The 72089-nt window shown below is 48.8% G+C and overlaps 2 pseudogenes; both read right to left on the reverse strand.

Annotated features, from left to right (window-relative positions):
- Positions 1-27686: 27686 nt before the first annotated feature.
- LOC139239533 (U2 spliceosomal RNA) lies at positions 27687-27888 on the reverse strand (annotated as a pseudogene).
- Positions 27889-28019: 131 nt separating this feature from the next.
- LOC139239540 (U2 spliceosomal RNA) lies at positions 28020-28253 on the reverse strand (annotated as a pseudogene).
- Positions 28254-72089: the final 43836 nt, after the last annotated feature.

The following is a 72089-nucleotide window of genomic DNA, read 5'->3' on the forward strand; positions in this document are numbered from 1 at the left end:
TGCTCCTCCCGCTCCCCTATTACTTAAATGTTGACATTGAATTCCATCTGCCACTACTTCCACCTTATCAAACAGTGGTTAGACCGAAGCTGGAGTATTCGATCAAGTTATAGGGACCACCCTCCAGGAAGGATGTCAAGGCCTTATATAGAAACATAGAAAATAGGAGCAGGAGTAGGCCATTCGGCCCTTCGAGCCTGCACCGCCATTCAATATGATCATGGCTGATCCTCTATCTGAACACCATATTCCCGCTTTTCCCCATACTCCTTGATGCCTTTTGTTTCTAAAAATGTATCTATCTTCCCCTTAAATATATTCAGTGACTTGGCCTCCACAGCCTTCTGTGGTAGAGAATTCCACAGGTTCCCCACCCTCTGAATGAAGAAATTTCTCTTCATCTCGATCCTAAATTTCCTACCCCGTATCCTGAGACTGTGACCCTTTGTTTTAGACTTCCCACCCAGGGGAAACATCCTCCCCGCATCCAGTCTCTCCAACCCAGGCAGAATTTTACACGTTTCATGAGATCCCCTCTCATTATTCAAAACTCCAGTGAATACTCGTCGACCCAATCTCTCGTCATATGACAGTCCCGCCATCGGAGGAATCAGTCTCGTGAACCTTCGCTGCACTCCCTCGATGGCAAGTAGATCCTTCCTTAGGTAAGGAGACCAAAACTGCAAACACTGCTCCAGGTGCGGTCTCACCAAGACCCTGTATAACTGTTGTAAGACATCCTTGCTCCTGTACTCAAATCCTCTTGCAATGAAGACCAACATATCATTTGCCTTCCTAACTGCTTGCTACACCTACATGTTTGCTTTCACTGACTGGTGTACAAGGACACCCAGGTCCTTGAATGGAGTGCAGAGGAGATTTACTGGAATGTTACCAGGGATGTGGGACTTGGGTTATGTGCAGAGACTAGAGAAGCTGGGTTTTGGCTGTAGCCTGTAAAAGGGAAAGCTAACACTGAATATGAGAGTTTCCCTGTTTCAGCGGTTAGCTGGAAGGGAGAGCAGCAGCATGTCCAATGTAGTGGCAAGGGAGGCACCAGGCTACTGTTCAACGGAGTCATTTTTACCGCACGGTTTTTGTGAATTTTGTGCTCATCAAAGTTTGAAATGTTGGCATTGGGGAAGATTATACCTTCCATTTCAGGAACTCAAACAGGGCCGGATGGCCCATAGCAACAAACTATCTGCTCACTTGTGTCATTCCTTTACTGTGATGTCTGTGATACATGGTGTTCAATTCCTTCTGCACACTTTATTCAAAATCTGCTTTTTAACAGAGCTCAGTACGTCAATATAAATCTTTGCTTTCTCAGTGAACTTTACATAGGATGCAATTCCCATCACTGAAACTTTGCCATTGTTGTAAGTCACCCTATTACCCTGACAACTTATTAAAAATAACTTCCGTATGCACCCTTAAAATAGAAAGTGTGGTTCGAACTTTCCTACGATGTTTCCGCAAGATCCTACAAATCCCCTGGGAGGACAGACGCACCAACGTTAGCGTCCTCGACAGGCCAACATCGCCAGCATTGAAGCACTGTCCACACTTGATCAGCTCCGCTGGGCAGATACGAGACTCCCAAAGCAAGCGCTCTACTCAGAACTCCTTCACGGCAAACGAGCCAAAGGTGAGCAGAGGAAACGTTACAAGGGCACCCTCAAAGCATCTCTGATAAAGTGTAACATCCCCACTGACACCTGGGAGTCCCTTGCCAAAGATCGCCCGAAGTGGAGGAAGTGCATCTGGAAGTCACTTAGCACCTCGAGTGTCGTTGCCGAGAGCATACAGAAATCATGCGCAGGCAGCGGAAAGAGCGTGCAGCAAACCAGTCCCACCCACTCCTTCCCTCAATGACTATCTGTCCCACGTGTGACAGGGACTGTGGCTCTCATATTGGACTGTTCAGCCACCTAAGGACTCATGTTAAGAGTGGGAGCAAGTCTTCCTCGATTCCGAGGGACTGCCTATGATGATGATGATGATGATCCTACTGAGTAACAACAATATCACATTAGAACACACCACGTGCTTCCTTTTTACTAAAACTACAGCCCTGCTCAGATCTGGAACTGGTGGAATGACAAGATAGAAGGGTCCCCGTGTCTAATCTCAGCGGGAATCCCCCAGATCCTAAAATTGGAACTGAATATTAATGCGGACACAAAAGCACTATTGCGGGTTACATATTCACCTAAATCTTGCTAAATGTCTGATTTTTCCAGAAACCTGCTTGAATGAGGAGTGTGCATTATTCAGGATATCATTTGACATAAAAATAGCCAGCAGGCAAATCTTTCGTGTTGTCCACATAAGTCACACATTTAAATAATTCAACCTGAACAAGAGTACAGTGAAAATACAACACATGAACCTGGAAGTTACACCCCGTCACTTTCTATTCACTACAAACAGTGATATTGTACAAAAGCTAAATATATGGAAGATACTTATAGAAGATACTTACACGTAACTTACATTACCGCCGGTTGTATTATTACCGCCGATTGTGTTTGAACCGCCAAACGAATGTCCACCGCCGGTTGTAGTGATCCCGCCGATCTTACCTTCACTGGCTCCCATTCTGCTAACAGCGAGGTCCCTGTAGAAGAGAACAGAAAGGAACCCTCCATGGATAAATTTCTGGCAGTGACTTACCGTCCAGACTAACATCTGTCGGATGATGTCCCAGATTTCCATGGAGCAAATGGTGCCCATGGAACCCAGGGATTGTTAGGGGCTACAGGACAGCTGTCGAGAAGATTGGGTGGAAATTCAGTAAAAATAAGCAAATTCCAGAAAAACATCAAAATGAAAAGCAGGTTCATAAATTTCTCACAAAAAAACAGTAAACGAGATCCAGAAAACAGAGCGTACAGGTAAATACAGAAAGTGACGGAGTCTGACTGCTGGGAATTGCTTCATTAGCTGATCACAATCGAGGCCCTAACTGCCGTTAGCCTCAGTACCTATTGGGCGAGGGAGCGAAGCCAGTTTAGGGAGAGGGGCGGGGGAGTGAAAAATCATACAATGTTACCTTTGTTCAAAGGCTATCTCTCCCTTTCTCTCACCTCTGAGTTAGAGGGTCGTGGGTTCGAGCCACACTCCAGAACCTTGAGCCCCACAGTCCAGGCCGACATTCCCAGTGACACGACTGAGGGAGTGCCACACCGTCAGAGGGTCAGTACTGAGGGAACGTCGCACTGTCAGAGGGGCAGCACTGAGGGAGCGCCGCACTGTCGGAGGGGCGATACTGAGGGAGCACGGCACTGTTGGAGGGGCAGTACTGAGGGAGCACCGCACTGTCGGAGGGGCAGTACTGAGGGAGCGCCGCACTGTCGGAGGGGCAGTACTGAGGGAGCGCCGCACTGTCGGAGGGGCAGTACTGAGGGAGCGCCGCACTGTCCGAGGGGAAGTACTGAGGGAGCGTCGCACTGTCAGAGAGGTCGTACTGAGGGAGCGCCGCACTGTCGGAGGGGCAGTACTGAGGGAGCACCGCACTGTCGGAGAGGCAGTACTGAGGGAGCGCCGCACTGTCGGAAGGCAGTACTGAGGGAGCGCCGCACTGTCGGAGGGGCCGTCTTTTGGATGAGACGTTGAACCCAGGGCCCTATCTGCCCTCTCCGATGGATCTTCATGATTCTAACGCACTCTGGGAAGAAGAGCAGGTGAGTTCTCCCCAGTGTCCTGGGGCCAATATTTATCCCTCAACCAACCTCACCAAAACAGATTATCTTTTCATTCTCACATTGCTGTTTGTGGGAGCTTGCTGTGCACAAATTGGTTGCTGCGTTTCCCACATTACAACAGTGACTACACTGCAAAGGTACTTCATTGGCTGTGAAGCGCTTTGGCCGTCCTGAGGTTGTGAAAGGCGCTATAGAAATGCAAGTCTTTATGGATGGGGTGCTGTGGGATATCGTTTCTGGTTGGAATGGGATGGGGCAACAAACAGAGAGCCTCCCTCTGGTACCCCAATCACCCACCCTGCCATCCGACTGCCTTTACACACTCCCCCAATCCCATCCACCCTCACTTCCACAACTTGCAGCTTATTCCAAATAATCGTCGCCCTTTGAGGTCAGGAATTTCCCCCTTCCCCGAGATCACTCTGTAAAATGACTATTCACCACATCATGCTCCCACTTTCCTGTCTTCAATTAACACTTCCTGCACTCACTTCATCAACCCCAATACTCTACACCTCGCTAAAACTACCTGCTAAACTCTCCCTATCCATCTCTGTCTCCCTCTATCTCCTCCGCCCCTCTCACCCTCTCATTCTCTCTCTCCCTCTAACTCTCATTCATTCTTTCTCTACGTCTTCCTCTCTCTGCCCTTTGTCTATCTCTCCCCCTCTCTCTCACTTTTCCCCTATCTCTCTCTCTCCCCCTCTCCCTCTCTCTCCCCCCTCGCTCTCTCTTTCTCCCCCTCCCTCAGCCTCTCCCTCGCTCTCAAACTCTCTATTTCTCTCTCTCCCTCGATCTCTCACCCTCTCTCTTACCCCTCCCTTCATCCCCCACCCCCTCTCTCTATCTCTCTATCTCTACCCCTCTATCTCTCGCTCTCCATCTCTCTCTCTCTATTTCTCTATCTCACCCAAACAGCGACAGAGAGATCAGACTCTCCCCTTCACTGCCGAGTTGGGCTGTATTTAATAGTCGGCACACTCCGACAGTGCAGCACTCCCTCAGTAGTGCACTGGAATGTTTTTTTTGGATCCGTTGCAGAGAATAAATCTAACTTTATTGAAGAATTACAATCCTTACATCTTTCGGTAATGAGAAACAGCACAATTCAGAAACCAGAGCGGGTTGAGTTAAGGAGGTATGATACTAACAACCAGAACAAAGGATGAGGAGTTCAAGTTGAAGTAATATACATTCCTTGGGTGCCCCCTTTCTTCATTTTTGAACATTGCAGTTTACAAGTAACGTGGGTTACGATTCAAAATTAGGCATTTCACCATTTTGTTCACCACTTTAGAGAAGACTGTTGTAGGAGTACTTCAGTTCTGCACAATTTTTATTTTGGACACCAACAATTCAACTTTAAGGCAGTAGCCGAGATTATTGGTTCAAGTCTCTGCAGTGTGTCTGGAACCCACGACCTTCTGACTCAGAGTCGAGAGAGAGAGTGATACCGACTGAGCCAAGCTGAAACTAGGCTGGGACCATAGAATCATAGAAATTTACAGGGCAGAAGGAGGCCATTTTGGCCCATCGTGTCCGCGCCGGCCGACAAAGAGCCGCACGGTCCTCAGTCAGCAGCCCTGAAGGTTACATATAAACCTGTGAACAATGAACAATGGCGGAAAGTTAAAGAGCACCCGGCCCAACCAGTCCGCCCCACACAACTGCAACACCCCTTACACTGAAACATTCATCACTCCACCCCAACCGGAGCCATGTGATCTCCTGGGAGAGGCAAAAACCAGATAAAAACCCAGGCCAATTGGGGAAAAATACCTGGGAAAATTCCTCTCCGACCCATCCAGGCGATCGAAACTAGTCCAGGAGATCACCCTGGCGGTATTCGAGACCCTGCAGTACTTACCATTATATCTGCTCCGGCCAACAAGAGGTTATCCAGTCTAATCCCAATTACCAGCTCTAGGTCCGTAACCCTGCAGGTTACTGCACTTTAAGTGCCCATCCAACCTTCTCTTAAGAGTGGTGAGGGTTTCTGTATCCACCACTCTTCCAGGCAGCGAGTTCCAGATCCCCACAACCCTCTGTGTAAGAAAGCCCCCCCTCAAATCTCCTCGAAATCTTCCACCAACCACTTTAAAACTATGTCCCCTCATAATAGACCCCTCCACCAATGGAAATAGCCCCTTACTATCCATTATGTCCAGTCCCCTCAATATTTTGTACACCTCAATGAGGTCTCCTCTCAACCTCCTCTGTTCCAATGAGAACAAACACAGCCTATCCAATCTGTCCTCATAACTAAGATTCTCCATTCCAGGCAGCATCCTCGTAAATCTCCTCTGCAGCCTCTCTGGTACAATCATGTCCTTCCGATAATACGCTGACCACAACTGCACGCAGTACTCCAGCTGTGACCTAACTCGTGTTTTATACAGTTCTAGCATAACTTCCCTGCTGTTATTTTCTCTGCCTCGGCTAAGAAAGTAAAGCATTCCATATGCCTTTTTAACCATCTTACCTACCTGCTACCTTTAAGGATCTGTGGAAACACACATCAAGGTCCCTCTGCTCCTCCACACCTCTCAGTACCCTCCCATTTATTGTGTATTCCCTTGCCTTGTTGCCCCTCTCCAAATGCATTACCTCACACTTTTCCGGAATGAATTCCATATTCCACGTTCCTGCCCGACTGACCAGTGCATCGATATCTTCCTGCAGTCTAAAGCTTTCCTCCTCACTGTCAACCACACAGCCAATTATTGTATCATCTGCAAACTTCTTTATCAGACCCCCGACATTTAAGTCTAAATCATTTATACTACAAAAAGTAAGGGAGCGAGTACTGAGCCCTGCGGAACCCCACTGGAAACAGCCTTCCAGTCGCACAAACACCCCATCAACCATTACCCTTTGCTTCCTGCCACTGAGCCAATTTTGGATCCAATTTGCCCCTCTCCCTTGGGTCCCATGGACTTTACATTTTTGATCGGCCTGCCATGGAGGACCTTGTCAAAAGCCTTGCTAAAATCCATGTAGACCACATCAAACACACTGCCCTCATCGACCCTCCTTGTTACCTCCTCAGAGAAAAAGATACGAGGCTATGCAATGGTCAGGGGGCTTCAAGTCAGTCCTGAGCCGACAGCCAGGCAAACTGGGTGTGGACTGATGCACGTTCCATTCCCCCAGCCCACCCCTCACCCTCCTGCTTGTCCATCTGCCCCAGGCCACTCACTCACCAGTGCTCCTTCAGTCAGCTCCCGGCAGCTTCGATGGACTGGTGGAACTTACCGGATCTTTTATAGCTTAATGAGCATGGGCCCTCCCTCCCACCCCCTCCAACCCCATTCAGTCGACTGACCAATGGAGAGTTGCAAACACAGAAGGTGGTCACAGCATTGGACACCGGGGAAACAAACAGCCAGGCCGTTCAAAAGTTGCATCATCATTTACAAAAATTGCGCAGCCATCTTCCTCATTTTTTTAACTGCACTTTCTCCACATTCCTTTGGACTCCTGCTCCTTGTGTCAGTGACACAGGGTCCCCTCAGAGTTCACCACAGAAGCCAGCGATAGATGGACTTTGCGCGATCAATTTTGCCTCAGGAGCACCAAAAATAAAAGTAACATTTGGTTTTATGAAACAAACAACTCGCATTTCTACAGTTCATTTCAGACCTCCGGACGTCCCAAAGTGCTTCACAGCCAGTACTGCCCCTCTGACAGTGCGGCACTCCCTCTGTACTGTCCCTCCGACAGTGCGGCTCTCCCTCAGTACTGTCCCTCCGACAGTGCGACGCTCTCTCAGTACTGCCCCTCCGACAGTGCGGCGTTCCCTCAGAACTGCCCCTCCGACAGTGCGACGCTCTCTCAGTACTGCCCCTCCGACAGTGCCGCGTTCCCTCAGTACTGCCCCTCCGACAGTGCGGCGCTCCCTCAGTACTGCCCCTCCGACAGGATGGCTCTCCCTCAGTATTGCCACTCCGATAGTGCAGCGCTCCCTCAGTACTGCCCCTCCGACAGGATGGCTCTCCCTCAGTATTGCCACTCCGATAGTGCAGCGCTCCCTCAGTATTGCCCCGCCGACAGTGTGGCATTCCCTCAGTACTGCCCCTCCCACAGTGCAATGCTCCCTCAGTACTGCCCCTCCGACAGTGCGGCACTCGCTCAGTACTGCCCCTCCCACAGTGCGACGCTCCCTCAATACTGCCCCTCCGACAGTGAGACACTCCCTCAGTCATGCCCCTCCGACAGTGCGGCTCTCCCTCAGTACTGCCCCTCCGACAGTGCGACGCTCCCTCAGTACTGCCCCTCCGACAGCGCGACGCTCCCTCAGTACTGCCCCGCCGACAGTGCAGCGTTCCCTCAGTACTGCCCCACCCACAGTGCGGCTCTCCCTCAGTACTGCCCCTCCGACAGTGCGGCTCTCCCTCAGTACTGCCCCTCCGACAGTGCGACGCTCCCTCAGTACTGCCCCGCCGACAGTGCAGCGTTCCCTCAGTACTGCCCCTCCGACAATGCTGCCTCTGATGTTTCGACAATGTGCCCCTAGTCCTAGAATACCCAACAAGTGGAAACGTTTCTCTCTATATTCCCGATCTGTTCCCCTTAATATCCTGAAAACGTTCATCAGATCACCCCTCATCCTTCTAAATTGCAGGGAATACAATCCTAGTTTGTGTAATCTCTCCGCGCAACTTAACCCTTGGACTCCGGATAGCATTCATAGAAATCGTAGAAATGTACAGCACGGAAGGAGGCCATTTTGGCCCAACATGTCCGTGCCGACCGACAAACAGCTACCCAGCCTAATCCCACTTTCCAGCTCCTGGTCCGTAGCCCTGTTGGTTACGGCACTTCGAGTGCACATCCAAGCACTTTAAATGTGGTGAGGGTTTCTGCCTCTACCACCCTTTCAGGCAGTGAGTTCCAGACCCACACCATCCTCTGGGTGAAAACATTTCCCCTCAAATCACCTCTAAACCCCCGACCAATTACTGTAAATCTGTGCTCCCTGGTTGTTGACCCCTCTCTTAAGGGAAATGGGTCCCTCCTATCCACTCTATCCAGGCCCCTCATAATGTTATACACCTCAACCTCCTCTGTTCCAAGGAAAACATTCTGCTAAACCTACGCTGCACGCCCTCCGAGGCCAATATATCCTTTCTGTAATGTGGTGCCCAGAACTGCTCACAGTACTCCAGGAGTGGTCTAACCAGGGTTTTGTACAGCTGCAGCATAACTTCTACCCCCTTGTAATCTAGTCCTCTATATAAAAGGCCAGCATTCCATTAGCCTTTTTGTTTACCTTCGGTAGTTGGCCATGACATTTTAATGTTCAATGTGTTATATAACGGTGCGGTCATGTGTTACCGCTGTGGATTGTTCCAGGCAATGGCCCAACGCTGCTCGGCAGGAGCTGGTTGGAGAAAATCAGATACAACTGGAATGACATAAAGGCATTGTCATTGGAGGAATATATATGTGCCCAAGTATTGAGCAAGTTCCCTTCACTGTTCGAACCAGGTATCGGCAACTTCACGGGAGACAAGGTGCAGATCCACGTGAACTCAAATGCAAGACCTGTCCATCATAAAGCTCGGGCAGTGCCACATATGATGAGGGAGAAGGTCGAAATTGAACTGGACAGACTCCAGCGTGAAAGGATCATATCACTGGTCGAATTTAATGAATGGGCCAGACCCATTGTTCCGGTACCCGTTACCCGTATCAGTACCCGTTACCAAAGACTGATGACTTGTTTGCGACGCTAGCCGGAGGGAAGTCGGTCACAAAACTGGACTTCACGTCGGCCTATATGACACAGGAGTTGGTCGAGGTGTCGAAGAGACTTACGTGCATTAACATGCACAAAGGACTGTTTATTTACCACAGGTGTCCTTTCGGAATTCGCTCAGCTGCAGCAATATTCCAAAGGAACATGGAAAGTCTACTGAAGTCCATTCCCAGAACTGTCGTGGTCCAAGATGACATCCTGATCATCGGTCGTGACTCCAAGGAACATTTGAACAACCTGGAAGAGATTTCACTGCGTTTGGACAGAGTGGGACTCAGACTTAAACACTCGAAGTGCGTCTTCATGGCACCGGAGGTCGAATCCCTCGGTAGGAAAATCGCCGCTGATGGCATCAGACCGACTGGTGTGAAAACCAAGGCCATCAAGAATGCACCCAAGCCGCAGAATGTGATGGAGCTGTGTTCGTTCCTGGGTCGACTCAACTACTTTGGTAACTTCCGACCTAAGTTGAGCACCTTACTAGAAGCACTGCACATGCTATTGAGAAAAGGCGACAACTGGGTGTGGGGTGCATCGCAAGACAGAGCTTTCGAGAAAGCCACCAATCTGCTTTGTTCGAACAAGTGCGGGTACATTATGACCCATGTAAACATTTAGTTTTGGCCTGTGACGCATCATCATATGGAATTGGTTGCGTACTCCAACAAGCCAATGAGTCGCGGAAACTTCAACCTGTCGTGTGTGCATCCAAAAGTTTTTCGAAAGCAGAAAGAGCCTACAGCACGGTAGAAAAAGAAGCTTTAGCGTGTGTGTACAGTGTAAAAAGATGCATCAATACCTGTCCAGTCTGACATTCAAATTAGAGACTGATCACAAGCCGCTCATTTCATTGTTTTCCAAGAGCAAAGGTATCAATACCAACGCTTCATCCCGCATCCAAAGATGGGCGCTGACATTATCTGACTATGATTATGTCATTCGTCACAGACCTGGCACAGAGAATTGTGCCGATGCTTTGAGGCGGTTGCCGTTGCCCACACCGGAGGTGGAAACACCACAACCGGTGGATCTAATGTTAATCATGGATGCTTTGAGAGTGAAGGAACCCTTGTCACTGCTCAACAAAGTTAAGACCTGGACCAGCCAGGACCCTATTTTATCGGTGGTAAAGGGTTGCATCCTCAAAGCGGATTGGTCTGCCATACCTAAGCAAATGTGCGAGAAGGCCAAACCGTACATTTGTTGCGAAGACGAACTGTCTATTCAAGCAGATTGCATAATGTGGGGCAATCGCGTTGTAATGCCCAAGAAAGGGAGAGAGAAGTTCATGCGTGAGTTACACAGCACACATCCTGGGATAGTGATGATGAAGGCCATCGCCAGGTCTCATGTATGGTGGCCAGGAATTGATTCTGAGATGGAAGCATGCGTGCATCAGTGCAACACTTGCATACAGCTCAGCAAAGCACCAGCGGAATCGCCGCTAAGTCTGTGATCGTGGCCATCCAAACCTTGGTCCAGGATCCATCTAGATTTTGCAGGTCCCTTCCAGGGCTAGATGTTTTTAGTGGTGGTGGATGCTTATTCGAAGTGGATAGAATGCATAATCATGTCATCCAGCATGTCGTCGGCAACCATAGAGAATCTCAATGTCATGTTCGCGACACATGGTCTGCCTGACATGGTGGTGAGCGACAATGGGTCGTGCTTCACCAGTCAGGAGTTTCAGGAGTTTGTGAAACATGTAAGGTCAGCACCGTTCAAGCTTGCATCCAACAGGCAAGCTGAACGTGCAGTACAAATTATCAAGCAAAGCATGAGGAGAGTAACCCAAGGGTCACTGCAGACCCGCTTGTCCTGCATACTGCTGAGTTACAGGAGAAGACCCCACACACTCACAGGGGTCTCGCCTGCTGAACTCATGATGAAAAGAGGTCTTAAATCCAAGCTATCTCTGGTACACCTGGATTTAAATAATCATATTGAATACAGAAGACAAAGTCAACAACGGTCCCATGATCGCACAACTGTGTCACGCGAGATTTCTCTTAATGATCCTGTATATGTGTTGAACTATGGTCAGGGTCCCAAATGGATCGCTGGTACAGTCATGGCCAAGGAGGGCAACAGAGTATTTGCTATTAAGCTCAAGAATGGGCAAACTTGCAGGAAACACATGGATCAGACACAGCTGAGGCACACAGACGAGCCAGAACAGTGGGACGAAGAAACCATCGACGACCAACCAACCTACCAGCAGTCTTCAGCGGACTCAAGGGTCATCAGTGACCCGGAATTTCCATCACGGACCTGTTTAATAAAAATAGACTTGCAATTTCTGGCATGGCCACTGACACCCGCAACAAGTCAGTCATCCAGCCATCAGCCACAACAGACCCCGCACACTCACCCAAGGCTGGAATCGAACTGAGACAATCAACCCGGGAGTGCAAAGCAGCAAACCGTCTCAACCTGTGAAAGACTGTGATAAGATCTCAGAGCGGTTTAGTGTCATGTATGTACATTCTGCTTGTAGCCACCAGATGGCGTCATTGTTGGAGACCACGGAGCAGCACGCACATGGTGCTGCTCAGGTATAAAAGGCCAGCCATTTTGAGAGTCAGGCGCTTTGGGCCTAAATAAAGCAGAGCCAAGGTTGTACCTTGCTTAGTTAAACAGTGCATACTTAACAGGAGTAAAGAACTGAAAGTGCTCACATGAAGAGACTCTCTGCAAAGGATTTGATGTAGACAAATATGGTGTATAAAGGATCACCGTTTTCAACAGAATTTCAGCAGCCTTGAAAGATACCGAAACCGAAAGCCATTCATTAATAAAGTCTATTTTTTATTGGTTCATGGGATGTGGCCGTCCCTGGCGAGGCCAGCGTTTATTGCCATTCCCTAATTGCCCTCGAGAAGGTGGCAGTGAGCCACCTCGGCTAGTCCTGGAGCAAGTCTTCAGCACGATAGCCGGGATGCTGTCGGGGGCAGTAGCCTTTGCTGTATCCAGTGCGCTCAGCCGTTTCTTGATCGTCTGGTCCACGTATTCCACCATCAAGTGTCTCGTGCTTACTCGGAACCGTGTTGTTGGGAACCAGAGGAGGAAGGAGGTGGAACGCTAACGGCTGCCACAATGCAACTCATTGGCTGACACAGCGGTGTCAATGGACACACTGCTTCTTGACTCAAGTGTTCCAGGGCTTGAACATCTACACTCAGAGTATGAGCTCGTGGGCAGCAAAAGAATAAAAAGTACCCTGCCAACTTCAGATAACATGCAGCTTAAACATGGGCCTGATTGTTTTTCAACTAAGATCTCACTGGAGCCATGCTGCACCCGATCAGATTGTCAGTTTGCTGGTTGCTATGAGAGGAAGTCATTTTAACAAAGTCATGCTGAGTCGGAATAAAATGGCTCCATTGTCTTTCTCAGAGATCCTTGTGAACCAGCAAGCATGTAGAAGAGGAATAATTTTAACCTGTAGTGCTGTCTATTTCTGCATTGATGTCTTTCTGAATCGGACTCTGTCAGTAACCAAGCCTGTCTCTATAGGCCCCATTTACACAGTGTCTCATTGGATGGACTGGGTCAGTCTGCCTTCAGGCCCCACATACACGATGTCGCCAGAGCTGTGCAGTGTCGGCCATGGCTCAGTGTGTTGTGTATCTGTAAAGCATGCACTCCCATGTTCCGCCACCAGGGAGCTCAATCCCCTGAAGTCCCAAGGGATCCCAGCATCTCTTGGGAGCACTGTAGATAAGCCGGCCCCTCAGGCCTGTTCCTCACTCTGGAGTGTCTTATTAAAGACTGAGGTCACTGTTACTTTAACTTCACTGTGTGCAGCCTCATCTGTATTAGGAGCACAATAACTGGCGACGAGAATTTGAATCCAACGCAAAGGTGCAGCAAACTGTGGGCATCCTGGAGAAGTTTTCGGAGGGTGAGGACTGGGAAGCCTATGTCGAATGGCTAGGCCAGTACTTTGTAGCCAACGAGTTGGACGGCGAAGGAAGCGCTGCAAAAAGGAGAGCGGTCCTCCTCACAGTCTGTGGGGCACTGACCTACAGCCTCATGAAGAATCTTCTGGCTCCAGTGAAACCCACAGATAAGTCGTATGAGGAGCTGTGTACACTGGTTCGCGAGCATCTTAACCCGAGGGAGAGCGCGCTGATGGCGAGGTATCGGTTCTACACGTGACAGCGATCTGAAGGTCAGGAAGTGGCGATCTACGACGCTGAGCAAAGGTGACTCGCAGGACAATGTGAGTTTGATGGCTACCTGGAGCAAATGCTCAAAAACTGTTTTGTACTGGTCATTGGCCATGAAACCATCCGACAAAAACTTTTGACTGTAGAGACACCGCCTCTCGGTAAGGCCCTTGGATAGCACAGGCGTTTCTGTCCACCAGTGATAACACCAAACAAATCTCTCAGCACACAAGTGCTAGCAATGTTCATAAATTAACTGGAACTGTGTTTGCGAGCAGAAATGTACAGGGCATAACCCACGAGTCTGCAACTGCCAGCAGGCCTCAGGTGACCCAGATGACTCAGAGTCCCCAACAAAGGATGAATACAAGGCAATTCACACCTTGGTGGCGTTGTGGATGTTTCCATTCAGCCTATTCATGCTGCTTCAAAGGGCATGTTTGCAAGAGCTGTGGAACAATGGGGCACCTCCAACGAGCTTGCAAGCTCTGCAAAACCTGCTAACCACCACGTGGCAGAGGAAGATCGGTCCATGGTGGATCAAAGCAATTTCGAGCCTCCGAGAAAGGAGGCAGATGCTGAAGTACACGGGGTGCACACATTTTTGACGAAATGTCCACATATAATGCTAAACGTAAAATTGAATGGCTTACCCATTGCCATGGAACTGCATACTGGCGCTAGCTAATCCATCAAGAGTAAAAAAATGTTTGCGAGACTGTGGTGCAACAAAGCATTCAGACGAGCATTGAGCCCCATCCACATGAAACTGAGAACTACACCAAAGAGCTTATCACTTTCCTGGGCAGCACCATGGTCAAGGTCACCTACGAGGGCACCTTGCACAAACTGCCACTCTGGATTGTCCCCACACTGCTTGGAAGGAGCTTGCTGGGCAAAATCCGCTGGAACTGGGAGGACATCCAAGCGCTATCACATGTCGATAAGGCCTCATATATCCAGGTTCTCAACAAATTTCCTTCCCTTTTTGAGCCAGGCTTTGGAAACTTTTCCGGGGCGAAGGTCCGGATCCACTTCGTCCCAGAGGCACGGCCCATTCACCACAAGGCGTGAGTGGTACCTCAGATGATGAGGGAGAGAGTGGAAATCGAGCTGGACAGGCTGCAATGCAAGGGCATCATCCCCTCAGTGGAATTCAGCGAGTGGGCCAGCCCGATTGTTCCAGTACTGAAAAGTGATGGCACGGTCAGGATTTGCGGCGATTATAAAGTAACTGTTAATCGTTTCTCGCTGCAGGACCAATACCCGCTACCTAAGGCAGACGACCTATTTGCGATGCTTGCAGGAGGCAAGACGTTCACCAAGCTCGACCTGACTTTGGCCTACATGACGCAAGAGCTGGAGGAGTCTTCGAAGGGCCTCACCTGCATCAACACGCACAAGGGACTGTCCATCTACAACAGATGCCCATTTGAAATTCGGTCGGCTGCAGCGATCTTCCAGAGAAACATGGAGAGCCTACACAAGTCGGTACCACACACGGTGGTCTTTCAGGGCGACATATTGGTCACGGGTCGGGACACCGCCGAGCACCTACAAAACCTGGAGGAGGATCTCCAGCGACTGGATTGCGTAGGGCTGCGGCTGAAGAGGTCGAAATGCGTCTTCATGGCAACAGAAGTGGAGTTTTTGGGGAGAAAGAACGCGGCGGATGGCATTCGGCCCACAGACGCCAAGACAGAGTCTATCAGGAATGCGCCCAGGCCACAGAACGTCACGGAGCTGCGGTCGTTCCTGGGACTCCTCAACTATTTTGGTAACTTCCTACCGGGGTTAAGCACCCTTTTAGAGCTCCTACATGTGTTATTGCACAAAGGTGAGAACCGGGTATGGGGAAAAAAACAAGTAATTGCTTTTGAGAAAGCCAGAAACATTTTATGCTCCAACAAGTTGCTTGTATTGTATAACCCGTGTAAAAGACTTGTGCTAGCATGTGACGCGTCGTCGTACGGAGTCGGGTGTGTATTACAACAAGCTAATGTTGCGGGGAAGTTACAACCTGTCGGCTATGCTTCCAGGAGCTTGTCTAAGGCTGAGAGGGCCGACAGCATGATTGAGAAAGAGGTATAAGTGTGTGTGTGTTCGGGGTAAAGAAAATGCATCAGTACCTGTTGGGCCTCAAATTTGAGCTGGAAACCGATCACAAGCCCCTCACATCCCTGTTCGCTGAAAACAAGGGGATACATACGAATGCCTCAGCCCGCATACAAAGTTGGGCACTCGCACTATCAGCGTGTAACTATACCATCCACTACAGGCCAGGCAACGAGAACTGTGCGGATGCTCTCAGTTGTCTACCATTGCCCACTACGGGCTGGAAATGGTGCAGCCTGCAAACTTGTTGATGGTGGCGCAGCCCGCAGACTTGTTGATGGTCATGGAAGCATTTGAAAATGATAAATCACCTGTCACGGCCCACCAGATTAGGACTTGGACCAGCCAAGATCCTCTGCTGTCCCGAGTAAAAAACTATGTACTGCATGGGAGCTGGGCCAGTATCCCCGTTGAAATGCATGAGCTAATCAAGCCGTTCCAGCGGCGAAAGGACGAGATGTCCATTCAGGCAGACTGCCTGTTGTGGGGTAACCGCGTTGTGCTACCAAAAAATGGCAGGAAGACGTTCATCTCGTATCTCCACAGCATACACCTGGGTTTAGTAATGCTGAAAGCGATAGCCAGATCCCACGTGTGGTGGCCCGGTATCGACTCTGACTTAGAGTCCTGTGTATGGCAATGCAGTGTGTGTGCTCACTTGAGCAACGCGCCCAGAGAGGCACCACTATGTTTGTGGTCCTGGCCCTCCAGACCATGGTCAAGGATCCATGTCGATTATGTGGGCCCGTTTCTCGGTAAGATGTTCCTGGTGGTGGTGGATGCTTTTTCAAAATGGATTGAATGTGAAATAATGTCGGGAAGCACCGCCACCGCCACCATTGAAAGCCTGAGGGCCATGTTTGCCACCCACGGCCTGCCTGACATACTGGTCAGTGACAACGGGCCATGTTTCAACAGTGCCGAATTTAAAGAATTCATGACCTGCAATGGGATCAAACATGTCACCTCGGCCCCGTTTAAACCAGCCTCCAATGGGCAGGCAGAGTGGGCAGTACAAACAATCAAACAGAGCCTTAAACGAGTCACAGAGGGCTCACTCCAAACCCGCCTGTCCCGAGTACTGCTCAGCTACCGCACGAGACCCCACTCGCTCACAGGGGTGCCCCCGGCTGAGCTTCTCATGAAAAGGACACTTAAAACCAGACTCTCGCTGGTTCACCCCAACCTGCATGATCACGGAGAGAGCAGGCGGCAGCAATAAAATGTAAATGATGGTCGCGCCACTGTGTCACGGGAAATTGATCTGAATGACCCTGTGTATGTGCGAAACTATGGACATGGGCCCAAGTGGATCGCGGGCACAGTGATAGCTAAAGAAGGGAATAGGGTGTTTGTAGTCAAACGAGACAATGGACAAATTTGCAGAAAGCACCTGGGCCAAACAAGGCTGTGGTTCACAGACTGCCCTGAACAACCCACCTTTTTCGAGCCCACAACATACACCCAAAGGATCAACGACACCACGCCGGACCAGGAAATCGAACCCATCACGCCCAACAGCCCAGCAAGGCCAGGCTCACCCAGCCCTGCAGGACACACTGCTTCTTGACTCAAGTGTTCCAGGGCTTGAACATCTACACTCAGAGTATGAGCTCGTGGGCAGAAAAAGAATAAAAAGTACCCTGCCAACTTCAGATAACATGCAACTTAAACATGTGCCTGATTGTTTTTCCACTAAGATGAAGGTTTGCTCGATCTCACTGGAGCCATGCTGCACCCTATCAGATTGTCAGTTTGCTGGTTGCTATGAGAGGAAGTCATTTTAACAAAGTCATGCTGAGTTGGAATAAAATGGCTCCATTAACTTTCTCAGAGATCCTTGTAAACCAGCAAGCATGCAGAAGAGGAATAATTTTAACCTATAGTGCTGTCTATTTCTGCATTGATGTCTTTCTGAATCGGACTCTGTCAGTAACCAAGTCTGTCTCTATAGGCTCCATTTACACAGTGTCTCATTGGATGGACTGGGTCAGTCTGCCTTCAGGCCCCACATACACGATGTCGCCAGAGCTGTTCAGTGTCAGCCATGGCTCAGTGTGTTGTGTATTTGTAAAGCATGCACTCCCATGTTCCGCCACCAGGGAGCTCAATCCCCTGAAGTCCCAAGGGATCCCAGCATCTCTTGGGAGCACTGTATATAAGCCGGCCCCTCAGGCCTGTTCCTCACTCTGGAGTGTCTTATTAAAGACTGAGGTCACTGTTACTTTAACTTCCCTGTGTGCAGCCTCATCTGTATTAGGAGCACAATAACTGGCGACGAGAATTCGAATCCAACGCAAAGGTGCAGTAAATTGTGGGCATCCTGGAGAAGTTTTCGGAGGGTGAGGACTGGGAAGCCTATGTCGAATGGCTAGGCCAGTACTTTGTAGCCAACAAGTTGGACGGAGAAGGAAGCGCTGCAAAAAGGAGAGCGGTCCTCCTCACAGTCTGCGGGGCACCGACCTACAGCCTCATGAAGAATCTTCTGGCTCCGGTGAAACCCACAGATAAGTCATATGTGGAACTGTGTACACTGGTTCACGAGCATCTTAACTATCGGAGGGACAGTACTGAGGGAGTGTTGTACTATCAGAGGGGAAGTACTGAGGGAATGCCGCACTGTCGGAGGGGAAGTACCGAGGGAGTGTTGCACTATCGGAGGTGCCGTCTTTTGTATGAGACATTGAACCAAGAGCCCCGCCTCCCCTCAGAGATGGATCTTAATGATCCAAGGACACTATTGGAAGAAGAGCAGGGGAGTTCTCTCCAGTGTCCTGGGTCAATATTTATCCTTCAACCAACTTCACTAAAACAGAGGATCTGGTTATTATCACTTTGCTGTGTGTGGGAGCTTGCTGTGCACAAATTGGCTGCCGCGTTTCCCACATTACAACAGTGACCACACTCCAAAAGTACTTCAGTGGCTGTGAAGCGCTTTGGGACGTCCGGTGGTCATGAAAGGCGCTATAGAAATGCAAGCCTTTCTTTCCTTCTTACTTGCCTCCTTTCCTGCCTTCCCTCCCCAAGGGTGTGCAGGGTGGAAGCCAGACCAAATACGGTGGAAGCGGAGAGCTGTGCGTGGAGAAGTGCCCATGGAGCGGGGCAACCGTGACACGTTCAAGGACACAGAGCGGAGAGGGAGGCGAGAGATGGGGGGTCGATGGAGCGCTTGAGCGTGCGTTCCTGATTGTCATGTTGATCAGGAAGTTGGGATTCAGACCCAGGGAGGACTCAGAGACTGTTGGGGGGGAAACCCCTTTGTGTTGGTTTTTAAATACAGCCCGACCCGGCAGTGAAGGCCATCTCTCTCTCTCGCTGTTTGGGTGAATTAAGAGGAGCTGAATGGCCCCCCTCATCCATGGTGGGTTATGAGGATAAGGGAAAAACTCATCAACCTCGATGGACGGTGGGGGGGAGGTAGAGAGAGAGGGAGAGTGAGAGGGGGGGTAGGGAGAGAGAGAGAGAGAGAGAGAGAGAGACAGAGAGAAGGGGGAGGGAGAGCGATAGGGAGAGAGAGAGGCGACGAGGGGGAGAGAGAGAGAGGGGGGCAGAGAGAGAGAGAGGGAGGGAGGGAGTGAGGGAGGGAGGGAGAGACAGCGGGAGGATGGGAGAAAGGGTGGGAGAGGGGGCGAGATAGAGGGAGGAAGGGAGCGAGAGAGACGGGGGGTGGGAGAGAGGGAGGGAGCGAGAGAGAGAGATGGGGAAAGGGAGAGGGGGGGGAAAGATAGAGAGTGGGTGGGAGAGAGAGAGGGGGGAGGGAGAAATGGAGGGAGGGAGAGACCATGAAGGGAGAGAGATAGAGGGAGGGAGAGAAAGAGGAGGGAGAGATCAAGGGGGCAGAGATAGAGATAGAGAGGAGGAAGAGGGAGGGAGTGAGAGGAGAAGAGAGAAAATGAGAGAGAGAATGAGAGGGAGAATGAGAGGGAGAGTTTAGCGGTTCGGTTCAGCGAGGTGTAGAGTATTGGGGTTGATGAAGTGAGTGCAGGAAGTGTTAATTGAAGACAGGAAAGTGGGAGCATGATGTGGTGAATAGTCATTTTACAGAGTGATTTCGGGGAAGGGGGAAATTCCTGACCTCAAAGGGCGACGATTATTTGGAATAAGCTGCAAGTTGTGGAAGTGAGGGTGGATGGGATTGGGGGAGTGTATAAAGGCAGTCGGATGGCGGGGTGGGTGATTGGGGTACCAGAGGGAGGCTCTCTGTTTGTTGCCCCATCCCATTCCAACCAGAAATGATATCCCACATCACCCCATCCATAAAGACTTGCATTTCTATAGCGCCTTTCACAACCACAGGATGGCCAAAGTGCTTCACAGCCAATGAAGTACCTTTGCAGTGTAGTCACTGTTGTAATGTGGGAAACGCATCAGCCAATTTGCGCACAGCAAGCTCCCACAAACAGCAATATGATAATGACCATATCATCTGTTTTGGTGAGGTTGGTTGAGGGTTAAATATTGGCCCCAGGACACCGGGGAGAACTCCCTTGCTCTTCTTCCAATAGTGCCCTGGGATCTTTAAGATCCATCTGAGAGGGCAGTCAGGGCCCTGGGTTCAACGTCTCATCCAAAAGACGGCCCCTCCGACAGTGCGGCGCTCCCTCACTTCTGCCCCTCCGACAGTGCGGGGCTCCCTCAGTACTGCCCCTCCGACAGTGTGGCACTCCCTCAGTGCAGCCTCTCCAACAGTGCTGTGCTCCCTCAGTCCTGCCCCTCTGACACTGCTCTGCTCCCTCAGTTCTGCCCCTCGGACAGTGTGGCGCTCCCTCAGTACTGCCCAGGGAGTGTTGGCCTGGATCAAGTGTCTGGAGTGGGTCTTGAACCCACGATCTTCTGACTGAGAGGCACCAGAGATACCCACTGAACCACAGCCGTCACTGAACAGCTCCGGCGACATCGTGTATGTGGGGCCTGAAGGCAGACTGACCCAGTCCATCCAATGAGACACTGTGTAAATGGGGCCTATAGAGACAGGCTTGATTACTGACAGAGTCCGATTCAGAAAGACATAAATGCAGAAATAGACAGCACTACATTTTGCAATTGGCTCGGATAGATTGGCGAATGATACTTCAGGGGTTGACAGTGGATGGGCAATGGCAGACATTTAGGGACCGCATGGATGAACTACAATTGTACATCCCTGTCTGGTGTAAAAATAAAAAAGGGAAGGTGGCTCAACCGTGGCTATCAAGGGAAATCAGGGATAGTATTGAAGCCAAGGAAGTGGCATACAAATTGGCCAGAAATAGCAGCGAACCCGGGGATTGGGAGAAATTTAGAACTCAGCAGAGGAGGACAAAGGGTTTGCTTAGGGAAGGGAAAATAAAGTACGAGAGGAAGCTTGCAGGGAACATTAAGATGGACTGCAAAAGCTTCTATAGATATGCAAATAGAAAAAGATTAGTAAAGACAAACGTAGGTCCCCTGCAGTCAGAATCAGGGGAAGTCATAACGGGGAACAAAGAAATGGCAGACCAATTGAACAAGTTCTTTGGTTCAGTATTCACAAAGGAGGACACAAGCAACCTTCCGGATATAAAAGGAGTCAGAGGTTCTCGTAAGAAGGAGGAACTGAGGGAAATCCTTATTAGTCAGGAAATTGTGTTGGGGAAATTGATGGGATTGAAGGCCGATAAATCCCCAGGGTCTGATGGACTGCATCCCAGAGTACTTAAGGAGGTGGCCTTGGAAATAGCGGATGCATTGACAATCAATTTCCAACATTCTATCGACTCTGGATCAGTTCCTATCGAGTGGAGGGTAGCCAATGTAACCCCACTTTTTAAAAAAGGAGGGAGAGAGAAAACAGGGAATTATAGACCGGTCAGCCTGACATCGGTAGTGGATAAAATGATGGAACAATTATTAAGGATGTCATAGCAGCGCATTTGGAAAGAGGTGACATGATAGATCCAAGTCAGCATGGATTTGTGAAAGGGAAATCATGCTTGACAAATCTTCTGGAATTTTTTGTGGATGTTTCCAGGAGAGTGGACAAGGGAGAACCAGTTGATGTGGTGTATTTGGACTTTCAGAAGGCTTTCGACAAGGTCCCACACAAGAGATTAATGTGCAAAGTTAAAGCACATGGGATTGGGGGTAGTGCGCTGACGTGGATTGAGAACTGGTTGGCAGACAGGAAGCAAAGAGTAGGAGTAAATGGGTACTTTTCAGAATGGCAGGCAGTGACTAGTGGGGTACCGCAAGGTTCTGTGCTGGGGCCCCAGCTGTTTACATTGTACATTAATGATTTAGACGAGGGGATTCAATGTCGTATCTCTAAATTTGCGGATGACACTAAGTTGGGTGGCAGTGTGAGCTGCGAGGAGGATGCTATGAGGCTGCAGAGTGACTTGGATAGGTTAGGTGAGTGGGCAAATACATGGCAGATGAACTATAATGTGGATAAATGTGAGGTTATCCACTTTGGTTCTAAAAACAGAGAAACAGACTATTATCTGAATGGTGACAGATTAGGAAAAGGGGAGGTGCAACGAGACTTGGGTGTCATGGTACATCAGTCATTGAAGGTTGGCATGCAGGTACAGCAGGCGGTTAAGAAAGCAAATGGCACGTTGGCCTTCATAGCGAGGGGATTTGAGTACAGGGGCAGGGAGGTGTTACTACAGTTCTACAGGGCCTTGGTGAGGCCACACCTGGAGTACAGCGTACAGTTTTGGTCTCCTAACTTGAGGAAGGACATTTTTGCTGTTGAGGGAGTACAGCGAAGGATCACCAGACTGATTCCCGGGATGGCGGGACTGATATATCAAGAAAGATTGGATCAATTGGGTTTGTATTTACTGGAGTTCAGAAGAATGAGAGGGGATCTCATAGAAACGTTTAAAATTCTGACGGGTTTAGACAGGTTAGATGCAGGAAGAATGTTCCCAATGTTGGGGAAGTCCAGAACCAGGGGACACAGTCTAAGGATAAGGGGTAAGCCATTTAGGACCGAGATGAGGAGAAATTTCTTCACCCAGAGAGTGGTGAACCTGTGGAATTGTCTACAACAGAAAGTTGTTGAGGCCAATTCACGAAATATATTCAAAAAGGAATTATATGTCGTCCTTTGTTGTAGGCATTAGGCACCTGCTGAATATATCAAAACCTAGGGCAACGGCACCTGTAGCATAAGGTTAGAACTACACCTGTAGTATAAGGTTAGAACTAAATATGTAACTCTAATACCATAAAATGGCTACCCGTGAGGCCTCAAGGGATTTCTTTTAGCTGAAATGGACCGCATTCCTGGAAACTGATAATTGTTGTTTCCCACACACAGGAATAACAAGCAAATTCTGCAGATGTCTCTAATCATTCAGGCCTCCAAAGGAGAATGTTCTGGTGGATGTAAGAACAATACGACTCTGCAACAGGATTAAGATAAGGAGGCTACCCAAGGACAGTAAGATAAGGGGGGCCTGGACTATGTCTCCGGATACATGAGTTGTTCCTAGCAACACACTCCTTAGCAACACATCTCTTTGCAACACATCTCTTAGCAACACATGAGCCACTTTATGTTTAGAAACTAAGTCTATCTATTGGTCTGGTTGAATTCATAATCGATATGATTGGATAGTATCCAGCCGAAATAGGTTGATGTAACTGCAGTAAAAACTGTTGTACAACATATAAAGATCCATTAAACCCTTTGTTCTGCGGAGAGAAGTGCCTGGATCCAGTCCTGAGGCTTCCTCCCCGCTGGCATTAATAAAGGCCGCATTGGCGTTGGAACCAAATATGAGTGTTGAGTGATCCTTCTGATAAAACACTAACACTAACACCTTACTACTAGGGGGAACAAGGGGTATGGTGAGAAAGCAGGAATGCGGTACTGAAGTTGCATGTTCAGCCATGAACTCATTGAATGGCGGTGCAGGCTCGAGGGGTCGAATGGCGTTCTCCAGCACCTATTTTCGATGTTTCTATGTTACTATGTCTACAGTTTAAAATAATTCCTCTTCTCCATGCTTGCTGGTTTGCAAGGATCTCTGAGAAAGATAATGGAGCCATTTTATTCCGACTCAGCATGACTTTGTTAAAATGACTTCCTCTCATAGCAACCAGCAAACCGACAATCTGATAGGGTGCAGCATGGCTCCAGTGAGATCTAGCTAACCTTCATCTTAGTTGAAAAACAGTCAGGCCCATGTTTAAGCTGCATATTTTCTGAAGTTGGCAGGGTACTTTTTAATCTTTTGCTGCCCACGAGCTCATACTCTGAGTGTAGATGTTCAAGCCCTGGAACACTTGAGTCAAGAAGCAGTGTGTCCATTGACACCGCTGTGTCAGCCAATGAGTTGCATTGTGGCAGCCGTTAGCGTTCCACCTCCTTCCTCCTCTGGTTCCCAACAACACGGTTCCGAGTAAGCACGAGACACTTGATGGTGGAATACGTGGACCAGACGATCAAGAAACGGCTGAGCGCACTGGATACAGCAAAGGCTACTGCCCCCGACAGCATCCCGGCTATCGTGCTGAAGACTTGCTCCAGGACTAGCCGAGGTGGCTCACTGCCACCTTCTCGAGGGCAATTAGGGAATGGCAATAAACGCTGGCCTCACCAGGGACGGCCACATCCCACGAACCAATCAAAAATAGACTTTATTAATGACCGACTTTCGGTTTCTGTATCTTTCAAGCCCGCTGAAGTTCTGTTGAAAACCGTGATCCTTTATACACGATATTTTCTACATCAAATATTTTGCAGACAGTCTCTTCATGTAAACACTTTTAGTTGTTTACACCAAAGCTAGTTTCCTCAAAGAAGACTTTTAAAAAATTCATTGCAGGATCTGGGCATCGCTGGCAAGGCCAGCATTTATTACCCATCCCTAATCACCCTTGAGAAGATGGTGAGCCGCCTTCTTGAACCGCTGCAGTCCTTGTGGTGAAGTTACTCCCTCAACTTCCATCTTAGTTGAAAAACCTGCATGTTATCTGAAGTTGGCAGGGAGGGAGGGAGTTCCAGGATTCCAGCAACGATGAAGGAACGGCGATATATTTCCAAGTCAGGATGGTGTGGGACTCGGAGGGGAACGTGGAGGTGGTGGTGTTCCCATGAGCCTGCTGCCTTTGTCCTGCTAGGTGGTAGAGGTCGCGGGTTTGGGAGGTGCTGTTGAAGGAGCCTTGGCGAGTTGCTGCAGTGCATCTTGTAGATGGTACACACTGCAGCCAGGGGGCACCGGTGGTGGAGGGAGTGAGTGTTGAAGGTGGTGGATGGGGTGCCGATCAAACGGGCTGCTTTGTCCTGGATGGTGTCGAGCTTCTTGAGTGTTATTGGACTTCCACTCATCCAGGCAAGTGGAGAGTGTTCCGTCACACTCCTGACTTGTGCCTTGTAGATGGTGGAAAGGCTTTGGAGAGTCAGGAGGTGAGACACTCATCGCAAAATACACAGCCTCTGCCCTGCTCTTGTAGCCACAGTATTTATGTGCCTGGTACAGATACGTTTGTGGTCAATGGTGACCCCCAGGATGTTGATGGTGGTGGATTCGTTGAATATCAAGGGGAGATGGTTAGACTCTCGCTTGTTGGAGATGGTCATTGCCTGACACTTGTGTGGTGCGAATGTTACTTGCCACATACCAGGCCAAGCCTAAATGTCGTCCAGGTCTTGCTGCATGCTGGCATGGACTGCTTCATTTTCTGTGAATGGAACTGAACACTGAGCAGTCATCAGTGAACATTCCCACTTCTGACCTAATGATGGAGGGAAGGTCTTTGATGAAGCAGCTGAAGATGGTTGGGTCCAGGACCCTGCCCTGAGGAAGATTAATGAAAAGATTCGTGAAAACAAACGTAGGTCCCTTGCAGTCAGATTCAGGTGAACTTATCATGGGGAGCAAAGAATTGGCGGACCAGTTAAACAAATATATTGATTCTGTTTTCACGAAGGAAGACACAAATAACCTTCCAGAAATACTAGGGGACTGAGTGTCTTGTGAAAAGGAGGAACTGAAGGATATCCTTATAAATTGGAAAATTGTGTTCAGGAAATTGATGGGATTGAAGGCCGATAAATCTCTGGGGCCTGATAGTCTGCTTCCCAGAGTACTTCAGGAAATGGCCCTCGCAATAGTGGATGCATTAGTGATCATTTTCCAACAGTCTACCGACTCTGGATCAGTTCCTATGGACTGGAGGGTAGCTAATGTAACAGCACTTTTTAAAAAGGGAGGGAGAGAGAAAGCGGGTAATTATCGACCGGTTAGCCTGACATCAGTAGTGGGGAAAATGTTGGAATCAATTATTAAAGATGAAATAGCAGCGCATTTGGAAAGCAGTGACAGGATCTGTCCAAGTCAACATGGATTTATGAAAGGGACATCATACTTGACAAATCTTCTGGAATTTTTTTGAGGATGTAACTAGTAGAGTGGACAAGGGACAACCAGTGCATGTGGTCTATTTGGACTTTCAAAAGGATTTTGACAAGGTCCCACACAAGAGATTGGTGTGCAAAATCAAAGCACATGGTATTGGGGGTAATGTACTGACGTGGATAGAGAACTGGTTGGCAGACAGGAAGCAGAAAGTCTGGATAAACGGTTCCTTTTCAGAATGGCAGGCAGTGACTAGTGGAGTGGCGCAGGACTCAGTGCTGGGACCCCAGCTCTTTAGAATATACATTAATGATTTAGATGAAGGACTTGAGTGTAATATCTTTTAGTTTGCAGATGAAAGTAAACTGAGTGGCAGTGTCAGCTGTGAGGAGGACGCTAAAAGGCTGCAGGGTGACTCAGACAGATTAGGTGAGTGGGCAAATGCATGGAAGATGCAGTATAATGTGGATAAATGTGAGGTTATCTACTTTGGGGGCAAAGACACAAAGGCAGAATATTATCTGAATGGCGGCAGATTAGGAAAGGGGAGGTGCAACGAAAGCTGTGTGTCATGGTTCATTATTCATTGAAAGTTGGCATGCAGGTACAGCAGGCGGTGAAGAAGGCAAATGGTATGTTGGCCTTCATAGCTAGGTGATTTGAGTATAGGAGCAGGGAGGTCTTACTGCAATTGTACAGGGCCTTGGTGAGGCCTCACCTGGAATATTGTGTTCCGTTTTGGTCTCCTAATCTGAGGAAGGACGTTCTTGCTATTGAGGGAGTGCAGCGAAGGTTCACCAGACTGATTCCCGGGATGGCAGGACTGACATATGAGGAGAAACTGGATCAACTGGGCCTTTATACACTGCAGTTTAGAAGGATGAGAGGGCATCTCATAGAAACATATAAGATCCTGACGGGACTGGACAAGTTAGAGGCGAGGAGAATGTTCTCGATGATGGGGATGTCCAGAACCAGGGGACACAGTGTTAGGATAAGGGGTAGGCCATTTAGGACTGAGATGAGGAGAAACTTCTTCACTCAGAGAGTTGTTAACCTGTGGAATTCCCTATCGCAGAGAGTTGTTGATGCCAGTTTATTGGATATATTCAAGAGGGAGTTCGATATGGCCCTTACGGCTAAAGGGATCAAGAGGTATGGAGAGAAAGCAGGAAAGGGTTACTGAGGGAATGATCAGCCATGATCTTATTGGATGGTAGTGCAGGCTCGAGGGTGCGAATGGCCCACTCCTGCACCTATTTTCTGTGTTTCTATGTTTCTATGAACTCTTGCCGCAATGTCCTGGGGCCGTGACGATTGACCTCCAACCACCACAACCAACTTCCTGAACAGACATCTTAAACCCTTTGAAGAACAGACTTTATTAACCGTTACCTTTCCATACTATAGTTAATGGATCCCCCGACCTGTTTATTACCCTCGCCCTACGTTACACTTTAATCACTGATTTTTTTTTTTTTTTTTTTAATTCGTTGCCAATCTTTCCAATTCTTTGTCAAATCACAAACGCCAGAGGTCACCTTGCACACATCAAGGATCACTCTGCGCCAATGCTCTTAGCCAAAAGGCCTAGAGCCACTGCACCGTTCCTGGAAGTACTGCAATACCAGGTTCGTGCCATGGAGGTGGATGGGTCAAGCCCCCCACCCACCTCCTGTTTCCAAAAAAGCAAGCATATACCTTCCTGATCCAGGGAGAACCACCCGGAGGTCATGGTGGCTACTCCCCTGTCAGGTCAGTTACGCATGATCTTAGCCAAAAGGCCGAGAAGCGATTTAATCACTGATTTTTTTTTTTGAAATTCGTAGCCAATCGTTCCAATTCTTTGTCAAATCACAAACGCCAGAGGTCACCTTGCACATGCCAAGGATCACTCTGCGCCAATGCTCTTAGCCAAAAGGCCTAGAGCCACTGCACCGTTCCTGGAAGTACTGCAATACCAGGTTCGTGCCATGGAGGTGGATGGGTCAAGCCACCCCACACACCTCCGTGGAAGTGGATGGGTCAAGCCACCCCACCCACCTCCTGTTTCCAAAAAAGCAAGCATATACCTTCCTGACCAGGGAGAAACCACCCGGAGGTCATGGTGGCTGGTCAGGTCAGTTACGCATGATCTTAGCCAAAAGGCCGAGAGCGCTGAGGCCAAGTATTTCCTTTCCCCATACGTCATGTTACTGTCATGTATTTCTTTGCACAGGCACTTTTCATATCAGAAGGCAAGCTGTGCTTTCTCTCATGACATTTCAAAGTCATCCTGTTTGTATCAGAAAGCCTTTTTCTCCAAGATACAAAGAAGTTCGACAATTAATTCTTCAGCTATCCAGTGTTCAACATTCGACAATGGGATGCACTGCATCAGCCAATGGGATGAACCGTGTCAGTCAATGAGATGCACCGTGTCAGCCAATGGGGTGCACCGTGTTAGCCAATGGGATGCATCGTGTCAGACAATACCATGCACTGTGTCAGCCAATGGGATGCATCGTTTTAGCCAATGGGATGCACTGTGTCAACCAATGAATTGCATTGTGTCAGCCAATGAGATGCATTTTGTCAGCCAATGAATTGCGCTGTTTCAGCCAATGAGTGAGGACTCGCAGCAAACAGTCTATTTTACAGCAAACAGAATCTATTTAAGCAGCACACTACAGTAAATAGTCTGCAGAGTCTATTTAAACAGCCTCTCCGAACTACAGCAAACGGAACTCACGACAGAAACTGGAGCAAAGTCTCCCGATAAAAGCAGGGAGATTTCTCCAGCAAAATGGTGCGTGTAAAATCTACCCCACTTATTCCATGTGATCGACTGTCCACCTGAAAGGGTAGACAGGGCCTCGGTTTAACGTCTCATCTGAAAGACGGCATCTCCGACAGTGCGGTGCTCCCTCAGTACTGCCCCTCCGATATTGCAGCGCTCATTCAGTACTGCCCCTCTGACAGTGCAGCACTCCCTCAGAACTGTTCCTCCAACAGTACGGCACTCACTGAGTACTGACACTTCGACATTGCAGCGCTCCCTTATTACTGTCCCTCCGACAGTGCAGCGTTCCCTCAGTACTGCCCCTCCAACAGTGCAGCGCTCCCTCAGTACTGCCCCTCCGAGAGTGCGACGCTCCCTTAGTACTGCCCCTCCGAAAGTGCGGCACTCCCTCAGTACTGCCCCTCCGACAGTGCGCACTTCCTCAGTACTGCCCCTCCGACAGTGCGGCACTCGCTCTGTACTGCCCCTCTGACAGTGTGCCCTCCCTCGGACTGCCCTTCCGAGAGTGCGGCGCTCCCTCAGTACTGCCCCTCTGACAATGCGGTGTTCCGTCGTACTGCCCCTCCGACAGTGTGGCGCTCCCTCAGTACTGCACTGGAGGATCAGCCTGGAATTTTTACTCAAGACTGGCTCAGAGACGAGAGTGATACCCACTGAGCCACGGCTGATAATTAGGTAATGTGGTCTCCAGCCGTGATTGATGGGGGAATTACCCAATCATCTCCATTCTGGCCGGGACTTGTAGTGTCACTTGCAAAAGCAGGGAGATTTCTCCAGCAAAATGGTGTGTGTAAAATCAATCCCACTCATGCCATGGGTCTAACGTCCACCTGAGAGGGCAGACAGGGCCTCGGTTTAACGTCTCATCTGAAAGACGGCATCTCCGACAGTGCAGCACTCCATCTGTACTGCCCCTCCAACAGTGCAGCGATCCCTCTGTACTGCCCCTCCGACAGTGCGGCGCTCCCTCAATACTGCCCCTCCGACAGTGCAGCACTCCCTCAATACTGCCCCTCCGACAGTGCGGCACTCCCTCAGCACCGCCCCTCCGAAAGTGTGGCACTCACTCAGTACTGCCCCTCCGACAGTGCGGTGCTCCCTCAGTACTGCACTGGAGTATCAGTCTATATTTTTGAACTCAAGACTTTTGGAGTGGGTCTTGAACCCAGAACCTTCTGGTTCAGAGACGAGAGTGAGACCCACTGAGCCACGGCTGATAATTAGGTAATGTGGTCTCCAGCCGTGATTGACGGAGGAATTACCCAATCATCTCCATTCTGGCCTGGACTTGTAATATCACTATATCTAGCTGTCTAGAATAGGAACAGAGGAACAGGAGTAGGCCATTCAGGCCCTCGAGAATAACAAGGAGATGGGACAAATCCCAACGGAATGGTTAGTGTGCTGAATGCACCCAATTTTCCAGCGGTCAGCTGACTTCCAGTGCTCCTGGGGGGATGGCCTTATAAGGGGATGGAGAGGGGGGCCCACTTAAAGGTAAGTGACATCCTATCGAGGCAAGCATCCTTCCAATCTTTGGATCGCCTTTGAGGGCATTTCAAGCCAATGGTAGCTTTTGCCAGAGCTCTCCTAACTCGCACCGGGTCCCATTCACCCATCACCCCCTGTGCTCTATCAATCTCAGCCTTGAATATACGCAACGACTGGACATCTACAGCCTTCTGGGGTAGAAAATTCCAAAGATTCACCACCCTCTGAGTGAAGAAATTTCTCCTCATCTCTGTCCTAAATGGCCGACCCCTTATCCTGAGACTGTGTGACCCCTGGTTCTAGACTCTCCAACCAGGAGAAACATCCTCCCAGCATCTACCCTGTCAATCCCCCTCAGAATCTGATACATTTCAATGTGATCATCTCTCATTCTTCTAAACTCTGGGAAATATAGGCCCGATCTACTCAATCCCTCCTCATAGGACAATCCCGCAACATAGGAATCAGTCTGGTGAACCTTTGTTCACTCCCTCTGAGGCAAGTATCTCCTTCCTTGGTCACGGAGACCTGAGATGTCGTCGAACTCCCAGTGACCTCTCTGCCCTTTTGCACCTCATGTTCATTGCAGGCACGATACATTTCTGCCCTGTGGGGACCATAGCCTTGGAGCGCCAAACAGGGAAACCCTCTTTCCCCCAGCTGCCTCATGTTCCATAATAGCCAGCTCATGAAACAGGGGGAGAGCTTGCTGACCTACTCTGTCACTTGCTTACCGACTCGGGTTAATGCCTCCAGCTTGTGTTTCCTGTCACTTAGTGGTCTGAGGCAAGGGGCGGAGAAGGACGATATTACGGAGCGGGACTTAAACTCACACACAACCCTTGCAGCCAGCGGCAACTTCTAACCCATAGAATCATAGAATTGCACAGCACAGAAGGAGGCCATTCGGCCCATCGATTCGGCACCTGCTCTTTCCAACAGCAATCCAGTTAGTCCCAGGCAGCACATTCCAAATCCCAACCACTCGCTGCGTAAAAAACTCTTTCCTCGTCTCACCTCTCGTTCGTTTGCAAATCGCCTCAACGGGGTGAAAGAAAAACACACAGACTTGCATTTATATAGAACCTCTCATGGCCACCAGATGGCTCAAAGTGCTTTACAGCCAATGAAGTACTTTTGGAATGTAGTCACTGTTGTAATGTGGGAAAGGTCAGCAGGTCACCTTGCCTCTAATTCTTAAGCTGTGACCTACTTCTCAATCCCCCCAAACAAACATGGGTTTGCCAATGTTTGTGAACACAGTGTCCCTTTAAGTCTACGATAAGACAATTTAACCGTGCGATGATTGCAAAATCCCGATCTACCACATGCTAAACAGCTCTTCGATCTGGGCATCCTGCCTGCCAATGACACAACGCAACCACCAGTGCATCAGATAAGAGAGCAACGCATGCGCTAAACGGAGGGAAGAGGAGGGTTTGAAGACAAAGTAAAAAAGGCCTCACAAACTCGAACGGACCCAATAAATATCTAAAATGGCGGCAAAGGTTTGCCAGGCGCATTGTCTGTTGCCGCACTGAATTACAGGCCCCACATATTAGAATGATACAGAAAAGACAGTTCTGCATTTCTACAGAGCCTTTCATGACATCACTGCAGTGTGATAATGGTCACATCATCAGTTTGTTCAGTGCTGTTGATTGAGGGTTAAATATTGGCCCCAGGACACCAGGGAGAACTCCCCTGCTCTTCTTCTAATAGTGCCCTGGGATCTTTTACATCCACCCGAGAGAGCAGACTGGGCCCTCGGTTTAACGTCTCATCTGAAAGCCGGCACCTCCGACAGTGCAGGACTCCCTCAGTACTGCCCCTCCGACAGTGCGGCATTCCCTCACTACTGCCCCTCCGACAGTGCGGTATTCCCTCAGTACTACCCCTCCGACAGTGCGGCACTCCCTCAGTACTGCCCCTCCAACAGTGCGGCGCTCCCTCAGTACTGCCCCTCCGACAGTGCAGCGCTCCCTCAGTACTGCCCCTCCGACAGTGCGGCGTTCCCTCACTACTGCCCCTCCAAGTTGTGGCACTCCCTCAGTACTGCCCCTCCGACAGTTCGGTGTTCCCTCACTACTGCCCCTCCGACAGTGCGGTACTCCCTCAGTACTGCCCCTCCGACACTGCAACGCTTCCACACCACTGTCCCTCCGACAGTGCGCCGCTCCCTCAGTACTGCCCCTCCGAGAGTGCGGCACTCCGTCAGTACTGCTCTTCCAACAGTGCGGCGTTCCCTCAGTACTGCCCTCCGACAGTGCGGCGTTCCCTCAGTACTGCCCCTCCAACAGTGCGGCGCTCCCTCAGTACTGCCCCTCCGACAGTGCGGCGTTCCCTCAGTACTGCCCCTCCGACAGTGTGGTACTCCCTCAGTACTGCCCCTCCGACAGTGCAACGCTTCCACACCACTGTCCCTCCGACAGTGCGCCGCTCCCTCAGTACTGCGCCTCCAACAGTGCGGTACTCCCTCAGTACTGTCCCTCCGACAGTGCAACGCTTCCACACCACTGTCCCTCCGACAGTGCGCCGCTCCCTCAGTACTGCCCCTCCGACAGTGCGGCGCTCCCTCAGCTCTGGCGCTGGGAGTATCAGCCTAGATTTCTGTGCTCAAGTCTCTGGATTGGGACTTAAACCCACAACCTTCTGCCTTAAGAGGGGAAAGCGCTTACCAACTGAGCCACGGCTGAACCGGGGCTAAAGAGATTAAATTATGAGGACAGGTTGCACAGACTATGCTTGTATTCCCTTGAGTTTAGAAGATTAAGAGATTATCTGCATCTGCTATAGGCCAGTGAACATTTTAAATATCAATGTCTATCATCCCAGAGTACTCAAGGAAGTGGCCCTCGAAATAGTGGATGCATTGGTGATGCATTTTCCAACAGTCTATCGACTCTAGATCAGTTCCTATGGACTGGAGGGTAGCTAATGTAACACCACTTTTTAAGAAAGAAGGGAGAGAGAAAACAGTTAATTATAGACCGGTTCGCCTGACATCAGTAGTGGGGAAAATGTTGGAATCAATTATTTAAAATGAAATAGCAGCGCATTTGGAAAGCAGTGACAGGATCGGTCCAAGTCAGCATGGATTTATGAAAGGGAAATCATGCTTGACAAGTCTTCTAGAATTTTTTGAGGATGTAACGAGTAGCGTGGACAAGGGAAAACCAGTGGATGTGGTGTATTTGGACTTTCAAAAGGGTTTTGACAAGGTCTCACACAAGAGATCAGTGTGCAATATTAAAGCACATGGTATTGGGGGTAATCTATGGACGTGGATAGAGAACTGGTTGGCAGACAGGAAACAGAGAGTCGGGATAAACAGGTCCTTTTCAGAATGGCAGGCAGTGACTAGTGGGGTGCCGCAGGGCTCAGTGCTGGGTCCCCAGCTATTTAAAATATACATCATAGATTTAGATGAAGGAATTGAGAGTAATATTTCCAAGTTTGCAGATGACACTAAGCTGGGTGTCAGTATGAGCTGTGAGGAGGATACTAAGAGGCTGCAGGGTGACTTGGACAGGTTCGGTGAATGGACAAATGCATGGCAGATGCAGTATAATGTGGATAAATGTAAGGTTAGCCACTTTGGTGGCAAAAATATGAAGGCAGAATATTATCTGAATGGCGGCAGATGAGGAAAAGGGGAGGTGCAACGAGACCTGGATGTCATGGTACATCAGTCATTGAAGGTTGGCATGCAGGTGCAGCAGATGGTGAAGAAGGCAAATGGCATATTGGCCTTCATAGCTAGGGGATTTGAGTATAGGAGCAGGGAGGTCTTGCTGCAGTTGTACAGGGCCTTGGTGAGACCTCACCTGGAATATTGTGTTCAGTTTTGGTCTCCTAATCTGAGGAAGGACATTCTTGCTATTGAGGGAGTGCAGCGAAGGTTCACCAGACTGATTCCCGGAATGGCAGGACTGACATATGAGGAGAGATCGGATCGACTGGGCCTGTATTCACTGGAGTTTAGAAGAATGAGAGGGGATCTCATAGAAAGATATAAAATTCTGATGGGACTGGACAGGTTAGATGCAGGTAGAATGTTCCCGATGTTGGGGAAGTCCAGAACCAGTGGTCACTGTGTAAGGATAAAGGGTAAGCCATTTATGACTAAGATGAGGAGAAACTTCTTCACTCAGAGAGTTGTTAACTTGTGGAATTCTCTTCCGCAGCGAGTTGTTGATTCCAGTTCGTTAGATATATTCAAGAGGGAGTTAGATATGGCCCTTATGGCTAAAGGGATCAAGGGGTATGGAGAGAAAGCAGGAAAGGGGTACTGAGGTGACTGATCAGCCATGATTCTATTTAATGGTGGTGCAGGTTCGAAGGGCCGAATGGCCTACTCCTGCACCTATTTTCTATGTTTCTATGTTTTTATCCTGGAGAAGTTATCAGAAGGGGACGATTGGGAGGCCTTTGTGGAGAGACTTGACCAATACTTCGTGGCCAACGAATTGGAAGGAGACGAGAACATTACCAAACAAAGGGCGATCCTCCTAACTGTTTGTGGGGCAACAACATATGGCCTCATGAAGAATCTCCTGGTTCTGGCAAAACCAACAGAGAAATCCTACGAAGAATTGTGTACGCTGGGCTGGGAGCACCTAAATCCCAAGGAAAGCGTTTTGATGGCGGGATAGCGGTTCTACACGTGTCAACGATCAGAGGGCCAGGAAGTGGCGAGCTATGTCACCGAACTAAGGAACCTCGCAGGACGTTGTGAGTTTGAGGGATTCCTAGAACAAATGCTCAGAGACTTTTTATTACTGGGCATTCGACATGAGACAATCCTTCTCAAACTGTTGACTGTAGAAACTCTGAATCTGAGCAAAGCCATACCGATAGCCCAGGCATTTATGTCCACCAGCGACAACACCAAACAGATTTCGCAGAGTAAAGAAGTTTCGGCCAGCACTGTACATAAAGTAACGTCGGACTCGAGCAGAAATGTACAGGACAGAACGTACACACCGGCTGCTGCAGCCCGACCTCAGTTGACCCAGAGACCGCCATCAAACGTTAACGCGAGGCAGTTAACACCTTGTTGGTGCTGTGGAGGTGATCATCAGCCCCATCAATGCCGCTTTAAGCACTATGCGTGCAATGGTTGCAGAACAATGGGACACCTCCAACGAATGTGCAGGTGAGCTGCAAACCCTGCAAACCCTGCAAACCACCACGTTGCAGAGGTAGATCGATTCACTGTGGATCAGGCTGAATTGGAGACTCGAACCGAGGAGGCAGGGTACACACATTCACGACAAAATGTCCACTAATAATGTTGAAAGTTGAACTGAACGGTATTCCAGTATCTATGGAACTGGACACGGGGGTATGTCAGTCCATAATGAGTAAAAAGTCCTTCGACAGGCTGTGGGGCAAAAAGGCACACAGGCCCAAGCTCAGCCCCATTCACACCAAACTAAGGACTTACACCAAGGAACTAATCCCGGTAATTGGCAGTGCAGAAGTTAAAGTCTCCTATGACGGAGCAGTACACGAACTCCCGCTGTGGATTGTGCCAGGGGATGTCCCCACGTTGTTTGGAAGAATCTGGCTGGGAAAAATTCGCTGGAGCTGGGACGACATCCGAGCACTTTCGTCCATCGACGATGCCTCATGCACCCAGGTTCTGAGCAAGTTCCCATCATTGTTCGAGCCAGGCATTGGAAGCTTCTCGGGGGCGAAAGTGCAGATCCATTTGGTTCCCGGTATGCGACCCATCCACCACAAGGCACGGGCAGCACCATACATGATGTGTGAAAAAGTGGAAATTGAGCCGGACAGACTGCAACGTGAAGGCATCATCGCGCCGGTGGAATTCAACGTCTGGGCCAGTCCGATTGTCCCGGAACTTAAGGAGGACGGCACGGTTAGAATTTGTGGGGACTATAAAGTAACGATTAACCGATTTTCGCTGTAGGACTAGTGGAGTTGAGGTCGAAGATCAGCCATGATCTCATTGACTGGCGGAGCAGGCTCGAGGGGCCGAATGGCCGACTCCTGTTCCTAATTCTTATATTCTTATGTTCTTAACACACTGAGTATACCCTAGCAGGTACCACCCAACACACATATCCTGCAGTCTGCAGCTTTCTTCTTCATTATCAACATCACGGTCACATCATACACACTGCCCTCATCGACCCTCCTGGTTACCTCCTCAAAAAATTCAGTCACGTTAGTCAGACCCGAGCTTCCCTGAACAAACCCGTGCTGACGGTCCTTGATTAATCTGTCTCTCTCGAAATGAAGATCTTTCCTGAACCTCAGAATTTCTTCCACTAATTTTCCCACCACCGAGGTTAGACTGACTGGCCTGTAATTACTCGGTCTGTCCCTTTCTCCCCTTTTAAACAAATGTCCCACATTATCCCAGCAGGTACCACCCAACAACAACAACAAACTGTATTTATATAGCACCTTTAACATCGTGAAACTTCCCAAGGCGCTTCACAGGAGGATTATGAGATGAAAAATATGACACCGAGCCACATAAGTAGAAATTAGCGCAGGTGACCAAAAGCTGGGTCAAAGAGGTAGGTTTTAAGGAGCGTCTTGAAGGAGGAAAGAGAGGTAGAGAGGTAGAGAGGTTTAGGGAAGGAGTTCCAGAGCTTGGGGCCCAGGCAACAGAAGACACGGCCACCGATGGTGGAGCGATTATAATCAGGGATGGTCAGGAGGGCAGAATTGGAGGAGCGCAGACATCTCGGGGGGTTGTGGGGCTGGAGGAGATTACAGAGATAGGGAGGGGCGAGGGCCATGGAGGGATTTGAAAACAAGGATGAGAATTTTTAAATCGAGGTGCTGCTTAACCGGGATCCAATGTAGGTCAGGGAGGACAGGGGCTGATGGGTGAGCGGGACTTGGTGCGAGTTAGGACACGAGGTCAGCGAGCACAGGGGGTGATGGGTGAGCCAGACTTGGTGCGAGTTAAGACACGGGGCAGCGAGCACAGGGGGTGATGGGTGAGCGGGACTCGGTGCGAGTTAGGACACGGGGCAGCGAGCACAGCGGGTGATGGGTGAGCCAGACTTGGTGCGAGTTAAGACACGGGGCAGCGAGCACAGGGGGTGATGGGTGAGCGGGACTCAGTGCGAGTTAGGACACGGGGCAGTGAGCACAGGGGGTGATGGGTGAGCGGGACTCGGTGCGAGTTAGGACACGGGGCAGCGAGCACAGTGGGTGATGGGTGAGCAGGACTCGGTGCGAGTTAAGACACGGGGCAGTGAGCACAGGGGGTGATGGGTGAGCGGGACTCGGTACGGTGAGGAGAATCACCCTGCGCTTGACCGATGTCTCAGCCATGTCCAGCTCGTTGGACACAAAGTACTGGTCGAGACGTTTAACGAAGTCTTCCCAATCATCACCTTCAACAAATCTCTCAAGAATACCAACAGCAGCCATTACCGCGTGAATGATCGTGATCTGTTACTCGTCGCCAATTATTACGTTTAGTATGACTCCACAAGACTGCTTTGTTAGCTCAAACTGTTGTGACCTTGGTCTCTTTAATGTAACTCCAAAGTGAAGAAGCAGCATGGTAGTTTGCATTTTATACCTGCTTGCCCAGGGTGTGCAGGTGACCCTTAGGTCTCCCACAGGTGTGCCCCCTGGTGGCTAGTCTTACACACTGGCGATGTTTACATACATAACAGATACTATTCGCCTCAACCCCTCCCTGTGGCAGCGAGTTCCACATTCTCACCCCTCTCTGGGTAAAGAAGTTTCTCCTGAATTCCCCATTGGATTTCTGGGTGACTATCTTATATTGATGGCCTCTAGTTATGCTCTTCCCCACAAGTAAGAACATTCTCTCTGTATCCACTCTATCAAAACCTTTACATCATTTTAAAGACCTCTATTAGGTCTCCCCTCAGCCTTCACGTCTCAAGACAAAAGAGACCCAGCCTGTTCATTGTTTCCTGATGGGTATACGCTAAGTGAAGGAAGTGCATCCAGGAGGGCGCTGAGCACCTCGAGTCTCGTCGCCAAGAGCGTGCAGAAATCAAGCGCAAGCAGCGGAAGGAGCGTCTGGCAAACCAGTCCACCCACCCCTTCCCTCAACTAATGTCTATCCCACCTGTGACAGAGACTGTAATTACCGTATTGGACTGTTCAGTCATCTTAGAATTCATTTTTAGAGTGGAAGCAAGTCTTCCTCGATTTCGAGGGACTGCCTATGATAATCGTGATACATTCACATTTCTGGTATCGCCCTTGTAAATCTTCTCTGCACCTTCTCCAGTGCCTCGATACCCTTTTGATAATACGGCGACCAGAACTGTACACAGTGCTCCAAGTGCGGTCTAGCCAAGGTTCGATACAGGTTTAGCATAACTTCTGTACATTTCGATTCGATCCCTCTCAAAATAAACCCTAGTTCTTGGTTTGCTTTTTTGATGACCTTGCTAACCTGTGTCGTAACTTTTAATGATTGGTGTATTGTACTCCGAGATCCCTTTGTTCCTCTGTCCCACCGAGACTCGGTCCCTCCCAGTAATAAGTGACCTCCCCATTCTTCTGACCAACATGTAACACTTCACATTCATCTGTGTTGAACTTCATCTGCCCATTTTTGCCTGTAATGTATTTGCTTCATGGGTTCTTTGCTTAAGAATTCACAGCAACACGTTGCTAATAAGAACGAGTCAGTTTATTAGCAAAAGGTTTAACAATCACTCTACACTTTACCGGTTCATCCATCGGGCTCACAACTGCATACCTCATCGTGGATCCCCCAAACCCAACTGGCCGGGGTTTTATTGAGTCTTGTGAACATCACGTGACTGGCTAAGCCACTCCCAGGTCAACAGCTCTACCAACCTGTGAGCACACTCACCGGTGCGTACATTACCGTTCCCATCCTGTAAATGTATTAATCTTCTCCAAACTCTGAAAGCAACCGGCTCCCGAAGTCCTCCGTTCCTGCCAGCAGAGGGCGGTGTTGCCCTATTATTTTCCGTGGTCCATCAGACACAGCTCTCTCTGTGGGCAGCTCAGGATATGATATTTTATAAAGTTGCATCATATGTTTGGTTTGGAAAAATAGAAAAGCAGAGTCATTGTTTAAATAGTGAGATATCGGGAAATGGCAATGTTCAGACGGAGCTGGGGGTCCTTGTACAACAATCACTGAAAGTTAACCTGCAGGTCCAGCAAGCAATTCAGAAAGCAAATAGTATATTGGCCTTCATTACAAGAGGATTTGAGTATAAGAGTAAAGGCGTCTTACTGCAATTATACAGGGCCCTGGTGAGACCACACCTGGAGTATTGTGTACAGTTTGGGTCTCCTTACCTAAGGAAGGATATACTTGCCATTGAGGGATTGCAACGAAGGTTCACCAGACTGATTCCTGGGATGGGGGATTGTCCTATGAGGAGAGTTTGAGCAGACTGGGCCGATATTCTCTAGAGTTTAGAAGAATGAGAGGTGATCTCATTGAAACAGACACAATTCTGACAGGGCTTGACAGGGTAGATACAGGGAGGATGTTTCCCCCCGGGCTGGGGAGTCTAGAACCAGGGGTCACACAGTCTCAGGATAAGGGGTCGGCCATTTAGGACTGAGATGGAGGAGGAATTTCTTCACTCAGAAGGTGGTGAATCTTTGGAATTCTCTGCCCCAGTGGGCTGTGGAGGCTCAGTCGTTGAGTATATTCAAGACTGAAATTTTTGGAGTCTCGAGGTATTGAGTGACATGGGCGGGAAAGTGGAGTTGAGGTCGAAGATCTGCCGTGATCTCGAGGGGCCGAATGGCCGACTCCTGTTCCTAATTATTATGTTCTTGTGTTCTTAACACACTGAGTATACCCGAGCAGGTACCACCCAACACACATATCCTGCAGTCCTCAGCTTTCTTTTTCATTATCAACCACACGGTCAGTTTTAGTATCATCTGCAAACTTCTTAATCATAGCCCTACATTCAAGTCTAGGTCAGTGATATATCACAAAAAGCAAGGGACCCAGCACTGAGCCCTGCGGAACCCCACTGGAAACACCCTTCCAGTCGCAAAAACACCCATCAACCATTACCCTTTGCTTCCTGCCTCTGAGCCAATTTTGGATCCAACTTGCCACTTTGCCCTGGATCCCATGGGCTTTTATTTTTGTGACCAGTCTGCCATGTGGGACCTTATCAAAAGCCTTACTAAAATCCATATACACTACATCATACACACTGCCCTCATCGACCCTCCTGGTTACCTCCTCGAAAAATTCAGTCACGTTAGTCAGACTCGACCTTCCCTGAACAAACACGTGCTGACGGTCCTTGATTAATCTGTCTCTCTCGAAATGAAGATCTTTCCTGAACCTCAGAATTTCTTCCACTAATTTTCCCACCACCGAGGTTAGACTGACTGGCCTGTAATTACTCGGTCTGTCCCTTTCTCCCCTTTTAAACAAATGTCCCACATTATCCCAGCAGGTACCACCCAACAACAACAACAAACTGTATTTATATAGCACCTTTAACATCGTGAAACTTCCCAAGGCGCTTCACAGGAGGATTATGAGATGAAAAATATGACACCGAGCCACATAAGTAGAAATTAGCGCAGGTGACCAAAAGCTGGGTCAAAGAGGTAGGTTTTAAGGAGCGTCTTGAGGGAGGAAAGAGAGGTAGAGAGGTAGAGAGGTTTAGGGAAGGAGTTCCAGAGCTTGGGGCCCAGGCAACAGAAGACACGGCCACCGATGGTGGAGCGATTATAATCAGGGATGGTCAGGAGGGCAGAATTGGAGGAGCGCAGACATCTCGGGGGGTTGTGGGGCTGGAGGAGATTACAGAGATAGGGAGGGGCGAGGGCCATGGAGGGATTTGAAAACAAGGATGAGAATTTTTAAATCGAGGTGCTGCTTAACCGGGATCCAATGTAGGTCAGGGAGGACAGGGGCTGATGGGTGAGCGGGACTTGGTGCGAGTTAGGACACGAGGTCAGCGAGCACAGGGGGTGATGGGTGAGCCAGATTTGGTGCGAGTTAAGACACGGGGCAGCGAGCACAGGGAGTGATGGGTGAGCGGGACTTGGTACGAGTTAAGATACAGGGCAGCGAGCACAGTGGGTGATGGGTGAGCGGGACTCGGTGCGAGTTAGGACACGGGGCAGCGAGCACAGCGGGTGATGAGTGAGCGGGACTCGGTGCGAGTTCGGACACGGGGCAGTGAGCACAGGTGTGATGGGTGAGCGGGACGCGGTGCGAGTTAAGACACGGGGCAGTGAGCACAGGGGGTGATGGGTGAGCGGGACTTGGTACAAGTTAGGACACGGGGCAGCGAGCACAGGGGGTGATGGGTGAGCAGGACTTGTTATGGTGAGGAGAATCACCCTGCGCTTGACCGATGTCTCAGCCATGTCCAGCTCGTTGGACACAAAGTACTGGTCGAGACGTTTTACGAAGGCTTCCCAATCATCACCTTCAACAAATCTCTCAAGAATACCAACAGCAGCCATTACCGCGTGAATGATCGTGATCTGTTACTCGTCGCCAATTATTATGTTTAGTATGACTCCACAAGACTGCATTGTTAGCTCAAACTGTTGTGACCTTGGTCTCTTTAATGTAACTCCAAAGTGAAAAAGTGGCATGGGAGTTTGCATTTTATACCTGCTTGCCCAGGGTGTGCAGGTGACCCTTAGGTCTCCCACAGGTGTGCCCCCTGGTGGCTAGTCTTACACACTGGCGATGTTTACATACATAACAGATACTATTCACCTCAACCCCTCCCTGTGGCAGCGAGTTCCACATTCTCACCCCTCTCTGGGTAAAGAAGTTTCTCCTGAATTCCCCATTGGATTTCTGGGTGACTATCTTATATTGATGGCCTCTAGTTATGCTCTTCCCCACAAGTAAGAACATTCTTCCTGTATCCACTCTATCAAAACCTTTACATCATTTTAAAGACCTCTATTAGGTCTCCCCTCAGCCTTCACGTCTCAAGACAAAAGAGACCCAGCCTGTTCATTGTTTCCTGATGGGTATACGCTAAGTGGAGGAAGTGCATCCAGGAGGGCGCTGAGCACCTCGAGTCTCGTCGCCAAGAGCGTGCAGAAATCAAGCGCAAGCAGCGGAAGGAGCGTCTGACAAACCAGTCCACCCACCCCTTCCCTCAACTAATGTCTATCCCACCTGTGACAGAGACTGTAATTACCGTATTGGATGGTTCAGTCATCTTAGAATTCATTTTTAGAGTGGAAGCAAGTCTTCCTCGATTTCGAGGGACTGCCTATGATAATCATGATACATTCACATTTCTGGTATCGCCCTTGTAAATCTTCTCTGCACCTTCTCCAGTGCCTCGATACCCTTTTGATAATACGGCGACCAGAACTGTACACAGTGCTCCAAGTGCGGTCTAACCACGGTTCGATACAGGTTTAGCATAACTTCTGTACATTTTGATTCTATCCCTCTCGAAATAAACCCTAGTTCTTGGTTTGCTTTTTTTATGACCTTGCTAACCTGTGTCGTAACTTTTAATGATTGGTGTATTTGTACTCTGAGATCCCTTTGTTCCTCTATCCCACCGAGACTCGGTCCCTCCCAGTAATAAGTGACCTCCCCATTCTTCCGACCAAAATGTAACACTTCACATTTATCTGTGTTGAACTTCATCTGCCCATTTTTGCCTGTAATGTATTTGCTTCATGGGTTCTTTGCTTAAGAATTCACAGCAACAAGTTGCTAATAAGAACGAGTCAGTTTATTAGAAAAAGGTTTAACAATCACTCTACACTTTACCGGTTCATCCACCGGGCTCACAACTGCATACCTCATCGTGGATCCCCCAAACCCAACTGGCCGGGGTTTTATTGAGTCTTGTGAACATCACGTGACTGGCTAAGCCACTCCCAGGTCAACAGCTCTACCAACCTGTGAGCACACTCACCGGTGCGTACATTACCGTTCCCATCCTGTAAATGTATTAATCTTCTCCAAACTCTGAAGCAACCGGCTCCCGAAGTCCTCCATTCCTGCCAGCAGAGGGCGGTGTTGCCCTATTATTTTCCGTGGTCCATCAGACACAGCTCTCTCTGTGGGCAGCTCAGGATAAGATATTTTATAAAGTTGCATCATATGTTTGGTTTGGAAAAATAGAAAAGCAGAGTCATTGTTTAAATAGTGAGATATCGGGAAATGGCGATGTTCAGACGGAGCTGGGGGTCTTGTACACCAATCACTGAAAGTTAACCTGCAGGTCCAGCAAGCAATTCAGAAAGCAAATAGTATATTGGCCTTCATTACAAGAGGATTTGAGTATAAGAGTAAAGACGTCTTACTGCAATTATACAGGGCCCTGGTGAGACCACACCTGGAGTATTGTGTACAGTTTGGGTCTCCTTACCTAAGGAAGGATATACTTGCCATTGAGGGATTGCAACGAAGGTTCACCAGACTGATTCCTGGGATGGGGGGATTGTCCTATGAGGAGAGTTTGAGCAGACTGGGCCGATATTCTCTAGAGTTCAGAAGAATCAGAGGTGATCTCATTGAAACAGACACAATTCTTACAGGGCTTGACAGGGTAGATACAGGGAGGGTGTTTCCCCCCGGCCTGGGGAGTCTAGAACCAGGGGTCACACAGTCTCAGGATAAGGGGTCGGCCATTTAGGACTGAGATGGAGGAGGAATTTCTTCACTCAGAGGGTGGTGAATCTTTGGAATTATCTGACCCAGAGGGCTGTGGAGGCTCCGTCGTTGAGTATATTAAAAAACTTAAATTTTTGGAGTCTCGAGATATCGAGGGATATAGGGATTGGGCGGGAAAGTGGAGTTGAGGTCGAAGATCAGCCATGATCTCATTGAATGGCGGAGCAGGCTCGAGGGGCCGAATGGCCGACTCCTGTTCCTAATTATTATGTTCTTATGTTCTTAACACACTGAGTATACCCTAGCAGGTACCACCCAACACACATATCCTGCAGTCTGCAGCTTTCTTCTTCATTATCAACCACACAGTCAGTTTTAGTATCATCTGCAAACTTCTTAATCATACCCCCTACATTCAAGTCTAGGTCATTGATGTATATCACAAAAAGCAAGGGACCCAGCACTGAGCCCTGCGGAACCCCACTGGAAACACCCTTCCAGTCGCAAAAACACCCATCAACCATTACCCTTTGCTTCCTGCCTCTGAGCCAATTTTGGATCCAACTTGCCACTTTGCCCTGGATCCCATGGGCTTTTACTTTTGTGACCAGTCTGCCATGTGGGACCTTATCAAAAGCCTTACTAAAATCCATATACACTACATCGTACACACTGCCCTCATCGAACCTCCTGGTTACCTCCTCGAAAAATTCAATCACTTTAGTCAGACCCGACCTTCCCTGAACAAACCCGTGCTGACGGTCCTTGATTAATCTGTCTCTCTCGAAATGAAGATCTTTCCTGAACCTCAGAATTTCTTCCACTAATTTTCCTACCACCGAGGTTAGACTGACTGGCCTGTAATTACTCGGTCTGTCCCTTTCTCCCCTTTTAAACAAATGTCCCACATTATCCCAGCAGGAACCACCCAATAACAACAACAACCTGTATTTATATAGCGCCTTTAACATCGTGAAATGTCCCAAGGCGCTTCACAGGAGGATTATGAGATGAAAAATATGACACCGAGCCACATAAGTAGAAATTAGCGCAGGTGATCAAAAGCTTGGTGAAAGAGGTAGGTTTTAAGGAGCGTCTTGAAGGAGGAGAGAGAGGTAGAGAAACGGAGAGGTTTAGGGAGGGAGTTCCAGAGCTTGGGGCCCAGGCAACAGAATACACGGCCACCGATGGTGGAGCGATTGTTTTCAGGAATGGTCAGGAGAGCAGAATTAGAGGAGCGCAGACATCTCAGGGGGTTGTGGGGCTGGAGGAGATTACAGAGATAGGGAGGGGCGAGGGTCATGGAGGGATTTGAAAACAAGGATGAGAATTATGAGATTGAGGCGTTGCTTAACCGGGATCCAATGTAGGTCAGCGAGCACAGGGGGTGAAGGGTGAGCGGGACTCAATGCGAGAAAGGACACGGGGCAGCGAGCACAGGGGGTGATGGGTGAGCGGGACTCGGTGCGAGTTAGGACACGGGGTCAGCGAGCACAGGGGGTGGTGGGTGAGCGGGACTTGGCGCGAGTTAAGACACGGGTGCAGCGAGCACAGTGGGTGATGAGTTAGCGGGACTCGGTGCGAGTTAGGACACGGGGAAGTGCGCACAGGGGGTGATGGGTGAGTGGGACTCGGTGCGAGTTAGGACACGGGACAGTGAGCACAGGGAGTGATGGGTGATCGGGACTCGATGTGAGTTAGGACACGGGGCAGTGAGCACGTGGGTGATGGGTGAGCGGGACACGGTGCGAGTTAGGACACGGGGTCAGCGAGCACAGGGTGTGGTGGGTGAGCGGGACTTGGCGCGAGTTAAGACACAGGTGCAGCGAGCACAGTGGGTGATGAGTGAGCGGGACTCGGTGCGAGTTAGGACACGGGGCAGTGCGCACAGGGGGTGATGGGTGAGTGGGTCCCGGTGCGAGTTAGGACACGGGACAGTGAGCACAGGGAGTGATGGGTGATCGGGACTCGATCTGAGTTAGGACACGGGGCAGCGAGCACAGGGGATGATGGGTGAGCGTGACTTGGTACGGTGAGGAGAATCACAATGCACTTGACCGATGTCTCAGCCATGTCCAGCTCGTTGGACACAAAGTACTGGTCGAGACGCTTAACGAAGGCTTCCCAATCATCACCCTCAACAAATCTCTCAAGAATACCAATGGCAGCCATTACCGCGTGAATGATCGTGATCTGTTACTCGTCGCCAATTATTACATTTAGTATGACTCCACAAGACTGCACTGTTAGCTCAAACTGTTGTGACCTTGGTCTCTTCAATGTAACTCCAAAGTGAAGAAGCAGCATGGTAGTTTGCATTTTATACCTGCTTGCCCAGGGTGTGCAGGTGACCCTTAGGTCTCCTACAGGTGTGCCCCCTGGTGGCAAGTCTTACACACTGGTGAGGTTTACATACGTAACAGATACTATTCGCCTCAACCCCTCCCTGTGGCAGCGAGTTCCACATTCTCACCCGTCTCTGGATCAAGAAGTTTCTCCTGAATTCCCCATTGGATTTCTAGGTGACTATCTTATATTGATGGCCTCTAGTATTGACCTTCCCCACAGGTGAGAACATTCTCCCTGTCCAACTCTATCAAAACCTTTCATCGTTTTAAAGACCTCTATTAGGTCACCCCTCAGCCTTCTCGTCTCCAGTCAAGAGACCCAGCCTGTTCATCCTTTCCTGATAGGTATACCCTAAATGGAGGAAGTGCATCTGGGGGTGGCGCTGAGCACCTCGAATCTCATCGCCAAGAGCGTGCAGAAATCAAGCGCAAGCAGCGGAAGGAGTGTGCAGCAAACCAGTCCCACCCACCCCTTCCCTCAAGTACTGTCTATCCCATCTGTGACAGAGCCTGTAATTCCCGTATTTGACTGTTCAGTCATCTTAGAACTCATTTTTAGACTGGAAGTAAGTCTTCCTCGATTTCGAGGGACTGCCTCTGATAATCATGATACACTCGCATTTCTGGTATCGCCCTTGTAAATCTTCTCTGCACCTTCTCCAGTGTCTCGATATCCTTTTGATAATACGGCGACCAAAACTGTACGCAGTGCTCCAAGTGCAGTCAAACCAAGATTCGATACAGTTTAGCATAACTTCTGTACGTTTCGATTCTATCTGTTAGATCTCTTAATTTCCAATGAAATACGAACTCCGATTGTAGTTTTAATGTCACTTTATTTTTTGGCAGCAGTAAGAAGCTCTTGGCTTTAAGCCAGGTCTTTGTCCTTCTGAGACCATATGGTCAAAATGGCTGTACTTATACCTGGATCAATTTACAGAAAAGAACTCGCCTTCTTTGACCTTATTGGCTCCATTAATAGTCTTTTAACCTTTTAATTGGCTCGCTACCCAAAGGTCCTAAAATGTCAAGTTGATTGATGACTTAATGCAACATGCTCCCACTCACATAGCATCTCTGACTTATTGTCTGTGAATTTTCACAGCCTGTCTAAATGCAGCCTGTTTGAATTCTCTATCAATCCCCCCTTTGATTCTTTCACAAACTGAATCATAAAACATCAGGTATCTCTGGTTAAACATTCTACAAAATAATTTCATACATGTTAATAGAGTTTCCTTCCAAAATTTGTTGATGTGTTTCACCACATGTCCAGACTAGTAGCTTCCACACAAATTTACACCAACCCGAGTTCCACCGTGGCCACAATGGAAGTCTGGTTTTAGTAGGTTAATTAACCTTATTCCAATTGAATCCAAATCGATATCTTAATTCAATCAGTAAACAACCTTTCCTTAAGCATTATATACCCCTGTGCCATGTACAGACGGCCTGCTGGGACCTGCAAGGTGTCTCACCTGCGGGACAGCAGCTACAGCCGCTAGGTCGCAACAACATTTAATCAACATAAACAAACAATATAAAAGTAAAACAATTACAACAAATAGAATTAAACCTTCCACCAATGAAGTTCCTATTGAACCTAGCCATTCAGTGGCTCCACTCCACAAAGTGAATGATGGGGGTTGCTTAAGTTTTTCTACCTCCTTTTGGATATTCTCCGCTAAGTGGGGAATTTCTTCGGAGCTATCTGGGATATATGTGCAACACTCAGTTCTGAGTTGGGTGCAAGTACCTCCCTTTTCAGCCAGGATGTAATCAGGGCCAGTCTATTCTGTAGGGCTACTGTGCGGATTGCTACCATTTCTGCATGGATTTTAACTAGGGCCTCTGAGGTATCATTGGCTGCTCATTCCACAACGGGTGCCATGTTAATGGAGTCCCTTGTCAGTTTGGCGGTCCCATACCCAGGGATCAGAATGGCAAAGGACCTCTCTGTTTCTGTGATAGCTCTCTTAGGACGGTGTAAATGTTCCGACAGTGACTTTATATGATACATATAAGGCACAATGTAGGCTAAATAGCAGGATCCCGTCCAATTCTGGGGCAGCCAAGGGTAGGCCTTGTGGCCACACACAATAGGTGCCATTATAGGCAATGAATGTTAGCTGTTTCTTTGTCAGCAACACTCCGGGGCCTGTCCAGGCTTTTCCATCTGTTTTATTCAGAATCCCCGTTACGTTAAAAATTCCCACATCGGCCCAGTTTGGACGGTTCCGTGGCTTGATTATATTATAATTCCGGGAGCAGTTACTATACCCCATATTTTGGCCTCCTTTGATGTTTCTAATCAGACAGACCGATTCCCCCGGTCTTCCTATTCCCGTTGTATTAGTGATCACAAAAAATGGGGGCCTTTTGGAATTATTGTAGCACGGTTGGTACCCCCCTTCAAAGGTAGTCAGATTGTAACCTGCTGACTTCCATTTACGTGCCCAGTTTTCCGTATCCTGAAACGCATTGCCTGTTTTGTTTTGATTAATTATCCACTCAGCCATTTCCGAGATATTCAAGGGAACTGGCCTCAAGGGAATCCCTCCCTTTGAGTGAATAGGAATATGCGCACATACCCAACAACTAGAAATGTTACCTTGTTTGGCATAAATGTATGACATATATAAAAAGGTATTTACATGTAAGTCCCTTGCTACCCTACTATTTCCCTTTGGTGCAGAGGGCCGGCTAGTAAGAAGTAGGCAAATGCCTAGAATACCTACAGTCAGTAATAAAGTAAATTTGTACATTTTGGCAAAAAGTAATTGTCCTTATTAGATTTCAGCTTCAATTATGGGTGCTCGTTTAACGTGTGAGGCGTGGATCCAGGCTTTCTTTCCTTGGACTTTAACAGCTGCCTGGGTGGTCAAATAACACTTGATAAGGTCCCTCCCACTTGGCACCCAAAGGTTCTTTAAGCAACTTTTTCACATACACCCAGACTCCCGGGATGAGGTAAAAAAAAGGGATGAAGTCCTACGAGAAGAATTTAAGGAGCTAGGAGCTAAATTAAAATGTAGGACCTCAAAAGTAGTAATCTCAGGATTGCTACCAGTGCCACGTGCTAGTCAGTGTAGGAATCGCAGGATAGCTCAGATGAATACGTGGCTTGAGCAGTAGTGCAGCAGGGAGGGATTCAAATTCCTGGGGCATTGGAACCGGTTCTGGGGGAGGTGGGACCAGTACAAACCGGACGGTCTGCACCTGGGCAGGAATGGAACCAATGCCCTAGGGGTAGTGTTTGCTCGTGCTGTTGGAGAGGAGTTAAACTAATATGGCAGGAGGATGGGAACCAGTGCAGGGAGACAGAGGGAAACAAAATGGAGACAGAAGCAAAAGACAGAAAGGAGATGAGTAAAAGTGGAGGGCAGAGAAACCCAAGGCATAAAACAAAAAGGGCCACTGTAGAGCAAAATTCTAAAGGGTCAAAGTGCAATAAAAAGGCAAGCATGAAAGCTCAGTGCCACAATGCGAGGAGTATTCGGAACCCAGGAGAGGGCTCTGAGCTAGTTAGAGTGGGTGAGAGCTCAGATGAACAGGACCCCAAGAAAGAATGCAAAAGGCAGGAGGCAACATAGCAGACTAACACTGGGGTAAGTGGAAACCACAAGGTGATAGGAAGGGACAATATGTATGAATATAAAAATCATGGTTTAAAAACTAGTATTAAAACACTCTACCTAAACGCATGAGCATTTGAAATAAAGTAAATGAGTTGACGGCACAAATCATTACAAATGGGAATGATTTGGTGGCCATTACAGAAACATGGTTGCAGGGTGGCCAAGACTGTGAATTAAACATACAGGGGTATCTAACAATTCGGAAAGATAGACAAGAAGGGAAAGGAGGTGGGGTAGCTCTGTTAATAAAGGATGATATCAGGGCAGTTGTGAGAGATGATATTGGCTCTAATGAACAAAATGTTGAATCATTGTGGGTGGAGATTAAAGATAGTAAGGGGAAAAAGTCACTGGTGGGCGTAGTTTATAGGCCGCCAAATAATAACTTACGGTGGGGCGGACAATAATAAAGGGAATAAGGGAGGCATGTGAAAAAGGAACGGCAGTAATCATGGGGGATTTTAATCTACATATCGATTGGTCAAATCAAATCGCACGGGGTAGCCTGGAGGAGGAATTCATAGAATGCATACGGGATTGTTTCTTAGAACAGTATGTTACAGAATCTACAAGGGAGCAAGCTATCTTAGATCTGGGCCTGTGTAATGAGACAGGAATAATAAACGATCTCCGAGTAAAAGATCCTCTCGGAATGAGTGATCACAGTATGGTTGAATTTATAATACAGATTGAGGGTGAGGAAGTAGTGTCTCAAACGAGCATACTATGCTTAAACAAAGGGGACTACAGTGGGATGAGGGCAGAGTTGGCTAAAGTAGACTGGAAACAAGGACTAAACAGTGGCACAATTGAGGAACAGTGGAGGACTTTTAAGGAGCTCTTTCATAGTGCTCAACAAAAATATATTCCAATGAAAAAGAAGGGCGGTAAGAGAAGGGGTAACCAGCTGTGGATAACCAAGGAATTAAAGGAGAGTATCAAATTAAAAACCAATGCGTATAAGGTGGCCAAGGTTAGTGAGAAACTAGAAGATTGGGAACATTTTAAACGACAGCAAAGAATGACTCAGAAAGCAATAAAGAAAGGAAAGATAGATTACGAAAGTAAACTTGCGCAAAACATAAAAACAGATAGTAAAAGCTTTTACAGATATATAAAATGGAAAAGAGTGACTAAAGTAAATGTTGGTCCCTTAGAACATTAGAAGGGGGATTTAATAATGGGAAATGTGGAAATGGCTGAGACCTTAAACAATTATTTTGCTTCGGTCTTCACAGTGGAAGACACAAAAACCATGCCAAAGATTGCTGGTCACAGGAATGTGGGAAGGGAGGACCTTGAGATAATCACTATCACTAGGGGGGTAGTGCTGGACAGACTAATGGGACTCAAGGTAGATAAGTCCCCTGGTCCTGATGAAATGCATCCCAGGGTATTAAAAGAGATGGTGGAAGTTATAGCAGATGCATTCGTTATAATCAACCAAAATTTTCTGGACTCTGGGGAGGTACCAGCGGATTAGAAAGTAGCTAATGTAACGTCTCTGTTTAAAAAAGGGGCAGACAAAAGGCAGGTAACTATAGGCCGGTTAGTTTAACAACTATAGTGGGGAAAATGCTTGAAGCTATCATGAACGAAGAAATAGCGGGTCATCTAGATAGGAATAGTGCAATCAAGCAGCCACAACATGGATTCATGAAGGGGAAATCATGTTTAACTAATTTACTGGAATTCTTTGAGGATATAACGAGCATGGTGGATAGAGGTGTACCGATGGAAGTGGTGTATTTAGATTTCCAAAAGGCATTTGATAAGGTGCCACACAAAAGGTTACTGCAGAAGATAGAGGTACGCGGAGTCAGAGGAAATGTATTAGCATGGATAGAGAATTGGCTGGCTAACAGAAAGCAGAGAGTCGGGATAAATGGGTCCTTTTCGGGTTGGAAATCGGTGGTCAGTGGTGTGCCACAGGGATCGGTGCTGGGACCACAACTGTTTACAATATACATAGATGACCTGGAAGAGGGGACAGAGTGTAGTGTAACGAAATTTGCAGATGACACAAAGATTAGTGGGAAAGCGGGTTGTGTAGAGTACCCAGAGAGCCTGTAAAGAGATTTAGATAGGTTAAGCGAATGGGCTAAGGTTTGGCAGATGGACTAAAATGTCGGAAAATGTGAGGTCATCCACCTTGGAAAAAAAAACAGTAAAAGGGAATATTATTTGAATGGGGAGAAATTACAACATGCTGCGGTGCAGAGAGACCTGGGGGTCCTTGTGCATGAATCCCAAAAAGTTAGTTTGCAGGTGCAGCAGGTAATCAGGAAGGCGAATGGAATGTTGGCCTTCATTGCGAGAGGGATGGAGTACAAAAGCAGGGAGGTCCTGCTGCAACTGTACAGGGTATTCGTGAGGCCACACCTGGAGAACTGCGTGCAGTTTTGGTCACCTTACTTAAGGAAGGATATACTAGCCTTGGAGGGGTACAGAGACGATTCACTAGGCTGATTCCGGAGATGAGGGGGTTACTTATGATGATAGATTGAGTAGACTGGGTCTTTACTCATTGGAGTTCAGAAGGATGAGGGGTGATCTTATAGAAACATTTTAAAAAAATGAAAGGGATAGACAAGATAAAGGCAGAGAGGTTGTTTCCACTGGTCGGGGAGACTAGAAATAGGGGCACAGCCTCAAAATACGGGGGAGCCAATTTAAAATCAAGTTGAGAAGGAATTTCTTCTCCCAGAGGGTTGTGAATCTGTGGAATTCTCTGCCCAAGGAAGCAGTTAAGGCTAGCTCATTGAATGTATTCAAATCACAGATAGATAGATTTTTAACCAATAAGGGAATTAAGGGTTACGGGGAGCGGGCGGGTTAGTGGAGCTGAGTCCACGGCCAGATCAGCCATGATCTTTTTGTATGGTGGAGCAGGCTCGAGGGGCTAGATGGCCTACTCCTGTTCCTAATTCTTATGTTCTTATGTTCTTATGTTCTGATGTTCTTATTATGATGTCGTGTCCTCCTTCGGGTGGATTACCCCAAGCTGCCTGTCGGGAAATAAAACTAATAGCATTGGTTAGTTCCTGACAGTATGATAACAAAGTGAACATCAGCTTTCCATAAATCAATAGTTCCTGGCAGCGGCATGGGTCTTCCTGTTATAATTTCAAATGGGCTTAGACCTGTAGTTCTGTTTGGGGTTGCCCTAATGCTACATCGCACTATTGGTAGTGCCTGGGGCCATGGTGTTCATTCTTGGTGATATTTGGCAAGCTGTTGTTTCAGAGTTCGATTCATTCGCTCTACTTGTCCTGATGATTGTGGATAATAAGGAGAGTGTAAATCCCACGTAATGTTCAGTAACCTACAGACTTCTTGGCAGACAGCACCTGTGAAGTGTGTTTCCTGATCTGAGTCAATGCTACTCAGGACTCCCCATCGGGAATGTAATCCTTACACAAGACCTTTGCAGTGTGATTGGCTATGGCTCTTTTAGTTGGGACAGCTTCCACCCATCTTGAGAATCTGTCGACCATGACAAGAATGTTAGTGTATCCTTGACATGAAGGAAGAGATATATAATTAACCTGCAGATGCTGGAATGGTCCGACAGGGGCAGGGGGCCTCAGTTGGGGCATTACCGTGATGGGTCCAGAGTTATTTTTCTGGCAGACCACACAGCGGTCTGTTACCAGCTGGGCATGTTTTTTAAATCCCCGACCCCACCAGCTTTACTGGAACCGTGCCGTCATTTGTTGTGAGGCCAAGTGTCCCCACGAGTGGATCTGTTGGGCTAAAAAAGGCAGAAGCGATTGTGGCGTGACTGGCTTGTTGGTAACTCTTTGTCTCCAGACACCATCTTCACATAGCTTAATTCCTGCCTCAATCCATGTCCATTTTTCCTCTCGGGAGCACTCGCCTTGCATTGTTTGAAGGTCTCGTGTCAGAGTCCTGAGTGCTTTCAATCTGCACATCTGTGTTGGTTCTTCTGGAGGAACGCCCTGTGAGGCGGCATCTTTAGCTGCCTGGTCGGCTAGGGCATTTCCCTGAGCTTCTGTGGTATTTTCCTTGGTATGGGCCTTCCACTTCAGGATGGTCACTTCCTGAGGTAATTGTATGGCCTCCAGCAAGTCTCGGACTTCCTTTCCATTTCAGATAGGTGTACCAGCAGCAGTGAGGAATCCTCTTTTCCGCCATAACAGACCAAAGTTGTGAGCGACTTCAAAAGCATAACGCAAATCTGTGTAGACATTAGCTGTCTGTCCTTCTGCTATTCGACATGCTTCTGACAGGGCCCGTAACTCGGCCTGTTGTGCTGACGTTCCTGAGGGTAAACATCCTTTTGCCACTACCTCATATAAGGTTGTAACTGCCCATCCTGCTTTTCTGGTACCATTGTCAACAAAGGAGGAACCATCTGTAAACAGGATGAGGTCTGGGTTGTGCAGAGGCTCTTCTGCTGTTTAGGCTGCTTCTTCTGTTTCTTTTAAAATCTTCATGCAGTCATGCTCTTCACATTCTCCCCCCTCTTGCTCCCTCGATTCTGACATCGGGAGCAGAGTTGCGGTATTAACCGGGCTGACCCAGACGATATGGAGTTTAGGAGCTTCCAAAACTGCTGTCCAGCGGGTCCATCTTTCTGCCGTCACCTGAGACATTCTATTCATAGACAGCAAAGCGTGTACGGTGTGGGGACACTTGACAATCAGCTTTTGGTCGAGGACTAGACCCGCAGTGATCATTACCGCTCGACATGTAGCTTCCATGGCCCTTAGGCAACTTCCCCATCCGAGGGCTACCGCATCCAGTTTTGCCGAATAATAGCCAATAGGTCTTTGCCGATCCCCATGTTCTTGTGTCGGTATAGCTGTCATATATCCTTCCTTCTCATGGCTTACCACTGTCGGGGATTCCCAGAGCCGGTGCCGAACACAAGGCCTTTTTCAAACTCAGGAAGGCCTCTTGCTGTTCCCTAGTGAGGGTGATGGCTTCTTTAGAGGCACGTTTCCCCTTTAAGATATCATTCAATGGCTGAGCAAGCTGTGTGAAGGAGTCAATCCAATTTCTGTTAAAGTTACACAATCCCAAAAAGGACCTTCGTTCCTGAATAGTGGTGGGTTTTTTAGCAGCCTGAATGGCTGCAGTTCGATCCTGGGTAAGTTCTCTCTTTCCTTGTGAAATCTTTTGTCCCAGGTATACAACCTCTTCTTGGGATTTTTGTGCTTTGACGATGCTGGCTTTATGTCCTTTCAGCCAAAGGTGGTCCAGCAAAGCTCGTAAATCTTGTTCATGCAGTTCTTTCGTGTTTGAAGCTAGCAGGATATCGTCTACATATTGGATGACTGTGGATGACAGGGGAGGTAATTCTCGCAAATGGCTTTGTAAAGCCATGTGAAATACCGTAGGGCTGTTGTGGAAACCCTGTGGTAACCGGGTCCAAGTATACTGTTGTCCTTGGACAGTGAAAGCAAACCACTGTCGAACCTCCGGTGCCAGAGGCACTGACCAAAATCCATTGGCCATATCTATAACTGAGAAATATTTATGTTCCGGTTTGAGGGCATTAAAAATGGTGGAGGGATCTGTGACCAAAGGAGCTTTTTGTTCAATACACTGGTTAGCTTTCCTATAATCGACAGTCAAACGCCAAGTCTCATTAGATTTCTGTATGGGCCACACGGGGCTATTGGAGGAGCTATGTATTTTAATAAGCAACCCTTGTTTCTCCAATTGCTGAATAACTGGTAAGATTCCCGCGATGGCAGTTGGACTGATGGGATACTGTTTAGTGCATGGAGGCTTGGTCCCGGTAAATGATGCAGACTCCATCTGGAGTAGGCCACAATCGTTCTTATCTTTAGCCCATATCGGGTGTTCCTTCAATTCTTCTTTCTTCAAAGTTCTAATTGACCATGTCACCCAACCATCCTCGAAATGCAACAATGAATCTATTTGGATTTGAACGTCCATTCCCAAAAGGGGTTGATCTACTGGGCCTATCCAGACCGGCGTGGTTAGTTCATGTGGACCCAGCCCTATAAGTACCGGTGTTGTCCTTTTAATTTCCATTTTATGGCCCCCAACTCCATAGGCTGTACGTGCCCTACCATCCAATGGCAAAAAGTCTCCATATTGTAGGGGTAAGCATGTTAATTCTGTCCCTGTGTCTAAAAGACAGTCCACATCCTTTTCGCCCACCCTCACAGTTATATATAGCCCATCTCCCCTCTGTTGTATTAGTGTGAGGAGGTGGGCCAGGGTGGGCTCTAATCATTTTTTGCTATCCCAAGTAACTCCTTCTGTTGTTGTATTGTCAGTTGCTTAAATGCTTCCATGAGGTCGTTATCTTGTGACAAGCCTGGCTTGTTGGCTGAATTGTATCCCTGGCTGCGTCCTCTTCCCCGGCCGCGACCTTGCTGTTTTGCCCTGCACGTCTTGGCCCAGTGACCTTCTTTCCCACAATAATAACATTTTCCGGGTAATTTTCCGAATGACTGTTTATCGGAATCCTGGGATTTCCATCCCATAGCCTGTACAGCTCGGACTTTAGCTCCCATATCCCGATCTAATTGGTTACATCGATCCACCAATGCTGCAAAGGTAGTTCCTCTACCTTCCCAGTCCGGTAACACTACCTTAAGCATTTTGGACAGTTCTGGCTTTAGACCTGCCACGAAAGCTGCTTTCAGGGGTCCAAACACTTGTTCATCCATTTCTTCATCATATTATTCATACCCGAATGTTCTAGCCACGTGCATCTAAACCGCTCGTCATACTCCCGGACCTCCTCTGTTCCTTTCTGTTGGCAGGCTGCAATTTTTTCCCAGTCTGTCTCAGCTGGACTGAAGGCTTGCAGCCAGTGTTTAATCGCCTCCCATCCTGCGTCTAATTCTTGCACATCCTGCCCCTAATTCTTGCTCATCCTGCCCCAAAGCTTCTTCTACCTTGTCATGCAATTTTCTTCTCTGTGTTTTTGGCACCATTATGGTCAAAATTTGCACTCCGTCCCAGGGATGAAGTTGATATATATTTCTCAAGCGGTCCAATTGGTCCCACGTTTTTACTCCCACTTTCTTTGGATTGGGCAATTCCTTGGACCATTTATCAATTTTCTCTCGGTCTGCCGGAGCATGAACTAAGAATTCTGCATTCACCCTTCTCTTTGTTTTTTTGGTTCCGCCCTCATCCGCAGTCTCTTCTGATTTGACTACAACTCGTCTTTTTTTAAACGGGGCAAAGCGCACCCCTAATTCTTCATCATCCTCCGACACTTTATTGTCGGAGGATTCAGAATCCGTGTCTATTCCTCGGTCGTGTCTTCGGGTTTGCGCTTTTAATTTATCCAAACATGGGTACCCTGGGAATTGATCAATACATTTTCCTTTTCCTATTACTGTCTCTTGACCTAATGATTTTTTCCATTCTTTAATTTCACCTTTAAGATCTTTATCTTCCGCTTCCAGCTTTTCAAGTTCAAGTTTTTTCTGTCACAGCTGCGCACAAACTGCTTGCAATTGATCCTTTGTACTGGTCAGTTCTCGATCATGTTGGGAACACATTATAATTTAATTCCGGTTTCGAATCTGGCCCATAACCGCTAGGGACCATCTAGTTCGCTCTTTATTTTTCATACGGGTCATTTTTCCCCAGACCCTTTTAATCTCGTCCAAGGACCATTGTCCTTTGGAGGTTCCGCACTTTTGTTCGATCTTAATACAGGTTTTAGATAAGTTGAATTGTTGCTCTATGTATTCTTTCAACTGTTCGAGAATTAAATCTAGTGAAACTTCAGGTGGTGCCTGTCCACCTTTAACAGTTGTAGGCAATTCTTTGCTCTTATCTCCTGCTGCCATTATATTGAGTTCTTTACTGGGGTCTCGAGTCGTAAGCTTTCTAGCTGATCAATAGGTCAGTGATTAATTAAATAACACACCGCTGAAATTTAGACGTCTATGGGACCTCGAGCCGACTACCAACCGGAGGGTTCGCAAACCGGAGGCTTTCGGAATCGCGTAGAAGGAGAGGCGAATTTAGACTTTTGACCGAGGACTTTTTTTTTAAAAAGAGGAGTCCTTACCTCAGTATGTAGGTCCGATGCCCAAAATTCAGTTTCTTTCCTCAGCGATCCTGTTCGCAGCGCCAAAATTGTTAGATCTCTTAATTTCCAATGAAATAAGAACTCCGATGGAAGTTTTAACTTTTTAATCTCGGCAGAGAGCAACAAACTTCTTGGCTTCAAGCCAGGTCTTTGTTCTTACTGAGACACATGGTCAAAATGGCTGTACTTTATACCTGGATCAATTTACAGAAAAGAACTCGCCTTCTTTGACCTTATTGGCTCAATTGAAAGTCTTTTAACGTTTTATTGGCTCGCTACCCAAGGTCCGAAAATGACAAGTTGATTGATGAGTTAATGCAACATGCTGAGCAGCACGTAGCAGCCTTGACTTGGGGGTCTGTGAATTTTCACAGACTGTCAAAATGAGCCTGTTTGAATACTCTATCAGACAGTAATGAGGGAGTGCTGCACTGTCAGAAGGGCAGTACTGAATGAGCGCTGCAATGTCGGAGGGGCAGTAATGAGTGAGTGCCGCACTGTCGGAGTGACAGTACTGAGGGGGCGCTGCACTGTCAGAGGGGCAGTACTGAGTGAGTGCCGCACTGTCGGAGTGACAGTACTGAGGGAGCGCACACTGTCAGAGGGCAGTACTGAGTGAGTGCCGCACTGTCGGAGGGGCAGTGCTGAGGGGGCGCTGCACTGTCGGAGATGCCGTCTTTCAGATGAGACACTAAACCGAAGCCCTGTCTGCCCTCTCAGGTGGAGGTTAGATCCCATGGCATGAGTGGGATTGATTTTACACGCACCATTTTGCTGGAGAAATCTCCCTGCTTTTATCGGGAGACTTTGCTCCAGTTTCTGTCGTGAGTTCCGTTTGCTATAGTTCGGAGAGGCTGTTTAAATAGACTCTGTAGACTGTTTACTGTAGTGTGCTGTTTAAATAGATTCTGTTTGCTGTAAAATAGACTGTTTGCTGCGAGTCCTCACTCATTGGCTGAAACAACGCAATTCATTGGCTGACAAAATGCATCTCATTGGCTGACACAACGCAATTCATTGGCTGACAAAGTGCATCTCATTGGCTGACACAACGCAATTCATTGGCTGACAAAGTGCAACTCATTGGCTGACACAATGCAATTCATTGGCTGACACGGTGCATCCCATTGCCTGACACAGTGCATCCCATTGGCTGACATGATGCATTGCATTGTCTGACACGATGCATCCCATTGGCTAACACGGTGCACCCCATTGTCTGGCACGGTGCATCTCATTGACTGACACAGTGCATCCCATTGGCTGATGCAGTGCATCCCATTGGCTAATGTTGAACACTGGAGAGCTAAAGAATTAATTGTCAAACTTCTTTGTATCTTGGAGCAAAAGGCTTTCTTATACAAACAGGTTGACTTTGAAGTGTCATGAGAGAAAGCACAGCTTGCCTTCCGATATGAAAAGTGCCTGTGCAAAGAAATGCATGACAGTAACATGACGTCTGGCATGAGGAGGTGGGTGGGGTGGCTTGACCCATCCACCTCCATGGCATGAACCTGGTATTGCAGTACTTCCAGGAACGGTGCAGTGGCTCTAGACCTTTTGGCTAAGAGCATTGGCGCAGAGTGATCCTTGAATGGGCCCAAGGTGACCTCTGGCGTTTGTGATTTGACAAAGAATTGGAACGATTGGCTACGAATTTCAAATGAGTGGTTAAAGTGTAATGTTGGGCTAGGTTAATAAACAGGTCGAGGGATCCATTAACTATAGTATGGAAAGTTAACGGTTAATAAAGCCTGTTCTTCAAAGGGTTTAAGATGTCTGTTCAGGAAGTTGGTTGTGGTGGTTGGAGGTCAATCATCACGGCCCCAGGACATCGCTGCAAGAGTTCATAGAAACATAGAAACATAGAAACATAGAAAATAGGTGCAGGAGTAGGCCATTCGGCCCCTCGAGCCTGCACCGCCATTCAATAAGATCATGGCTGATCATTCCCTCAGTAACCCTTTCCTGCTTTCTCTCCATACCCCTTGATCCCTTTAGCCGTAAGGGCCATATCGAACTCCCTCTTGAATATATCCAATAAACTGGCATCAACAACTCTCTGCGGTAGGGAATTCCACAGGTTAACAACTCTCTGAGTGAAGAACTTTCTTCTCATCTCAGTCCTAAATGGCCTACTCCTTATCCTAACACTGTGTCCCCTGGCTCTGGACTACCCCATCATCGAGAACATTCTCCCCGCATCTAACCGAACCAGTCCCGTCAGAATCTTATATGTTTCTATGAAATGCCCTCTCACCCTTCTAAACACCAGTGTATAAAGGCCCAGTTGATCCAGTTTCTCCTCATGTGTCATCCCGGGAATCAGTCTGGTGAAGCTTTGCTGCATTCCCTCAATGGCAAGAACATCCTTCCTCAGATTAGGAGACCAAAACTGAACACAATATTCCAGGTGAGGCCTCACCAACGCAATGTACAACTGCAGTAAGGCCTCCCTGCAGTAAGACCTCTCTACTTAAATCACGTAGCTATGAAGGCCAACATACCATTTGCCTTCTTCACCGCCTGCTGTACCTGCATGCCAACTTTCAATGAATAATGAACCATGACACACAGCTTTCGTTGCACCTCCCCTTTCCTAATCTGCCGCCATTCAGATAATATTCTGCCTTTGTGTCTTTGCCCCCAAAGTGGATAACCTCACATTTATCCACATTATACTGCATCTTCCATGCATTTGCCCACTCACCTAACCTGTCCAAGTCACCCTGCAGCCTTTTAACATCCTCCTCACAGCTGACACTGCCACTCAGTTTAGTTTCTTCTGCAAACTTGGAGATATTACACACAAGTCCTTCATCTAAATCGTTAATGTATATTCTAAAGAGCTGGGGTCCCAGCACTGAGTCCTGCGCCACTCCACTAGTCACTGCCTGCCATTCTGAAAAGGAACCGTTTATCCCGACTTTCTGCTTCCTGTCTGCCAACCAGTTCTCTATCCACGTCAGTACATTACCCCCAATACCATGTGCTTTGATTTTGCACACTAATCTCTTGTGTGGGACCTTGTCAAAACCCTTTTGAAAGTCCAAATACACCACATTCACTGGTTGTCCCTTGTCCACTCTACTCGTTACATCCTCAAAAAAATTCCAGAAGATTTGTCAAGTATGATGTCCCTTTCATAAATCCATGTTGACTTGGACTGGTCCTGTCACTGCTTTCCAAATGCGCTGCTATTTCATCTTTAATAATTGATTCCAACATTTTCCCCACGACTGATGTCAGGCTAACCGGTCGATAATTACCCGCTTTCTCTCTCCCTCCCTTTTTAAAAAATGGTGTTACATTAGCTACCCTCCAGTCCATAGGAACTGATCCAGAGTCGGTAGACTGTTGGAAAATGATCACCAATGCATCCACTATTGCGAGGGCCACTTCCTTAAGTACTCTGGGATGCAGACTATCAGGCCCCAGAGATTTATCGGCCTTCAATCCCATCAATTTCCTGAACACAATTTCCCGCTTTATAAGGATATCCTTCAGTTCCTCCTTCTCACTAGACACTCGGTCCCCTAGTATTTCTGGAAGGTTATTTGTGTCTTCCTTCGTGAAAAGAGAATAAATGTATTTGTTTAACTGGTCCGCCAATTCTTTGCTCCCCATTATAAGTTCACCTGAATCTGACTGCAAGGGACCTACGTTTGTTTTCACGAATCTTTTCATTAATCTTCCTCAGGGCAGGGTCCTGGACCCAACCATCTTCAGCTGCTTCATCAAAGACCTTCCCTCCATTATTAGGTCAGAAGTGGGAATGTTCACTGATGACTGCTCAGTGTTCAGTTCCATTCACAGAAAATGAAGCAGTCCATGCCAGCATGCAGCAAGACCTGGACGACATTTAGGCTTGGGCTGGTATGTGGCAAGTAACATTCGCACCACACAAGTGTCAGGCAATGACCATCTCCAACAAGCGAGAGTCTAACCATCTCCCCTTGATATTCAACGAATCCACCACCATCAACATCCTGGGGGTCACCATTGACCACAAACGTATCTGTACCAGGCACATAAATACTGTGGCTACAAGAGCAGGGCAGAGGCTGGGTATTTTGCGATGAGTGTCTCACCTCCTGACTCTCCAAAGCCTTTCCACCATCTACAAGGCACAAGTCAGGAGTGTGACGGAACACTCTCCACTTGCCTGGATGAGTGGAAGTCCAATAACACTCAAGAAGCTCGACACCATCCAGGACAAAGCTTGATCGGCACCCCATCCACCACCTTCAACCTTCACTCCCTCCACCACCGGCGCCCCCTGGCTGCAGTGTGTACCATCTACAAGATGCACTGCAGCAACTCGCCAAGGCTGCTTCGACAGCACCTCCCAAACCCGCGACCTCTACCACCTAGCAGGACAAAGGCAGCAGGCTCATGGGAACACCACCACCTCCACGTTCCCCTCCCAGTCACACACACACCATCCCGACTTGGAAATTTATCGCCGTTCCTTCATCGTTGCTGGAATCCTGGAACTCCCTCCCTCCCTGCCAACTTCAGATAACATGCAGCTTTTTCAACTAAGATGGAGGTTGAGGGAGTTCCTTCACCACAAGGACTGCAGCGGTTCAAGAAGGCGGCTCACCATCTTCTCAAGGGTGATTAGGGATGGGCAATAAATGCTGGCCTTGCCAGCGATGCCCAGATCCCGCAATGAATTTTTTAAAAGTCTTCTTTGAGGAAACTAGCTTTGGAGTAAAATACTATAAGTGTTTCCATGATGAGACTGTCTGCAAAAGATTTGATGGAGACAAACACGGTGTATAAAGGATCACGGTTTTCAACAGAACATCAGTGGGCTTGAAAGATACAGAAACCGAAAGTCAGTCATTAATAAAGTCTATTTTTTATTGGTTCATGGGATGTGGCCGTCCCTGGCGAGGCCAGCGTTTATTGCCATTCCCTACTTGCCCTCGAGAAGGTGGCAGTGAGCCACCTCGGCTAGTCCTGGAGCAAGTCTTCAGCACGATAGCCGGGATGCTGTCGGGGGCAGTAGCCTTTGCTGTATCCAGTGCGCTCAGCCGTTTCTTGATCGTCTGGTCCACGTATTCCACCATCAAGTGTCTCGTGCTTACTCGGAACCGTGTTGTTGGGAACCAGAGGAGGAAGGAGGTGGAACGCTAACGGCTGCCACAATGCAACTCATTGGCTGACACAGCGGTGTCAATGGACACACTGCTTCTTGACTCAAATGTTCCAGGGCTTGAACATCTACACTCAGAGTATGAGCTCGTGGGCAGCAAAAGAATAAAAAGTACCCTGCCAACTTCAGATAACATGCAGCTTAAACATGGGCCTGATTGTTTTTCAACTAAGATGAAGGTTAGCTCGATCTCACTGGAGCCATGCTGCACCCTATCAGATTGTCAGTTTGCTGGTTGCTATGAGAGGAAGTCATTTTAACAAAGTCATGCTGAGTCGGAATTAAATGGCTCCATTATCTTTCTCAGAGATCCTTGCAAACCAGCAAGCATGTAGAAGAGGAATGATTTTAAACTGTAGACATAGAAACATAGAAAATAGGTGCAGAAGTAGGCCATTCGGCCCTTCGAGTCTGCACCGCCATTCAATGAGTTCATGGCTGAACATGCAACTTCAGTACCGCATTCCTGCTTTCTCACCATACCCCTTGTTCCCCCAGTAGTAAGGAATACATTTAATTCCTTTTTGAATATATTTAGTGAATTGGCCTCAACAACTTTCTGTGGTAGACAATTCCACAGGTTCACCACTCCCTGGGTGAAGAAATTTCTCCTCATCTCGGTCCTAAATGGCTTACCCCTTATCCTTAGACTGTGATCCCTGGTTCTGGACTTCCCCAACATTGGGAACATTCTTCCTGCATCTAACCTGTCTAAACCCGTCAGAATTTTAAACGTTTCTATGAGATTCCCTCTCATTCTTCTGAACTCCAGTGAATACAAGCCCAGTTGATCCATTCTTTCTTGATATATCAGTCACGCCATTCCGGGAATCAGTCTGGTGAACCTTCGCTGCACTCCCTCAATAGCAAGAATGTCCTTCCTCAAGTTAGGAGAACAAAACTATACACAATACTCCAGGTGTGGCCTCACTGTACAACTGTAGTAACACCTCCCTATCCCTGTACTCAAATCCCCTCGCTATGAAGGCCAACATGCCATTTGCTTTCTTAACCGCCTGCTGTACCTGCATGCCAACCTTCAATGACTGATGTACCATGACACCCAGGTCTCGTTGCACCTCCCCTTTTCCTAATCTGTCACCATTCAGATAATAGTCTGTCTCTCTGTTTTTACAACATTATACTTCATCTGCCATGCATTTGCCCACTCACCTAACCTATCTATGTCACTCTGCAGCCTCATAGCATGCTCCTCGCAGCCCACACTGCCACCCAACTTAGTGTCATCCGCAAATTTGGAGATATTACATTGAATCCCCTCGTCTAAATCATTAATGTACAATGTAAACAGCTGGGGCCCCAGCACAGAACCTTGCGGTACCCCACAAGTCATTGCCTGCCATTCTGAAAAGTATCCATTTACTCCTACTCTTTGCTTCCTGTCTGCCAACCAGTTCTCAATCCATGTCAGCACACTACCCCCAATCCCATGTGCTTTAACTTTGCACATTAATCTCTTGTGTGGGACCTTGTCGAAAGCCTTCTGAAAGTCCAAATACACCACATCAACTGGTTCTCCCTTGTCCATTCTACTGGAAACATCCACAAAAAATTCAAGAAGTTTTGTCAACCATGATTTCCCTTTCGCAAATCCATGCTGACTTGGACTTATCATGTCACCTCTTTCCAAATGCGCTGCTATGACATCCTTAATAATTGATTCCTTCATTTTACCCACTACCGATGTCAGGCTGACCGGTCTATAATTCCCTGTTTTCTCTCTCCCTCCTTTTTTAAAAAGTGGGGTTGCATTGGCTACCCTCCACTCCATTGGAACTGATCCAGAGTCTATGGAATGTTGAAAAATTACTGTCAATGCATCCGCTATTTCAAGGCCACCTCCTTAATACTCTGGGATGCAGTCCATCAGGCCCTGGGGATTTATCGGCCTTCAATCCCACCAATTTCCCCAACACAATTTCCCAACTATTAAGGATTTCCCTCAGTTCCTCCTTCTTACTAGATCCTCTGACACCTATTATATCCGGAAGGTTGTTTGTGTCCTCCTTAGTGAATACCGAACCAAAGTACTTGTTCAATTGGTCTGCCATTTCTTTGTTCCCCATTATGACTTCCCCTGATTCTGACTGCAGAGGACCTACGTTTGTCTTTACTAACCTTTTACTCTTTACAGATCTATCGAAGCTTTTGCAGTCCGTCTGAATGTTCCCTGCAAGCTTCCTCTCGTACTCTATTTTCCCTGCCCTAATCAAACCCTTTGTCCTCCTCTGCTGAGTTCTAAAGTTCTCCCAGTCTCCGGAATCGCTGCTATTTCTGGCCAATTTGTATGCCACTTCCTTGGCTTTAATACTATCCCTGATTTCCCTTGATAGCCACGGTTGAGCCACCTTCCCTTTTTTATTTTTACACCAGACAGCGATGTACAATTGTTGTAGTACATCCATGTGGTCTCTAAATGTCTGCCATTGCCCACCCACAGTCAACCCCTTAAGTATCATTCGCCAATCTATTCGAGCCAATTGCAAACTGTCGTGGTGTCTATTTCTGCATTTATGTTTTTCTGAATCGGACTCTGTCAGTAACCAAGCCTGTCTCCATAGGCCCCATTTACACAGTGTCTCATTGGATGGACTGGGTCAGTCTGCCTTCAGGCCCCACATACACGATGTCGCCGGAGCTGTACAGTGTCGGCCGTGGTTCAGTGGGTATCTCTAGTGCCTTTCAGTCAGAAGGTCGTGGGTTCAAGATCCAATCCAGACACTTGATCCAGGCCAACACTCCCCGTGCAGTACTGAGGGAGCGCTGCATTGTCGGAGGGGCAGTACTGAGGGGTCGCGTCACTGTCGGAGGGGCAGTACTGAGGGAGCGGCGCACTGTTGGAGGGGCAGTACTGAGGGAGCGGCGCACTGTCGGAGGGGCAGTACTGAGGGAGCGCCGCACTGTCGGAGGGGCAGTACTGAGGTAGCGCCGCACTGTCGGAGGGGCATTACTGAGGGAGCGGCGCACTGTCGCAGGGGCAGTACTGAGGGAGTGCCGCACTGTCGGAGGGGCAGTACTGAGGGAGTGCCGCACTGTCGGAGGGGCAGTACTGAGGTAGCGCTGCACTGTCAGAGGGCCAGTACTAAGGGAGCGTTGCACTGTCGGAGGGAAAGTACTGAGGGAGCACCGCAATGTCACGAGGGGCAAGACTGAGGGATCGTCGCACTGTCGGAGGGGCAGTACTGAGGGAGTACCGCACTGTCGGATGGCCAGTACTGAGGGAGCGTTGCACTGTCGGAGGGAGAGTACTGAAGTGGCGCCTCACTGTTGGAGGGTCAGTACTGAGGGACCAATGCACTGTAAGAGGGGCAGTACTGAGGGAGTGCTGCACTGCCGGAGGGAGAATACTGAGGGAGTGCCGTACTGTCGCGAGGGACAATAATGAGGGAGCGCCGCATTGTCGGAGCGGCAGTACTGAGGGAGCGCTGCACTGTCGGAGGGGCAGTACTGAGGGAGCGCCGCACTTTCGGAGGGGCAATACTGAGGGAGCGCCGCACTGTTGGAGGGGCGGTACTGAGGGAGCACTGCACTGTCGGAGTAGCGGTATTGAGAAAGTGATGCACTGTTGGAGGGCCAGTACAGAGGGAGTGCTGCATTGTCGGAGTGGCAGTACTGAGGGAGCACCGCACTGTCGGAGAGGCGGTACTGAGGGAGTGCTGCACTGTCAGAGGGGCAGCCTTGAGGGAACGCCGTATTGTCGGAGGGCCAGTACTGAGGGAGCGTTGCACTGTCGGAGGAGCAGTGCTAAGGGGGCGCTGCAATTTTTTTTTCTCTCCCTTCCCGCTCTCTCTTCTCTCTCTCTCCCTCTGTATATTTGTCCCTCAATCAACCTCACCAAAACAGATGCTCTGGTCATTATCACATTGCTGTTTGTGGGAGCTTGCTGTGCACAAATTGGCTGCCGCGTTTCCCACATTACAACAGTGACTGCACCGCAAAGGTACTTCATTGGCTGTGAAGCACTTTGGCCGACCTGAGGTTGTGAAAGGCGCTATGGAAATGCAAGTCTTTATGGATGGGGTACTGTGGGATATCGTTTCTGGTTGGAATGGGATGGGGCAACAAACAGAGAGCCTCCCTCTGGTACCCCAATCACCCACCCCGCCATCAGACTGCCTTTACACACTCCCCCAATCCCATCCACCCTCACTTCCACAACTTGCAGCTTATTCCAAATAATCGTCGCCCTTTGAGGTCAGGAATTTCCCCCTTCCCCGAGATCACTCTGTAAAATGACTATTCACCACATCATGCTCCCACTTTCCTGTCTTCAATTAACACTTCCTGCACTCACTTCATCAACCCCAATACTCTACACCTCGCTGAACCTACCCGCTAAACTCTCCCTCTCCCTCTCACTCTCTCTCACTCTTTCTCCCTCTGTCTTTCACTCTCGCTCTCATTCTCCCTCTCATTCTCTCTCTTCTCCTCTCTCTCCCTCTCTCGTCCTCCTCTCTATCGCTATCTCTCCCCCCTCGATCTCTCCCTCCTCTATCTCTCCCTCCCTCTATCTCTCTCCCTTCCTGGTCTCTCCCTCCCTCCATCTCTCCCTGCACCACTCTCTTTCTCCCACCCTCTCTCTATCTTGCACCCACCTCCCTCTCTCCCTTTCCTCATCTCTCTCTCTCACTCCCTACCTCTCTCCCTCCCCCCTCTCTCTCGCTCCCTTCCTCCCTCTATCTCGCCCCCTCTCCCACCCTTTCTCCCATCCCTCCTCTGTCTCTCCCTCCCTCCCTCACTCCCTCTCTCCCTCCCTCCCTCTCTCTCTCCCTCCCTCCCTCACTCTCTCTCTCCCTCCCCCCTCTCTCTGTCTCTCTCTCTCTCTTCCTCCCCCCCCGCCTCTCTCTCCCTCTCTCTCTACCTCTCCCCTCTCTATCCAGGTTGATCAGTTTTTCCCTTATCCTCATAACCTACCATGGATGAGGGGGGCCATTCAGCCCCTCTTAATTCACCCAAACAGCGAGAGAGAGAGATCGCCTTCACTGCCGGGTCGGGCTGTATTTAAAAACCAACACAAAGGGGTTTCCCCCCCAACAGTCTCTGAGTCCTCCCTGGGTCTGAATCCCAACTTCCTGATCAACATGTCAATCAGGAACGCACGCTCAAGTGCTCCATCGACCCCCCATCTCTCGCCTCCCTCTCCGCTCTGTGTCCTTGAACGTGTCACGGTTGCCCCGCTCCATGGGCACTTCTCCACGCACAGCTCTCCGCTTCCACCGTATTTGGTCTGGCTTCCACCCTGCACACCCTTGGGGAGGGAAGGCAGGAAAGGAGGCAAGTAAGAAGGAAAGAAAGGCTTGCATTTCTATAGCGCCTTTCATGACCACCGACGTCCCAAAGCGCTTCACAGCCACTGAAGTACTTTTGCACTGCCCCTCCAACAGTGCAGCACTCCCTCAGTACTGCCCTTTTGACAGTGGAACACTCCCTCAGTACTGCCCCTCCGACAGTGGAACACTCCCTCAGTACTGCCACTCCGAGAGTGCCGCACTCCCTCAGTACTGGCAATCCGACAGTGTGGTGCTCCCTCAATGTTGCCCCTCGCGACAGTGCGGCGCTCCCTCAGTAGTGTTCCTCTAACAGTGCGACGCTCCCTCAGTACTGGCCCTCCAACAATGCGGCGCTCCCTCAATACTGCCCCTCCAACAGTGCGGTGCTCCTTCAGTACTGACCCTCTGACAGTGCGGTGCTCCCTCAGTACTGCAACTCGCGAAAGAGTGGCGCTCCCTCAATACTGCCCCTCCGACAGTGCGGTGCTCCTTCAGTACTGCCCCTCCGACAGTGCGACGCTCCCTCAGTACTGCACCTCCCACAGTGCGGCGCTCCCTCAGTACTGCCCCACTCTAAAGTGCGGCACTCACTCAGTACTGCCCCTCCGACAGTGCATCGCTCCTTCAGTACTGCCCCTCCGACAGTGCGGTGCTCCCTCAGTACTGCCCCTCCGACAGTGCGGCGCTCCCTCAGTACTGCACCTCCCACAGTGCGGCGCTCCCTCAGTACTGCACCTCCCACAGTGCGGCGCTCCCTCAGTACTGCCCCACTCTAAAGTGCGGCACTCCCTCAGTACTGCCCCTCCGACAGTGCATTGCTCCCTCAGTACTGCCCCTCCGACAGTGCAGCGCTCCCTCAGTACTGCCCCGTGACAGTGCAGCACTCCCTCAGTACTGCATGGGGCGTGTTGGCCTGGATAAAGTGTCTGGAGTGGGGCTCGAACCCACGACTTTCTGACTGAGAGGCACTAGAGATACCCACTGTATTGTATGCTAACACAGATGAGGCTGCACACAGGGAAATTAAAGTAACAGTGACCTCAGTCTTTAATAAGACACTCCAGAGTGAGGAACAGGCCTTAGGGGCCGGCTTATATACAGTGCTCCCAAGGGATGCTGGGATCCCTTGGGACTTCAGGGGATGAGCTCCCTGATGACGTAACATGAGAGTGCATGCTTTACAGCTGCACATCATACCACCCCAAAGTTAAAGTGAAAACTATTTGCTAGGTGAGGCCGTTGGGAGCCTTTCTTTCTCTGGTTGACCGCCTCGGTACAAATGTCTGTTCTGGTGTATTGGCTGTGCCCTCGCTGGGCTGGCGTGTTGTTGGCCCTGCAGGTCTGCTTGGTGAGCCTGGCCTTGCTGGGCTGTTGGGCGTGATGGATTAGATTTCCTGGTCCGGGGTGGTGTCGTTGATCCTGTGGGTGTGTGTTGAGGGCTCGAAAAAGGTGCTGTCTGTTGTGGGTTGTTCAGGGCAGTCTGTGAACCGCAGCCTCGTTTGGTCCAGGTGCTTTCTGAAAATTTGTCCATTGTCTAGTTTGACTACAAACACCCTATTCCCTTCTTTAGCTATCCCCGTGCCCGCGATCCACTTGGGACCATGTCCATAGTTTTGCACATACACAGGGTCATTCAGATCAATTTCCCGTGACACAGTGGTGCGACCATCATTTACATTTTGTTGCTGCCGCCTGCTCTCTACCTGATCATGCAGGTTGGGGTGAACCAGCAAGAGTCTGGTTTTAAGTGTTCTTTTCATGAGTAGCTCAGCCGGGGGCACCTCTGTGAGCGAGTGGGGTCTCGTGCGGTAGTTGAGCAGTACTCAGGGCATGCGGGTTTGGAATGAGCATTCTGTGACTCGTTTCAGGCTCTGTTTGATGGTTTCTACTGCCCGCTCTGCCTGCCCATTGGAGGCTGGTTTAAACGGGGCCGAGGTGACATGTTTGATCCCATTGCGAGTCACGAATTCTTTACATTCGGCACTGGTGAAACATGGCCCCTTGTCACTGACCAGTATGTCAGGCAGGCCGTGGGTGGCAAACATGGCCCTCAGGCTTGCAATGGTGCTTCCCGACATTATTTCACATTCAATCCATTTTGAAAAAGCATCCAACACCACCAGGGACATCTTACCGAGAAATGGGCCCGCATAGTCGACATGGATCCTCGACCATGGTCTGGAGGGCCAGGACCACAAACTTAGTCGTGCTTCTCTGGGCACGTTGCTCAACTGAGCACACACGCTGCATTGCCGTACACAGGACTCTAAGTCAGAGTCGATACCGGGCCACCACACGTGGGATCTGGCTATCGCTTTCATCATTACTAAATCAGGGTGTGTGCTGTGGAGATACGAGATGAACGTCTCCCTGCCCTTTTTTGGTAGCACTACGCGGTTACCCCACAACAGGCAGTCTGCCTGAATGGACAGCTCGTCCTTTCACCGCTGGAACGGCTTGATTAGCTCTTGCATTTCAACGGGGATGCTGGCCCAGCTCCCATGCAGGACAGAGTTTTTTACCAGGGACAGCAGAGGATCGTGGCTGGTCCAAGTCCTAATCTGGCAGGCCGTGACAGGTGATTTATCATTTTCAAATGATTCCATGATCATCAACAAGTTTGCAGGCTGCACCATTTCCACCCCCGTGGTGGGCAATGGTAGCCAACTGAGAGCATCCGCACAGTTCTCGGTGCCTGGCCTGTAGCGGATGGTATAGTTATACGCTGATAGTGCGAGTGCACAACTTTGTATGCGGGCTGAGTCATTCGTATTTATCCCCTTGTTTTCAGTGAAGAGGGATGTGAGGGGCTTGTGATCGGTTTCCAGCTCAAATTTGAGGCCCAACAGATATTAATGCATTTTCTTTACCCCGAACACACACACTAGTGCCTCTTTCTCAATCATGCTGTCGGCCCTCTCGGCCTTAGACAAGCATAGCCGACAGGTTGTAACTTCCCCGCAACGTTAGCTTGTTGTAATACACACCCGACTCCGTACGACGACGCGTCACATGCTAGCACAAATCTTTTACACGGGTTATACAATACAAGCAGCTTGTTGGAGCATAAAATGTTTCTGGCTTTCTCAAAAGCAATTATTTGTTTTTTCCCCCATACCCAGTTCTCACCTTTGCGCAATAACACATGTAGGGGCTCTAAAAAGGTGCTTAACCCCGCTAGGAAGTTACCAAAATAGTTGAGGAGTCCCAGGAACGACCGCAGCTCCGTGATGTTCTGTGGCCTGGGCGCGTTCCTGATAGCCTCTGTCTTGGTGTCTGTGGGCCAAATGCCGTCCGCCGCATTCTTTCTCCCCAAAAACTCCACTTCTGTTGCCATGAAGACGCATTTTGACCTCTTCCGCCGCAGCCCTACGCGATTCAGTCCCTGGAGGACCTCCTCCAGGTTTGTAGGGGCTCTGCGGTGTCCCGACCCATGACCAATATGTCGCCCTGAAAGACCACCGTGTGTGGTAATGACTTGTGTAGGCTATCCATGTTTCTCTGGAAGATCGCTGCAGCCGACTGAATTTCAAACGGGCATCTGTTGTAGATGGACAGTCCCTTGTGCGTGTTGATGCAGGTGAGGCCCTTCGAAGACTCCTCCAGCTCCTGTGT

Source organism: Pristiophorus japonicus, chromosome 27, assembly GCF_044704955.1.
Source record: "Pristiophorus japonicus isolate sPriJap1 chromosome 27, sPriJap1.hap1, whole genome shotgun sequence".
Taxonomy (NCBI): domain Eukaryota; kingdom Metazoa; phylum Chordata; class Chondrichthyes; family Pristiophoridae; genus Pristiophorus; species Pristiophorus japonicus.